General features: G+C 45.0%; 2 protein-coding genes and 1 pseudogene across 2 annotated transcripts; 1 reads left to right on the forward strand and 2 right to left on the reverse strand.

Moving 5' to 3' along the window:
• Nucleotides 1–20,704: 20,704 nt before the first annotated feature.
• Nucleotides 20,705–23,624, forward strand: LOC127335589 (protein disulfide isomerase pTAC5, chloroplastic). Its single transcript, XM_051362302.2, has 6 exons — nt 20,705–21,349; nt 21,727–21,822; nt 21,930–22,019; nt 22,476–22,704; nt 23,103–23,140; nt 23,245–23,624. The coding sequence occupies exons 1-6, from the start codon at nt 20,783–20,785 to the stop codon at nt 23,344–23,346; spliced, it is 1,122 nt and encodes a 373-aa protein (XP_051218262.1). The 5' UTR covers nt 20,705–20,782; the 3' UTR covers nt 23,347–23,624.
• A 1,716-nt stretch (nt 23,625–25,340) lies between these two features.
• Nucleotides 25,341–29,028, reverse strand: LOC127335588 (disease resistance protein RPS2). Its single transcript, XM_051362301.2, has 2 exons — nt 28,337–29,028; nt 25,341–27,717 (listed from the first exon to the last, which is right to left on the reverse strand). Exons 1-2 carry the CDS (start codon nt 28,964–28,966, stop codon nt 25,585–25,587), a joined length of 2,763 nt encoding a protein of 920 aa, XP_051218261.1. The 5' UTR covers nt 28,967–29,028; the 3' UTR covers nt 25,341–25,584.
• Nucleotides 29,029–36,913: 7,885 nt separating this feature from the next.
• LOC127330575 (disease resistance protein RPS2-like) lies at nt 36,914–46,303 on the reverse strand (annotated as a pseudogene).
• Between the last annotated feature and the right edge of the window lie 6,500 nt (nt 46,304–52,803).

Genomic DNA, 52,803 nt, shown 5'->3' on the forward strand with positions numbered 1-52,803 from the left:
AAAATCCATATCAAGAATTTGCTCCACACGTGGGTGCATGTAGAATTTCCAAGCATAAAATTAGTGCCATCAAATGTAAAGGTGGAAATGTGCACTAATCGTCTAGCCGACGTCATACTCTCTAGGCGGTGAAGCCCAACAAGATAAGAGAGCCCTTGCTCTGATACCAATTGAATGTTCTAGGATGTCGCCTAGAGGGGGGGTGAATAGGCGGTGTATAAAAACTTCTACTTGAGAGCTAAACTAGGCGGAATAAAACTACACATGTGTTTACTAGTTTAGCTCAAAGCCTATCAACTAGGGGTTTGGCTAAGTGCTCCAACAACCTATGCTAGCATGATGAGCAACAAGGTGATAACAAGATAGGTATAGCATCAAGCATGATAGATAACACAATGTAAAGCGCATAGGTAAAGGAGCTTGAGTTGAGAAGTAACCGGTGCACGAGGAGACGACGATGTATCCCGGAGTTCACACCCAAGGGTGCTACGTCTCCGTTGGAGCGGTGTGGAGGCAGCACTCCAATAAGCCACTAGGGCCACCGTATTCTCCTCGAGCCTTTCCTCCAAGGAGAAAAGCCTCGATCCACTAAGGGACCCTTGAGGGTGGTCACCGAACCCGTACAAGCTTGGGCAAACTCCCAAGTATCAAGCTTCAGGCAACTCCACAACACGGAGGCTCTCAAGCACACGACCACGAGAGGCTACAACACGCCACACCGGCAACAAAGCCACCAAGACACTAACGCGCCACAAACGGTTCCAAAACCACAAAGGGTAACACACTCCACAAAGGCCACAATGCCACAAAGGCCACCACGCCACAAAGACGATAAGACCACTAAGACTACAAGGCCACAAAGGATACAACACCACAAAGGCAACAACGCCACAAAGGCCACCACGCCACAAATACGATAAGGCCACAAAAGGCTACTAGAACAACACTAAGATGTAACATGCCCTCTACGAGATCGAAACCCCGGAGAGAACCCAAACCGATGCACCTAATGCAATGGCTAAGAACACCACTAAGATGCCCAAGTTCTTCTCTCCCAAATTCCAACAAATCTACAAAAGCTATTGGGGGGATAAGGGAGGAAGAACAAAAATGAGGAGAAACACCAAGCAACTCCAAGATCTAGATCTAGCAAGATCCCCTCACTTGGAGAGGGATTCAAATGGTGAAGCTTTAGATCTAGATCTCCTCTCTCCTTTCCCCCAAAAATATGCAAGAAATAGTGGGGGGATCAAGAGGCGGAAGAAACAACTCAAGGTCAACAATGGAGGAGAGAGAATGGAGGGGAAGAAGTAGTTGGGCCGGAGGTAGAAGAGGGGTATAAATAGGGGCTCCAAAATATAGCTGTTGGGGGCTGGAAAAATGGTCAGATTCGCGCAAAACCGGTACTACCGCTTGTTGAAGCGGTACTACCGTTTGCGCCAAAACTATGCAGAAATCAGATCTGAAAAACGGCCCAAAACCGGTAGTACCGCTCTGCGGAGCGGTACTACCGCTTGTGCAAAATCCAAAGCAAATCTGAGTCAATCGCGAGAGAGAGAGAGAGTGAGAGAGAGAGAGAGAGGAAAAAGGCAGCAGCATGCAGCGCAGCGAGCGGCGTTGGCCAGAGAGCAGCGCAGGGTGCGTGGAGCAGCAGGTGCGTGGGGCCAGCGCGGCATGCGAGCATCTCCCGCGCGGGAGACCTCGTCCGTACGGGGCGTGTGCGGGAAGCGCGCGGGGATCGAGCGCTGCTCTCCCCCGCAAGTCAACGCGCCAGCGAGCGCGTGCGTGGAGCGAGCGGGCGGCGCGGAGCTGGGCTGTGGAGGTGGTGCAGTGATGGGCCGGACTGGGGCGGAGGCGGCTCAACGCGGGACAAGGTGGAGGATGGCTAGTAAAAACGAGAAAAAAGAAAAAAAAAAGAGAGGGCCGGTACTACCGGGCCTGGTACCGGCCTGGTACCGCAATGGTTACGGTACTACCGGCCTGGTACCGGCCCGGCACCGCTCCGGGTCCAGTAAGGCTGGGAGGCAGCTGCGGTACTTGGGCCGGAAGCCCAAGCGGTACTACTGCCCACTTTTTCTTTTTCTTTTTCTTTTTTCTGCAAAACGGAAAGAGCGATAACTCGGGCTAGGAAAATCGGAATGACATGAAACCAATTTTGTTGGAAAGAGGGAGACAAGAGCTATCACTACACAAGGTGAAAACATGGAAACGAGTGAGTGATGATTTTCTCATGGTCATAGAGGTGTAACCTCTCAATATGGTATATCGGGAAAATCATCACCCTTGCGCGTGCAACATGCAATGCAACCGGAATCCGTTTCCGATGAGCTAAAGCTTGTCATGGAGATGAACACAAGATCTAACTCATCTCATGGATAAGAACCAAGAACAACCAAGAAACACGATGCAATGCATGCAAGGTTTGAGCTCTCTCCGATGATGCGATCCACTATCCTATCGAGCACAAACCTTATCCTTGCGCGTTCCTCTCGAGTCGGAAAGCTCCGTCTTCATCCTCTTCATCATTGTACATGCCACCGTCTTCCTCCAACATATACGCCAGCACCGTCTTCATCGATCTTGTACGCACGCCACCGTCTTCATCCATCTTCTACGCCGTCTTCGTCTCTCTTCATCCTCTACACCGTCTTCGTCTCTCTTCGACACCGTCTTCGTCATTGTACTCCGTCTTCTCCATCTTGCAACCTTGAGTCCAACACATGGCTATGGACTCGACCTAAGATAGATTCTCAATGCAACCGTTAGTCCATAGGGATTGTCATCAATTACCAAAACCACACATGGGGCAATGGACATGTTCTTACAAGAGGGTTCAGTGATGGCATTGGTACCTTTGTGGTCTTAGGTACATAAGAGTCCGGGTTAATAGTACAAGAGGGGGTTGCCTTGTTGTCCGCCTGCTTCTGCTTCTTCGCCGGAGGTGGATTTGGGGGGCGGTGTACCCGCCGAAGGCGGACTGGGGGGCGGCGGCTGCTTACCCGCCGGAGGTGGATTGGGGGGCGGCATCGGCTGATGTGAAGGAGGTGTAGGTGAACCACCACCACCACCGCCGCCACCACCACCACCACCACCAGAGGGGGGTGGACTTGTTGGCCTTGCCCGCTCGGCTTAACAAGTTGGCGATATCTATGTACTTCTTTTTTCCATAGAATGAACTGGCGTTTGACATCTCCAAGTATTTTCTCCCCTTCGGGTGTAGCATAGTCAATCTCCAGGTCCTCAAACCCTTGGACTATGTCTTCCACCGTGACACGAGCATAACCATCTTCAATGGGGTTGTTGTGGTGGAGTGCTCCAGGTGTACAGGGTAAAGCACTGCCGATCGCTACCTTCAGGGAAATGTTCCCCACTGGATAATACAGATCACATTCTTTCATCTCCTTTACATCATCCACGGGGTAGTGAGGCTCTGGTGTAGGAATCTCGATCGTCGGTGCATTAGCACCAGCCGGGGTGAAGGGTGCATTAGCACCAGCCGGGGCCAGCAAGGGTGCATTAGCACCAGCCGGGTACACGTTCTTCTTACAATTACCCAAATCGACGATGCCCCAGGTACATGTTCTTCTTACAATTACCCAAATATATACTTTCAGTCTCATGTAAGCAGTGTGTGCATGCATTGTATCCCTTATTTGTCTATCCCGAAAGGTTACTAAGAGCAGGCCAATCATTGATGGTTACGAAAAGCAACGCTCGTAGGTCAAATTCATCTTCTTTGTGCTCATCCCACACACGTAAACCAGGTCTGCCCCACAACTGTAAAAGTTCATAAACTAAGGCCTTAGGTACACATCGATGTCGTTGCCGGGTTGCTTCAGACCTTGGATGAGCACTGGCATCATAACGAACTTCCGCTTCATGCACAACCAAGGAGGAAGGTTGTAGATGCATAGAGTCACGGGCCAGGTGCTATGGCTGGAGCTCTGCTCGCAAAAGGATTCATGCCATCTGTACTTAAACCAAATATTATGTTCCTTGCGTCAGCTGCAAAATCTTTGAACTCTCTGTCAATCTTTCTCCATTGCGTTCCATCAGCGGGGTGTCTCAACTCCCCGTCCGACTTACGGTCCTCTTTGTGCCATCGCAACAACTTGGCATGCTCTTTGTTCCTGAACAGACGTTTCAACTGTGGTATTATAGGAGCATACCACATCACCTTGGCGGGAACCCTCTTCCTGGGTTTCTCGCCCTCAACATCGTCACCAGGGTCATCGCCTCTGATCTTATAACGCAATGCAGTGCATACCGGGCTTCAAATTCTCGTATTCACCGTGGTAGAGGATGCAGTCGTTATCTTCAGAACCTCTAAACCTAGAGCGCAGACAACCTTCTTTGCTTCATACGTACTGGCGGGCAACTCGTTATTCTTTGGAAACATATTTTTCAACATTTTCAGCAAATTTTCAAATCCCGAGTTAGCTACACCTTCCTATGCCTTCCATTTCAGCAAATCCAGTGTGCAGCCCAGCTTTTTCAGACCATTATCGCATCCTGGGTACAACGACTTTTGTGATCCTCTAACATGCGATCCAAATTCTCCCTCTCCTTTTCAGTTTTGCAGCGTCTCCGTGCATCAGCAATGGTCCGACCAAGATCATCAGCAGGCTCATCACGTGCCTCTTCCTCACCTTCCCCTTCACCTTCCCCGTCACCTTCCCCACCTTCAGCATCCTCCATGAAAGTATCACCGAAATGATCAGGATAGTTGTCATCGATGATATCATCCCCTTCTTCATCTTCTTCCATTCTAACCCCTCTTTCTCCATGCTTGGTACAACAATTATAGCTTGGCATGAAACCGTGTCGAAGCAGGTGCACGTGAACGTCTCTTGAGGAAGAGTAACCCTTCTGATTCTTATAGGCAACACATGGACAGATAACAAAACCCCCCCTGCTTGTTCGCATTAGCCACTACGAGGAAATCATTCAAACCCGTAATGAACTCACTGGAGAGTCGATTACCGTACATCCATTGCCGATTCATCTGCATTATTATTACATAAAGTATATAATTAACCATCATGCATTTGTTCAACTAACTAGCTATAAATAAGAAAAATTAAACAATGAACTACACACATGCATATTTTATCAATGACACATGAAAGTTTCAAGTTGCTAACCCCGATCGAGGAGGAAAAATAAATGAGAAAGCTCAAGTGTGGCTCGGACACTTCATATCATGTTTGTTTCATGCTCTCGGGCATTTCATCGAATACCTTGTGTGCATAAGAGGATACAAAAGCAAACCCACCACCCCTTGTGAATAGAAGTGACACCAAATGGCTAAGTGAAGTGTGCTGAACTGCATTTATAGGGATGGGCCTTTAGTCCCGGTTGGCCAGGCCAACCGCGACTAAAGGCCTTCGGGCCAGGCATGAGGACCTTTAGTCACGGTTGGCCAGGCCAACCGCGACTAAAGCCCCTCCCGTCCACCAGCTGTCGACCGAGCCCGCTGGGCCCAGACCTTCGATCGCGGGTCGCCTCCTGAACCGCGACTAAAGACCCCTTTAGTCGCGGTTCGAATATTTTGGGGACTAAAGGGGCCGTATGGAAGCCTCTTTTTGTACTAGTGTGCTTTTAGGACAACTATTTTCTACTGGTCTGTTAGTTTAATTTTCACGTTTGTTCACTCGGGTAACTTTATTTTGTACTAGTGTGCTTTTAGGACAACTATGAAATACGTGGTTGCTGTAAAAAAAACTAGCTAAACACGGGACGGGACAACGGGAAAATAGAACCACGCGGTGGATAGATAGAGGAAGATCGAGCAATACTAGTTAGGCCATGTTAGTCTGTCAAACTAAAGATCGATCACGAATCCAAGTAAGGCGTTTCAATTTTAACGTACGGTGGATTATCGAAACACGTCTTAAGACCTAAAATGGGTTTTAATGGGTTTTCACCAATCATATTTCCAATGCAGGGGAGATTTGGTGAGTCCTGAGGAGACAAAGATACAAGGCACCAGCACATCTCCGCTCCTCGCAGCGTATGATGCACGCTCCTCTCTGTTCCTCCCTGCGCCGCCGATCCGTGACCTCCCCGTGTCGCCGATCCGCAAACACTTCTGAGATCTCAGCGTCGGGCGGGCATGGCGGACCACTCGGGTTCTCAGGCGTCGGGTGGACAAGCGGGATCTCGGAGATCTCATTTCCTTCAGGAGGATCTCTACATCCTGGACAATTGGCATCGTCGGGTACTTATTTTGCGCATGTGTCTGGCTTCGCTGGTGGAGAGGGAAATGTTGAGCGAGCAGGTGACGGAGGGGTCTTCGAAGCGGAGACCGGGGTGGGGCCTAGCAAGCTACCTTCTTGGGATCCAGCTCGGAATGCATGAATCCGGGAGGAGGTGATGCATCTACAGGACCTGGCGAGAAGACTCCAGGCAAGGCTCGATGCGGCGGCGATGCTGCCTCCACTATAGGGGAAGTTTTCTCGCTTCATGTGGTTGATAATTACCTTGTTGGAGAAGATGGGAGGGTGGAGCGGTTCATCCATCCCTCGTCACGTGACGCTTCCATGGAGGGAGGTAAGGTGTTTGAAGAAGGTGAGCTTCCTTGCACTTTTTTGTTTCTTCTTCAAGAGTGACTAGCTTGCGTGCTACCTTCGGCCAGAATTCTATGAGAAATTCGGGCCAATTTTGTGATGGAATTTTGGTGATCCGACATGATCAGAGATGGGTGATGTTGGTCAACGAAATGGAATATGTAGTGGAATCAAGGTTCCTGCATGATGGCGAGGTGATTCAAGTGGGGCTCCTTTCAACTTTTCTCGTTTCTCGGTCAGAATTCTGGCGACCCCTCTGTCGCCAGCATCTTTGTTTATGGATGATCACAAAGGGAAATATGGCTTCATACATCCGGGATAGTTTCAAGCAGGCAAGCAAACAAGAAAACGAGAGATCTTTATTTGAGTAGGACATTCGTGACTAACATGAGGGCCCCCACTAAGACAGTGGTTGCTCGGTTAAATACCCAGACCGGCCTAGCTTCTACTCATTTCGGTTCTCTCTATTCTCATTTCTGGTCTAGATCTAGGGTTCTTCAGCCACTTGAAAAACAACCAACGGTGAATTCATGGTGGAAAGGGAAAGTTGGAGGCGATCCTAGGTCCTTTGCGCAAGTGGTTTCCTCACCCTCTCTGCTTCCTCTTTCGTCGAGCGAGATGGGAGACTGTGGTCATGATCGTTTTGGGGGATCTGACCATGGCGGCAGTGCGGGGAGGTATCTAACTCCAATCGACCTCCGTAGAATAGTAATATAGTTTGGGAACGAGAATATGCTGAAGGGATGGGAAATAGCTCTTGTAGTAATGGATCTGAATCTAACACTCGTTGGGAGGCGGTGGCGGCAAGGGATAAGATGGGTGGTGGACAACTAGGGAGGAATCCTGTTAATATGGGGAATAAACAAAGGGGGTTCTCTCACGGTCGTCCGCCGATTATGTTAGCAGTCAGAGGTGATCTCGAGGATCGATGTATGAAGCGTTTCACTGAAGCTCCTTTAAGATGATCTCAAATGAAGAAGTGATACAAGCGAAAGTCGTGCGTCTCATCAAAATAAGCAACTTCGATATTTGGATCATCTCAATCTGAGGTCATATATGATCTCCAGATGTAGAACAAGAAACATGACTGAGAGTGGAGAGGACAAGTCCTATGCGAGTTCAGAAATTCTAGTTAAGAATGAGGCAAGAGAGAACAAGTCCGGCGTTCAGCTCATGCCGAATCCGAACCGAATTTAATAACGGGGAAAAAGAATGTCAATTAACTTGGATGGAAAAGTGGTCAACATGAAAGTTCTTTGTTTTTTCGAGACGAACAACCTTGTTGTTTACGATATTTTGATTTGAGGTCATTTACTGTCTCAAAGTAGCCCCGCAACGTACTGCCAGTTTTAAACCGAATAGTTTTGGAAAGTTCTCCAAACCATTCGAATTGGACCCAAACTAGGTTTTGGACATAAATCCAACCCTCTATCTTACACAGAAAGTCCAGCTTGTCCTTATATATTTGAGGGGTGCAGGCCGATTGAAGCAACACCAATCGAACAGACCAATCTACTACTTTTTTATGTTCATTTACTTTTATCTCTCTCCCTTGTATCTTTCTTCTCGTTCTTCAGGATTGGAGGCTACGAATCCATGAGGTCCTATGGGCGGTTAGGCCGACCTAGGGCATCCCATAGTCGTCGCGCGCCCTGACGGGCTCCCTCCCGGGCGAGCGGGGTTTCGGGTCTCAAAAGAGCCTGCCGGACTGTCTTGCGTATCGCACTTTCGGCGAGCCTCACTTGGCGCGTGCTGCCGGGCATCGCGCTCGGCGTCGAGGGTACATGGTGATGTGTTCGTGTGCGAACACACTTTTTCATGACTCTGCTGGGACGAAGCTTCGAACGGTCTCCAGCCCGTTCTTGCTACAAAAATATCGTCATCAAGAGGCTGCAATCTACAACGGTATCATGAATCCCCAATCTCCTTATGTAGATGCAATCAACTCTTATATCGATGTTGCTATATCCTCTGATATATACTGTATCGGCTAACCCTAGATCTTACTATGTGCAAAACCCGATGCAAAATAATCTTCATACTTTTAGCAACTTGCAACAGTTATCGACTTCTCATGCATCGGCAACCCCAGAAGTTCATATGCTGATGAACAACATGATGAGTTAAGTTAATCAATATGAAACACCCAATGTTAGAAATTTTAGTAGCATGCAAGGTATTGTTTCATCGTTTTATTCATCGGTTGATTGTTCACAATATATGGTTTCACCTTTATACATGCCGATGGATAGGGAAATTGGACATGCTACTACTAGGTATTTGGCCAATTACCATGAATCATCATATGTTGCACCATATGTTACTAACTTTTCAGCACCATATGCAACTAGATATATCATAATTCGGCTCCACACCTTCACAATGGTTGTAGACGAATAAGTGGAAATTCAATAGAAGCTCAGGTGCCTTCATCTAGTGCTGCAGCGTATGGAACCAATTATTATAGGGGAAAACTTGCAGCTGAGTTCAAGAAGCTTAATGCTCTTCACCGAGAACTAGAAGACAATCCATGTCATCTTCCAGCAATACATTCTTATGAATCATACAAGAGGCGTGAAGAAGAGCGTCAAGCATGCAATATCAGGTTTTGTCCTTCACAACTACAAAGTTCCGGCAACACTTTATTGCCGAAAGAGAAAACAACCATCAGAGGGAAACAATGTCTAGCTGAGGTTAACGCTGATAAGGTCATTACATTTTATGATTTATCATAGGAACAACGTCAAGGCTATGAAGTACTAAAAAATAAGCGCAAGGAGGAGTTTTATGCACTTGAAAAGAATCTTAAGGAGGAGCATGAAGCGTACGAGAAAAAACTTGAAGATGAAGAGCTACAGGTGTTCCATGCAAAGATTAAGAAGAATCCTCAGGATAATGTTACTCTGGTTGAAGAAACCAAATCCACCCCTCCACGCAACAATAAAGTTGAACCCTCTGAAACATCAAAACAAGAAAAAGAAGCTTTGCATAGTAATAAGATCAATGAAGAAAATAGAGATGATTCTGGTAGTATGGTTCTTTCGGTTATTGAAAAGGCCGAATCAAAAAGTACATGTGCTCAGTCCATTGAAACAAAAGATGAAAGCTTCGTTGAGCAAGCGCATGGTGAATGTGAAACACCCATGCTTGATTTTTCTGTATGTAAGGAAACTTACATGCTTCCCTATGAATTTCGTGCCAAAGAAACCAATGATCGTAAAAAGCAACAAAATATAGCCGAATGATGTTCGATTGATAAAGGGCATCAAAGTGAGGAGGCACGAGTTCTAGAAGAACAAGAATAGATGGTGTAGGAGAATCATCCAAATGTGGGGAAATATATTGTTTAGGTTATGCAACCATCATACTCGCCCAACGTCTTCAAAGAGGTATATCCAACAAATAATTTACTTATTTTCCAGTTTGGTCAAAACTATATTGTTGATGCATCTATTAGCAAGATTTTCATAAAAAACTTTAAAAGACCAATTGTGAAAGGTAATTTATTTGTTAGCAATAAACTTTGTACACATCATATCTGTCTAACATATTGTACCATTTAGAAAGACCGATAGTGAAAAATTATTACAGCCAAGGCTTTCCACATTGTTTCATTCAAATTCTATATCTACTTGGGTAGCTTTTCTTACTTCATACTTGGCTTACATTTGGTCTCAAGTGAGACATGTGTGTTATAACTATTTTGGTTTCAGAAATTTAAGGCCAAGGTTAGTGTCTTGGGAGAAAGCCGATGATAGTATAACAACGTTTTCAAACGCATCGGCAAAAGAGTTTGAAAAGAGACACATAGCTGAATGAGGTGGTGTAAAATATGAATCATTCGGTTGCTTTCCAAAGCCGTTCTCACATCAAGATCGGCTGGAAGAAAAAAGGTGTACTTTCAGTTTGAGCATGTGTGATCATATCTTTGATGTATTGCTGAAGAGTGATTATATTAGAATTCTTGATCATAATGTTGAGCCATTATTACAAGGACAAATCTATTGCAAGTTGCATGATTCGTTTGAGCACCGTACTCAGAATTGCATCATGTTCTATCAAATAGTACAATCGGCCTCTAATAAAGGATGGTTGAAATTTGTTGAATCGCAAACAGATGGTCAATCTATTTCGATTGGTCTTGATGGAAAAAAAGTTATTGCATCGGTTACCACTAGTCGATTCATATGACGATGAGAAGGTACGTACTAAAGATAATGGGATCACACTTTCAAGTAAAGAAATTATTCAAGAGAATATTGAAGACATTCTTGAAGCTGGGTGTTCCATTGAAGCTACACCAAGGACATCAAGTAACGGGGGCAACAACAAAATTCAAAGGTCGATGGATGCAAAACGAAACAGGACAAAGGCCATGATAAGCACAAGGATAAGAAAAGTGAAGTCACTCTTGCAGAGTTATTGAAGAAATACAAGAAGGAGAGTGAAGCAAAAAATGCTTATCGGCCTAGTCTTGCAAAGTCATCAAGATAACCCCCAAGGCGAAAGTCTGAAGACCGGGATTGGAAAATGGAGAAGTTCAATGCAGTAGCTTCGTATCCTCCCTTTGGGCCACCAATGCCGATGTCATGGATACCTCCTTATGCTGATTGTTATACATATCCATCATGGGATAGGTATGACCCAAAGTCACATTATCCGTCTTACTATAGATCATCTAACCCAAATTATGCAGCTCCAAGAAGATCATCATTTGATCGACAATCACATGTCAAAGGCTGTTTCAATAAAAAGGAATCGGTTAGGAGGTCAAGGAAGAAGAAGAAGGTGGTCAAGCAAGTTTATCAAGTGAAAAAGGATAAACGTAAGCATGATGTTTCAGATTCGATCTCAAATAATAAAGAGCCGGTCAATTTGATCTCGGCTACTGAAGGCAAAGAGATGAAGCAAGTAATTGTTGAAGCTCGATGTGCCAAATCTGAACAAGTAAAGTTGAAAGAGCTCAAGGCCGAGGAAGAAATGCCACCGTGCAAAACTAAATTAGAGCGGGGATGCCCGCTCGGCTTAACAAGTTGGCGATATCTATGCACGCTTCTATTCTTGTAGACAGTGTTGTGCCTCCAAGTGCAGAGGTTTGTAGAACAGCAGCAAGTTTCCCTTAAGTGGATCACCCAAGGTTTATCGAACTCAGGGAGGTAGAGGTCAAAGATATCCCTCTCAAGAAACCATGCAATTACGATACAAGAAGTCTCTTGTGCCCCAACAAACCCAATACACTTGTCAGGTGTATAGGTGCACTAGTTCGGCGAAGAGATAGTGAAATACATGTAATATGGATGATTATGAGTTGTAATTGCAATCTGAAATAAAAATGGTAGCAGGCAAACATGTAGCAGAACTGGTTGTAAACTGTGTTTCAATGCTTGGAAACAAGGCCTAAGGATCATACTTTCACTAGTGGACACTCTCAACAATGATACCATAATTGAATACATAGATATTATCACTTCACTATGCTACTTGAACCACTCTCCGGTTTGATAATAAACACAAATTCATTGTGTAGGTCTGCATAAGTATTCCTTAAAGTTCGCATTCCAAATCTATGGACACCCCACGCTGTCACTTTGAGCATACAAAGATGGTACTAACTAGTCACCACAATTCATAAGTATTTCTATAAATTAAGCATAAAAAACAAATACGGTGTGCACACTGTCACCTTCACACCTTTGGACAAGGTGTCCCCGGAGATCACATAATAAAACCACTTGAGTAGAACAATAGCTGAAGCATAACATCTACTTATTCAACTATATTACAAAGCTCATGATCACATAAGATCATACATGGAGAGATAGATAGACCACATAGCTACCGGTAAAGCCCTCAACCTCGGGGGAGAATTACTCACTCCTCATCATGGAAGTCAGCAACGACGATGGAGATGGCGGTGGAGTCGATGGAGATGGCTCCGGGGGCAATTCCCCGTCCTGGCAGGGTGCCAGAACAGAGAATTCTGTCCCCCGAATCCTTTCTGCGACGGCGGCGGAGCTATGGAACTTTTCATGGATGGAGGCTGATTGATTTAGGGTTCTCGCATCGGGAGGCTTCTTATAGGCGGAAGGGCGAGGTCGGTGGAGGCCAGGGGCCCACACCACCCCTAGGCGAGGGGCAGGGCCAGGCTGCACCTAGGTGTGGTCTGGCCACCCTGCGCCACTTCTTCGACCCCCTATGGACTCTGTCTTCGTTACGAAAAAATACTGACTTTGGCTTTTGTTTCATCCAATTTCGAGAATATTTCCTATACAACTTTTCTGATATACAAAACAGCAGAAAACAGGGAACTGACACTGTGGCATCTTGTCAATAGGTTAGTGCCAGAAAATGTATAAAAATGCAACGAAATGTAAGCAAAATATATATAAATTGGTGTAAAACAAGCATGGAGCATAAAAAATTATAGATACGTTTGCAACGTATCAGTTGGCAAGAGAGAAAGCTGAAACGGCTTAATGCCGAGAAGCTGAAAAGGAAGAACATGTCATGGGTCCCTAAGGAAGAACCTCAAGGAAAGGAGGATGTGCAAGTTCTTGTTGCAAGAATAGAAACAAGGATGAGTTGGAGATATGCCCAAGAGGCAATAATAAAAGTGGTTATTATATATCTTTATGTTTATGATAAATGTTTATATACCATGCTATAATTGTATTAACCGAAACATTGATACATGTGTGATATGTAAACAACAAAGAGTCCCTAGTATGCCTCTTAACTAGCTTGTTGATTAATGGATGATTAGTTTCATAATCATGAAGATTGGATGTTATTAATAACAAGGTTATATCATTATATGAATGATGTAATGGACACACCCATTTAACCGTAGCATAAGATCATGTCATTAAGTTTTTTGCTATAAGCTTTCGATACATAGTTACCTAGTCCTTATGACCATGAGATTATATAAATCACTTATACCGGAAAGGTACTTTGATTACATCAAACGCCACTGCGTAAATGGGTGGTTATAAAGGTGGGATTAAGTATCCGGAAAGTATGAGTTGAGGCATATGGATCAACAGTGGGATTTGTCCATCCCGATGACGGATAGATATACTCTGGGCCCTCTCGGTGGAATGTCATCTAATGTCTTGCAAGCATATGAATAAGTTCATAAGAGACCACATACCACGGTACGAGTAAAGAGTACTTGTCAGGAGACGAGGTTGAACAAGGTATAGAGTGATACCGATGATCAAACCTCGGACAAGTAAAATATCGCGTGACAAAGGGAATTGGTATCGTATGTGAATGGTTCATTCGATCACTAAAGTCATTGTTGAATATGTGGGAGCCATTATGGATCTCCAGATCCCGCTATTGGTTATTGGTCGGAGAGAGTACTCAACCATGTCCGCATAGTTCGCGAACCGTAGGGTGACACACTTAAGGTTTGATGTTGAAATGGTAGAACTTGAATATGGAATGGAGTTCGAAGATTTGTTCGAAGTCCCGGATGAGATCCCGGACATCACGAGGAGTTCCGGAATGGTCCGGAGAATAAGATTCATATATAGGAAGTCATTTTATAAGATTTAAAATGATCCGGAAGTTTCTACGGAAGGTTCTAGAAGGTTCTAGAAAAGTCCGGAAGAAATCACTAAGGAAGGAGGAGTCCCGGAGGGACTCCACCTCTCCATGGCCGGCCAACCCTAGGAAGGGGGAGTCCACCTTGGTCTCCACCAAGGGGGCCGGCCACCCCCCACATGGAAGGGGGGAATCCCACCCCAAGTGGGAGTCCCACCTTGGGTAGGTTTCCCTATCACATGGAAGGTTTTGGGTTGGGGTCTTATTCGAAGACTTGTAGTCCAACACTTGGGTTTTCCACCTATATAATGAGGGGCCAAGGGGAGGGGGCCGGCCACCCCAAGACCACAGCCTGGCCGCACCCCCTTAGTGGCCGGCCACCCCCTCCCAAACCCTAGCCGCCCCCTTCTCTCCTCCAACGCTCCCGCACGCTTAGCGAAGCTCCACCGGAGTTCTCCACCACCACCGCCACCACGCCGTCGTGCTGTCGGATTCAAGAGGAGCTACTACTTCCGCTGCCCACTGGAACGGGGAGGTGGACGTCGACTTCATCAACACCGAACGTGTGACCGAGTACGGAGGTGCTGCCCGTTCATGGCGCCGTGATCAAGATCTTCTACGCGTTTTTGCAAGCGGCAAGTGAACGTCTACCGCAACAACAAGAGCCTCATCTTGTAGGCTTTGGAACTCTTCAAGGGTGATTCTCGATCATCCCCTCGTTGCTACCGTTTTCTAGATTGCATCTTGGCTTGGATTGCGTGTTCGCGGTAGGAAATTTTTTGTTTTCTATGCAACGAATCCCTACAGTGGTATCAGAGCCAGGTCTATGCATAGATGGTTGCACGAGTAGAACACAATGGTTTTGTGGGCGTTGATGCTCTTGTTGTCTTTAGTTTGAGTACTTTGCATCTTTGTGGCATAGTGGGATGAAGCGGCTCGAACTAACTTTACATGACCGTGTTCATGAGACTTGTTCCTCGTTCGACATGCAACTTGTATTGCATAAGAGGCTTTGCGGGTGTCTGTCTCTCCTACTATAGTGAAGATTCAATTTACTCTTCTATTGACAACATTAGTATCACCGTTGTGGTTCATGTTCGTAGGTAGATTAGATCTCTCTCGAAAACCCTAAACCACGTAAAATATGCAAACCAAATTAGAGACGTCTAACTTGTTTTTTGCAGGGTTTGGTGATGTGATATGGCCATAATGTGATGATGAATATGTATGAGATGATCATTATTGTATTGTGGCAACCGGCAGGAGCCTTATGGTTGTCTTTAAATTTCATGTTGAGTAGTATTTCAAAGTAGTTGTAATAGTTGCTACATGGAGGACAATCATGAAGACGGCGCCATTGACCTTGACGCTACGCCGACGATGATGGAGATCATGCCCGAAGATGATGGAGATCATGTCCGTGCTTTGGAGATGAAGATCAAAGGCGCAAAGACAAAAAGGCCATATCATATCACATATGAACTGCATGTGATGTTAATCCTTTTATGCATCTTATTTTGCTTCACTGCACCGCATGGCGCTCGCACTTCAGCCCCGTAGCTACCAGCCCTCACAGCATCGTCGCCTCGCCAGCTCGACGTCCACCGCCGCCGCGCCAGCTCCGCGGCCTCCGCCTTCGCGCCCAGCCGCCCAGCGGTACCTCTCCGCTCACAGACGCGCCGCAGGAGTGTGCCCCAACGCCCTCCGCCTTTGACGATCGAGCGCCGCCACCACCGCCGGCGTCGGCGTCGGCCGATGGGAGTGCTGGTGGGGGAGGTGGTTCGGCTAGGGTTTGGGAGGCCTCCGGAGTCGCCCGAGCGAGGTGACCCGGGAGGCTCTTTTTCCGGAGCAATGGGCAACTATCTCCTCATGATAAACTTTGACTAGAAATAAAACAAGCATGCCATATTTTTGCACAGTGACACACTTTCGGAGATATTTTAAACTTTCAATTATCTTTCCGTCTGTACACCAATTCAGGATCGTGAATCAATAAACCAAATTACAAATTGCAGTGCAAAATACGAAATCTAATCGTGAACACGCAGGCAAAGGGATGCAAGGAAACCCCATCGTTCGAATTAAAAACAGGTAGAGCATGGTGTAGGAAGATTTTAACACCTAGAGGTGAGAATATTTTGTGCAAAGTATCTGATCTTATAAGTCCGATAACAGGGCAATGGGACGAGCAACTTGTCATGGATACTTTTTCGGGTACTGACTACTGAGGCTCGATTGATCTTGAATATGCATTTAAGAGAAGGATCTGTTGATTTTCTGGCATGGCATTATGACCTGTGAGAGGAATACATTCAGTAAGGAATGCTTATAAGAGCAATTCCAATAGTGTAGCCAGCTACTGGCTATAAGCCAAGTGTCATGTCATCTATAGCCATCTTAGAGCCAACATATACAATAGTGAGCTATAAAAATGTAGTACTTAATTAATGTGTGGCCCACATTTCACTCTCACAAAGTGCCTAGGAGCACGTGCTACTGCTGGCTCTTGCATAAGAGCCCACTCTCCTTCTCTCTCCTCCTCTCTCTCCTCCAACTAAGCAATAATATACTATTTTAATCCTTATAGCTAGCTGACTAGGACTTATTGTACTTTCTCTAAGTTGCAGATAGGACGGTTGTCATTTATTTGTCAGATGTAGAGAAGTTAAACCGTTGTGACGTGATTTGGGTTATGAAAATATTAGGTTGAAGATAGAAAGTGTGGGGAGCATAGAGGAAGCAATGGATGAGATTTGGAAGCTGTCTAATGAGCAAAAAATGCAGATTGTTACAATGTGGTGGCTATGGTCGAGGGAACGGAATAGAGTAAGAGAAGGAGAAATGCCCTTGGAGAATGTATATCAGCTGAATTTGTTAGATGTTTTGGGAAAGGAACATATATTGCTAAACCTGAAGGAAAATGGTAGCCTCCGCCTGATGGTGTAATAAAATTTAACGTGGATTGGGCTTTTGTGGAGGGACAAGCACAAGGCGGATGGGGAGTGGTAGCAAGGGCATCAGATGGTGTTGTTGTTGCGACTAGAGCAGGGTGTTCTGCGGCAATTCATAATGCATTTACAGCTGAATTGAGAGGAATGGAAGAAGCTTTTAACCTTGCGGCTGAGTTGGGTGTGATCAGGGCAATCTTTGAAATGGACGTGCAGCTCCTAGCGATGGCACTATCCAGCAGAAAGGCGGACTTCTCCAGCGAAGCACCGATCATTGAAGACCTTAATGTTCAGACGCTTGTGGTTTTCGTCTTGTTCAATAAGGTTTAGTAAACGTTCTACGAATAAAGTAGCTCATGTTCTACCACAAGTAGGGGCTAAGTGTGATGTAAACTCCTCTTTATCTTGGGAGAATGAGGTGCCTGAGTGTGCCGATGATGCTGTAATGGGCGATTTAGCCCAAAACGTTTCGTAATAAAGCTATATGCTTTCTCAAAAAAGAAACTAATTTTGCTGAGAGAGGACTTTCAGAGCAGGTGCTTGGTGCACACCCGTATCCACACCGTATATACTGCATCAAGATCCGTGCAAGTTCCTTTTGTTTCCCTCCCAAACAACTTCTCATTTTTTATCTCCCACACTACACATTATTTCAACTCAAAAATTTGCATATCACTTAAACAAAACAATTAGAATGTGGGAAAATTATTTTGAATTTTTTGTCATTATCTATGTATATATTTCAAGAATTTATTTTGAACTTTAAATAATTTAAAATTTAAATTTGCACAAAAAATCCAAACTATTTTTCCTCCATTCTATTTGTTATTTTCGAGTGACTTGCAAAAAAATGTAATCAAAATATTTTATAATTTAAGAGATAAAAAAAGAAAAAGACAAACAAGTGAGAAGGTGCGTGGAGCGCACCTGCTCCATTGCACTTTTCCCAATTTTGCTGGTACGAATCTGCAGAAAGGGATCCAGCCAACACTTGACCGAGCCGTTCCTGGCATTAGGGCACGTAACAATGCGGTGATGTCAGCCTTCTCTTAGAGATGCCACGTTAGATTTTTGCTTAGTTGGAGGAGAGAGAATGAAGAGAGAGAAGGTTGTTTTCGCTTAGCTAAGGGATCATCTCTTAGGAAATAGGGGAAGACTATTTTCTCCATTGTATCACATATGTTTTCCCTTAGCAACAAATTTTCAACCAAAATTTAATTATTCATATTAATTGCTAGACAAGATTGTAAGAGATAATGCATTGTATGACTTATATCTAATATCATCTCTAGCTGATGTGACGGTGTAAGGGAAGGCATGCCGTCTCTACCATTGTACATGTCCTTACTTGTACGTTTGTATCACTTCCTGATGACTGGTTCAATGAGGGAAGAAACACTAAAACTTAGACGGTAATTAAAACTGTCCATGATGCAATCAGGTCAGGTTATTTTCCGTGCGCTATAACGTTGCATGCATTGTTACATCGTAGCCAGTGAACACGTGGGATATGCGACGTGTAGACGGTTCAGCAACCAACGATAGAGAGAGCAGTTAACATCCAACTAGATTACGAGAGGGCCGAGTCGCCGCACCTACGTTGCGTACGTGCTTTCTGTAACGAAGGTAGGATCGTGAGGTTTTGTCCAACGCATGTAACTTCAGCGACCCGGCGCTGGTAGTACATTACTGACACCGATCCGACGTGTGTTGTTTTTTGGGATAATCGCATTATGTACTCGTGTTCTACCAAAGGAAGATGCTTAGATGCATGCATTTACACAGGCCCGCACGGCACGCGGCAAATATTCAGCACCAAAAGTAAGCCAAGCTATGTCAAAGTTTCGTTTTGCACCTCGACTAAGATAAGTGAAACCAAATGAAGCTCATCTTAATCAGCAAACAGGGGCTATGTAGTACTAGTAGTAGTGTAATTAGTGTGACTTTGAATGTGCAACTAGGACTTCATTCAAATAAATTCATTTTAATATGTAAAGGGATCACTAGCTAGATAGTTCTGCTCCCGGGTGAAAACCATCTTAACACAATTTAAATCTTTCAAAAGATCATTGCGCTTCCAGGTGAAAACCATACACCAGTCTTCGATTGGGTAGCACAACGCGTCGGTGGTGTCTCTCTTCTTAAAGGCACCACCTTGCAAGTTATGGGTCTACAACCAACTCGAGATGTGATTGTGGGATGGATGTCTGTGTGAGGACCCAATATCCACGTATCCAATACTTCCTCATCTGGACAGCCCTTTTCACCCCCCCCCCCCCCCCCCCCCCCCCCAACTCCCTCGTGATTGCTATACATCCTTCTCCTAACCCTCTGTTCTCCAACTTCAGAACCCATGATGGGTGAATTAATAATATGATTCCTCCCTCTAGTAACATAACATGTGGGTGTCGTCCAAAGACTAAAGCTTTCTCGACGGGAGATGGCCAACCTTGAAGTTTATGTTGCCGCTCCTTTCTTGTGTAATCGTGCTTCCTCCTCCACGTCAGTCCCTATGCTTACTTCAAACATATTATAAATAATAAAAATCATGGCAGTGGTTGGTAAAAAAAAAGTTTTAACTTGTTGACCAATGAAATGTAAGGGCACCTTATATTTTTGGATGGAAGGAGTAGATGAAAGAGCAATATTTCTTGGATAGCTTCCCCTAGTAGGTGTGGACCTCAGCCATCAATTGTGCATCTTACTTAGTCCGTGTTTGCTTGTTTTGTTTGATATCTTGTGGGCTCATTTTCAACATCTTTTATGTCTGAGCCGATTGGATTTTACTGATTTAGAATTGGGCATTCTCGCCTTTTGTCTAAACAAAAAGTTGACTGAAAAAGAGTTGAAGTTAGGACATGTGGGGGTGAAAGGAGAGATTTTTAAGGTATTTTTATGGAAAATCTACGATTGAAAGTTTTTACTGCCCATGTGCAGAGTTTCATCTAAATGTTCAAGCGGAAATATCGATGAGTGTGATTTTAACGACTCCCTTAGTCTAATGAAAGTTGAAACTCGTCGGTTTTGACGGTAGGTGGGTTGACATATCATATATTAAACCAATTTGAGTTGAAAATTTGCAACAAAAAAAAATTGTTCAATTATTGACAAAGAGCTGAAAGTTTTAGGGGTTGAAATTTTATTGATTTTGGCGGTGGAAAGTTCAAAGGTCAAAGGTTGATCTAATTTGATTAGAAATTCTGCAAAAATAATTAATACAGATTCTTGTTGAACATGAGTTTTAAACTTCTCTTTTGCTGGGTCTTTAAAACTGTTGATTAGTGTGCAGTTTTTTCTTCTACATGGTTGGGACTTGGGAGTCGTTACTTTATCTTCAACCAACAGTTCAGTTCTTCTTAGTTCAAAGTTTTCGTTTTCGTTTCTCGGATTTCTTTTTCATCGTGGATGGGCAAGACAGAAGGAAACCAACCTCTAGATGGGCCTGCTTCAGTAAGATTTTTAGGAAAGCGCGCTGGTTCGGTCCGTGTAAGCGCAGACTTGTGCGCTCAAAACGTTGGGCTGATCGGGCCATAAGCCCATAATACGCTCGGCCCGCGCGGGAGGAATGCCGGTACCACATTTGCGGCTGCGGTACCGTGCCAGCAGCGCGCCGGAAATATCAACGGCCGAAGCCGAGAGATATCCACTGGCCACTGGCCAGAGGCCACTGCCAATCTCCTCACTGCTCAGCCTGCAACTGCCTCCACGACCACCATGATCATGACCACCGTCGCATTCCCATTCGTATCCTCCTTCCACCGACCGCGCCTCAGGCCCTGCCCGCGGCGCGCCGTGCTCCTCCTCGTCCGGTCGGCCTCATCGTCGTCGTCTTCGTGGGAGGAGCGCGAGGAAACGCGGTGGCTGCGAGAGGAGCAGCGCTGGCTGCGGGAGGAGCAGAGGTGGCTCCGCGAGGAGTCCCGGTGGAGCGCCGAGCGCGAGGCCCTCCTCTCCGAGATCACCGCGCTCCACCTGCGCCTCCGCGCGCTCGAGCCGCTCGCCAAGCCCGTGGCCCCCGCACCGAAGCCCAAGCCCGCGGAGAGTGTTGCTCCGCCTCCACCGCCAGCACCCGCTGCGCGCGGTTCTTCGCCTCCTCCGCCCAAGCCCGCGGCGCGCGTGCCTCCTCCTCCTCCGCCGCCGCCAGTGCCGGCGCCGGCGAAGGTGGTCGAGGTGAGGAAGGAGGTGATTGTCGAGGAGAAGGCGAAACCCAAGGCGGGGAGCAGCAGCGGCAAGAGGAGGGCGCTGAGGGTAGGGAGCGAAGGGGAGGAAGTGCGCCTCATGCAGGTGAGCCTCGTCGTGCACCTCTCGTTCTGGCTAGGATTCGCCATGCATGACCTCTTGTGTTTGAGCCCAAAGTGACGACGCATACAAGTTGGAGAGTGTACTTATATCCTGTATTTTTTTTCCAAGCGATCCACCCCTCAGGGGATCGATTTTCATATTCAGGAGATAACGAAAAACAGCAGTAGTTCACAAAACAGGAAAAAGAAGGGGGAGGGGGGCGCCGCCTAGTGCTAGCGTTTATAGAGTTATTACAGAACCAGACGATAAAAATCCTGCAATCTGCTGGTGCTCAACACTGTCAAGAAATTCTCTATTGTATAGTGACGGTCAGTAAGCTAGCAGCATAAATCCAACTGAACTGTATTTCGTTCGTGCAGGAAGCCTTGGAGAAGCTTGGCTTCTACTCGGGCGAGGAAGACACGGAGTTCTCCAGCTTCTCAACCGGCACAGAACGAGCCGTGAAGACCTGGCAGGTCAATGCGAGCAATCACCATTTCATTCCTTCCATCGTATATATGCATCTGCTAGTTCTACTACTTCCATATAGACATAGTCAGTAATTGCGTACGTCCTGGTGCAGGCATCGATAGGGACTGCTGAGGATGGATTGATGACATCGGAGCTACTCGAGAGATTGTTCACAGGGTATATTGGGGAGGATATGAAAAAGGTAAAACTTTAGCTACTGTCATTGTATTCACTCCGTAACAGTAACACCATTGCTACTTCATGAAATGTGCTATGAGCTATACTACTTGCTACTCTCTCATAAAGCTTGAGATGGTAATGATGTTACTACATCTTGGTAAAAGTAATAGCATCTTCGAATTCAGTTGAAAATGTGCATTTACCCAAGACTTCAAAACTGCATTCATCTGCTCTTGACGGCCAGTAATTAAAGAGGGAAGACTATATGTCAACTAGTACAAACTAGTAGAATTATCTTGTCTGCAATATTATGATGTTCAGTTATTTCTGCAAAGAGTTGCATCCAAATGTACTAGGCCTCCAATCACGTTGCAGATACAGACACTTCCAGAAACAGGCAGTGTTTCATTACTGTGGATGTCACACATTGACAGCCGATGGTACACACCTGAGATTATATATGCAATTTTGCTTGTAGGTAGGCATAAACGGAGCACTGGTTCAAGCTGTAACTGAAGCTGCAGAGGTTCCACAAACTGTGGTAAAAGAAGACTTCAACAAACACAGAGTGTATCTTCTTGGTGAAAACAGGTGGGAAGATCCATCCAGGCTGACCAATAGGAACAAGCCAATCAGTGGTGGTGCTACTACTGCGTCAACAAAGCAGTGCATCACCTGTCGAGGCGAAGGACACCTCCTGTGCCTAGGTACTCAAGTCACTGCTTCGTGCATTTATGTGTATGTGATTACATTTTTAGCTGCCATGTCAGGGAGAAGATACAGTGTATCCTCTAAATCCTTCAAAACCATTGGTATACAAACATCACCAAGTTCGATTTTGTGTGTATAACTTCTCTTTTCAAACTGGCGAGTAGATAAACTTAACTAGGGGAGGTGGCATTCTAGCTAGATAGAATTTACCAGAATTTTTTCCAGTGTATCTCACTCCACATTGGTATGCATGTCCAGCCTCCAACGTACCATAAGTCGCTGACATTGACTTATCTAGTATTAGTGTCAACCTTCTGCAATGCATCATAGATTATCTGCAGAACTTAATCTCCCATGTTGTGATTACTGATATGATCGCTGTACCTTCCTGCAGAATGTGATGGAACAGGTGAGCCCAACATTGAACCACAGGTAATTAAGCTAGAGTTCAGGTTGCAGAAATGCAATACATTGTTAACGAAATCTTGTTGTTTCTTCTCTAATATGCATTTAATTGTTAACTTCTTAAAATGCAGTTCTTGGAGTGGATTGGCGAAGATACAAAGTGTGCATACTGTGAAGGCCTTGGCTACACTATATGTGATGCCTGTGAAGGGAATAAAACAGTGAAAAGTTGAGCAAAAGACTTGTGAGCAATACTTGTTTGCGAACATCTACATCAGTTCATACAGATGCTAGCTAACTACTCCAGTTTCATTGGAATACTTTTGGAATATATATTCACATTGTCGGCGTTAATAACTTGTCAAATTATCATCCCTATAGAAAATAGATGCATAGAGAGTAGGCAGTACATTTATGTACAACAAGAGATGAAAAAATAATGAAGGAAGTGATTGCTTTGTAAATTGGCAAGCCTTTTAATATTTTCTGGAGAAGGTGTTTACATCTTTCAGAGAGTATGTGATCTTATGCAAGGCTATGTTTGTTGGTGGTCTTTCATACTTGGAACATCTACCTTTTCACAACGTCTCACAGTGGCGAAGCTAGCATAAAAGGATTGTGTTCAAGTGAACCCAATGGATTTGTACTAATCTGAACTAAATTGCTATATGCCTCCATTTATCATTTAGTTAGAGATCATAGTTTTGTAGAGATGAACCCAATGCTTTATTTTGCTAGCTTCGCCAACGTGAATTGATTTGCTCCCATGCAGTTACATTGAAGCATGCATTAAAACTACTAGCTCCTTTACTTTGTACAAATCATCAAGTTGTTGCCATGGAAATGGAAAATAATTCTGCATCGTTCAATTGAATTTTTAGAATAAAAAACACTGCAATTCTTTCTATTTTTCATTAGCATAAGTGCATATAAACGTACATCCTTTGCTCCCAGCTTAGGGATGAACATTGCTTGCGAAGTATGGCCAAAAATGAGAAAATTACTGGGAACATATGTTGATTCCTGATGAGAGGATTTTGCTAAGACGAGATAGAACATTCGTCATACTTATGGAGTTAACCAAGTTATTACTGCTAAAAAGTCTATCTTTTCCTACGAATATTCTTCAAGAAAATGTTAAATAAATGCATTGTTTGACTGTAGTGTACAAGGTAAAATATAATTTTATTAAACTTACCATGTTCGAACAAGAGATAGGGTGACAGAAAAATACCCCTTCCAGATAAGAAATAGCAGGCCAGCTATTTACCAGATCATTGACCAATCCAAATGATTTTCCTTTCAGATGCACTTCACGAGCCATTCTAGTGAAGCTGTTAGATTCTAAATCGTTATAACCAAAGTACAAAATAATTCATCATGAAAAGCATCTAGAAAAGGTACCTGTACAAACTAGAAATGTTCAAGGCATTTTTTTTGGAGCAACCCTTCCTTTTCATTAAGCAAGAGGGAAAATCTAACCAAACTGTACAAGAGATGGCATATTTAGATTACGGAATATGCCCGAGAAAACCACCAAGAGAAATCAAAAAGGAAAAAAAACTAGTCCGGTTCAGCCGGGATAGCCGGCCTGAAGCCGTTGATAGGTCGATCCCGCTGTAGGATGTCTTCTCTGGCGATATCTACCACCTCCATGTAGGTGAACCGGCGTCCAGTGAAGATACACCGGTTCCGTTCCTTCCACGCATTCCAGAGCACGTAGGCTTTCCGTCGATCATGTCATCCCACCACTCGGATATGGAGTGGTAGTCGAGGCGATGGTTGGCGCGGATTTCACCAGATTCCATTTGGCTGCAGTGTAGGGGCAGTCTTTGCACAAGTGGTCAGCCGTCTCAGGCTCACGGAGACATAAAGGACATAGGGGGATCATGGGGACAACCCCTGATGGCAAGCATATCCGCGGTGAGAAGCTTTTCATGAAGGGCAAGCCAGCCAAACAGCTTACACTTGGGTTCAGCGTGGGCAGCCCAGAGCCCCAGACCTTCATGGCGTCGAATCTAGCAGGACCACCGAAGAATTGAGCATTGTAAGCGGAGCTGGCACTGTAGGTCGCATCGGAAGTGAGGTCCATGAGATGGAGTCCGGCTGCTCGGGGATGAGGGAAATGGATTGAATAGTATCCCAGATCTCCATGTATTGCGCCAGCTGGATAGGCACAAGTGGGTTGATATAGTGCTTGGAACTGGCTATGAAGAGATTGTACAAGTGATAAGATGCAAAATCCCAGAACTTTATTGTGCTATCATTTATATAAACAAATTGTATCATACATAAATGAATGCCAGCAATTTACAGAGTAATATATACATGCATGTAATAACAACAATATACAGAAGCTATGCCTTCACATGTACAGATCTGAAACAACTTAAGTAGAGACCTCTTATTCGTGTGAAGATAGAAAGAAGCTGCCTGCATGCAATACAGAAGCCATTGAAACTGGGTTTCTTTCATATTGGAATGAAGTACTTGCTCTCCAGACGTGTCTCCTCCACCCCGTTTTCCCACTGAAGATTCTTCCACCAATCAGACGAACCACATATTTGCTTTAATTTCCCATAGTTATGCATGCTTCTTAACGGGATACTTCTCAGATTTGGGCAGTCCTCCACCCGAAGGGTCTCAAGACATGGGAAAGCTCTTGGTCTACAAATAGTCCTCAGCTTCTTAAGTTCCGTCAATACCATCAATCTCAACTTTGGGAAGTCATTGTGCCCTTTGTCATTCGACTCAATCCATGAAGTCTCTACAACAGTATGTTCTTCTTGTTTATGTGAAGCGTGCTCTTGCATTTCCATTTGTGCACCATACTGCTCCTCATCTTCAACAATTTCGAGCATGCCATCACAATGAGATATGACAAGCCTCTCAAGCATTTGAAGTTTTCGGACCCATGTGATGTTCAACAACTTCGGGCACTGTGAAATGACCAACTTGCGGATGTACTGAAAGTTATGTGGCATTGGTGCAACAACGACATTTTCCAACGAGGGAAGAACCGAGAGGGTCAGGAACTGCAGGTGTGAAGTTGTAAGGTCAGCATCAGCAACCACTGTATTCAGGTCATAGCATGATTCAACATACAGCTCCTCAAGATGCTCCATGTGGTTGAGGTCAGAGATTTTGATTGATTGCATCTCTGCACAATACTTCAAGTTTAAGCGATGTGTTGACTTTGCCAAAGGACGGGGCATGTTCAATTTTTTTAGCACATCCTCAGCATAAATAGTGATTCCGAGGAACAATAGTTCCCTCAGGGAATCCAGATTCAGGTCATCGACATCACGGATTCCATAGTGGCTGCGGAAGAGATTGAGCACTCTCAACTTGTGTAACTTTGAGCAGTTGTTCAGGGTATCTTCAAGTGCAACAGTCACACTCAGATCCAAATGCCTCAACTCTTTCAGTAACCATAGGCGCTCAGGTAACCTCATAATGTGTGTGTGAGACAAATTCAGATGCTCCAGTGCAACCAACGCATCACATTCTGGAAGTGATGTTATCGCAGTATGAGAAAGATCGAGCACTTTCAAGGACGACATAGTTCTGAAAAATCCATAGCTCATCTTGTTCAAATTTGGATTGTTCTGGATCAATAATGTGGTGATGTTTTTGCACTTGGGCGAGAAATTAAGCTCGGTGATGTTATTAGACATGATGGAGATCCTTGTAGCTTCTTTCCACTCTCCAGCTGAAGGAGCATTATCCAAGGCCATCCCTGGTTTAGCTAGAAACTTTGTATCTGACTTGTTAACCAACCAAAGCCCCAGATGCCTGATTATGTGGTGCATTTTAACCTTTGATGACATTGAGCCACTGGCCTGCAGCAAGCAGGCTGAAATAAGACTGCGAATTATCTGATAACCCTTCTCACAATCATTTAATAGCAAACCTTCAGCTAACCAATAATCAATAAGTTGCTCTTTACTAATGGATCCATACTCTGGAAAAAGAGTGCAGTATAGGAAACACTTTTGCTGAGTGGGTGTGAGCCTGTCAAAGCTGTATTTCAACCGAGCAAACATTTCATTCACACCATCAATATTGTCCATATTGGTAGCAATTGCATCTGCAGCAGATTTCCACTCTCCCTCTTCCAAGCCTGCCACAGCGGTCCCAATGACATTGAGCGCAAGTGGTAGGCCTCCACAACTTCGGGCTATTGCCATGGCATGGTCTGTGACATTCTGGGGACCTGCTTCAACTGCTGCACTAGCCTCCTTACTCAGCTTGCTCAAGAATAGTTTCCATGAAGCATCGTCATCCAAAATCTGCATCTTAATCAAACTCCTCTGTGCATTCATCTGGAAGCATACTTCTCGGTAACGTGACGTGAGGATCAGCTTGCTCTGGCTGTTGGTATCTGGAGTTGGGATGCCAACATCCTCCAGTCCGAATTTCTTCCTTACATCATCAAGCAGGACTACAAACCTTTTCCTGGCCAGTGCCTTTACCAAGAATTTAGCCCGTTTGCCAACTGGCTCTGCTTCATTCCATGGCAAATTGAGTCTTTCTGAGATAGTCTGTTGTATCTCCACTGTGTTCAGTGTCTCTGAATTGGATACTTCAATAAAGATAACAACCTGGCACGGAAAGTTGAAAAATGGGAACATGAATTACAGTTGGAAGGTAATTTAAAATTATGGCTAAAAGTTAACCTGAAAAAAGAATGACAAGATAGTAGTGGAGAAAGCATGTGCCGAAAAGGATATCCAAATATGTTTTAAAATAGGTACACGAAAATAAGAAGCACTAATAAATTATGCAGAGGCATTTTATGTACACTTGGTCTATGCAAAATATGCTTGAAAGAATAATCGTTTTAAGAAGTTGTCAAATTGGACTATGCAATTAAAACAAAGCAATTTATATGTATATCCTATGTTTTACACATGAAGTTGTCAAATTTTCATGCTGAACTAGTACCTGCAAACAGCAGTTAACTGTCTGTGCATGCGAGAGCCATGCAAAATTTTCTTATGCATCTATTTCAGCGTTACTTCAGACTTCAGTGCACTGTATAGCTGTTCTACATTGAAACTTTCTCAAATGCATGGCAGCGCCAAAAAAGTTGCTCTACATAAATTTTTCTTCGAATGTGGTTCCAAATTCAACATATTTACAAACTTAAATAGCATCAGAAACGTACAGATAAACTTGTATATTCCGGCGTCAATTGCAGTAATTTAGAAAACATCATACCTGATAGTCATGGATCTTTTTGTCAAGATGATTATTGAAGACGTGGAGGAGTGTGGTCTTACCAACACCTCCTTGGCCCCACACACCAATTATGTTCGATTCACCCTTCTCAAACAGGTTGTGGAGCTGGCTCAGCATGGTCTCCAAACCAAACGTTTTGATTTGAGGCAAGGGATCGACAATCCTCGGCAGGGGCTTGAACCCAAATTCCTTGAACCGTCTCCCTTCCTCGATAAGTTTATTCGCCTCCTCAAGCGCCTCAACAACACGCCGGCCAACCGACGTACGGCGATGAGCATGGAGGGTGCACTGGGAGAGGCAAGAATACTTCAACAGACGGCCATACTCCTCATCGATGTCCTCCAGCTGCAGCTCGTCGACACGCGTCAGCCAGACCTGCACCTGAGGGTCACAGACGTTCAGCTTGTCCATCTCCGCGGTGACCCGCGCTCTCACCGTCGTCTCAACAGCCTGCAGCAGCTCCTTGGCCCTGTCCAGGTCGCCCCAGTTGGATTTGAGGCGAAGGAACGAGGCGACCTCTCGGGCCGCTGCGTCGAGCATGCCGGTGCCATCGAGGCATTCGCACAGGGGCTGCAGGCAGGAACCGGCCGCGCTGATCGCGTCGGTCATCGGGGACAGCAACGTTGAAGTAGCAGGAAGGCGGGGCAGGCATAAATGGAATATACAAATGCGTGAAAGTATCAAGGCTTATAAGGAGCAAGGCAATGCAATGCAAGGGAGAGAAGTCACGCGGTTTCCTGGTCAAATTGTGCTGCACGGCCAGGGTGTATAGAGAAGCCTCGGCCAGGGTACTGCCCGACGGTGACTGCATGTCTGGAGAAAATATCCACGCGCAGTTAACTACGAAGCAGTCAACATTCGGGAAGGAAAACTTGTGGAGCTCATGCTCTTGGAACTGAGGCAGAGTGCGGAGGGTAAAGACCTGTCACCGCGATCCTGTTTCCAGGTCGTTTCCTCAGACGAGAAACAATGGGCGCAGGCTAAGCAATGGCTGCTGCGCCCACGGCGAAACTAATGATATGGAAGAGTCAATTGATCGAACACGTTGCGTGCGACGACGAACCGCGGGGTGCGCGCCCAGTGTGGTTCCCTTGGCTTCACCACCCGCAGTGTTCCGGAACAGCCGGTAGTAGACCATGTGGGATTTTCGGCCACCCGCAGGGTTTTTACTTGCAATCTTGAAATTTGGAGGTGGAGGGTGATAGTCGTCGCCGTGCGGCGAACCGAACTAGCCGACAGGGAAACGCTAGTCAGCCGTTGGGCTCAGGAAGGAATATTCCTGCCAAACACCCGACGGGAATTTTTAGTATTTTATATTTTAAAGCTGAACCCATTTGCCTGAACCAGAGTGCTTCACTTTCATGCACTGTAGATGCCCAATTTCTTCCAATCCATCTTTAACACTTGGTACATGCTACTATGTGTTTTTTCTTTTTATTTTCTCTTTTGAGATTTTTGAATCATAGTTTTAGACAAAACAACTTTTCATCCGCAATTTTGTAGTTGTAGCTACCTACCTATACCTCTCAAACAAAAGGTTACATACGTCTGCAACAACGTTTTGTAAGTCCCTGCCTTAAAACTTCTTGGTGGAAATTTCTGGACACACCTTTATAGCCATAATTTATAGATGGTATATTTTTTTAGTTTTTTTTAAAAAAATACTGGAAGGTAATCTTTCGGCACAATTTTTTGGCCATAATTTTTAACACAACTCGATCTATGTTTTTTGAAAAATATATGTTTTGTTAATTAGTGGCCACCGCGTCGCCCTTTGTTTGAATTTTTTTTTACATGCCTCTCCTTTTATTTTCTGACATTAACTTCTAGAGATAACTTTTCGCCCTTAACTTTCTAATGGTAGTTACCTCACGGTACCTCCTCGACGATGAGAAATTCTACAAAGGTACTTCTTCGAACTTTTTTTTTGTTTCTCTCCTTTTACTCTTCGACGGTAACTTTTGAGATAGATTCCCGGCTATAATGTCCCACCAGTAGTTACCGCAAAGTACCTCCTCTACGGTTACTATTGCTCTTATAGTAATTCTCTAGCAGTAATTTAACTTTTTGCCTTTTCTTTCTCTGATATTTTTTCCAGTCGTAGTTTTACCATGGTAACTTCGAAGGTGATTTGTCGATTTTTTTGATGGTTATTTCTGCTCACAAAATTTTGACCTCATCACTGATTATTTGAAATTAATCCTTCATCGACGCGCCGGTAGTTATTCCATTCAAATCATCGGTCCCAAATAGTAATTTCCAGATGGTAATTATTTAACAACGGTTTTTCAACGGTGTGTAATTCTTCAGCTGTGGTATTTTCTTACCAGTAATTTTCAAAGGTGCACATTCTGCAATCTTCATCGACAATTTTCAAATTTACATGGACATCAATCTTTAGCAATAATTTGCTGATGGTAACTCTCCATTTGTAGTTCCCTTTTTCTATAGTACCTTCGTGGTTATGCTATTGTAGCTTCGAGAAATAAAATATTCCACTATTTGTCGCCTCTCCTATTCAAAAATGATATTAATACCTTATGTTAATCGGCTCACGATAACCTTACGCTTCTTCCATAGCTATTTTGACACAAAAATCTATTCCATCGCCCTCTTCTTTTCATCAAGAAACAAATATTACAACTTTTTATTAATCTACATATGATAACCCTACGGGCACGACGTGCCGCCTGCCAAAGCTTCCTAGTTTTGTCTTAACGTGGGCCTTCGACTGTCAACACGGCCTTGCTGGATTCAGCCCAAACATTTTGTTCTTTTTTACTGATTCGCGTAGTGATCCTGTTCCTGCAAAATTGTCAAAAACCAAACCACATTTGGGGCGATATTTTTTTTTTGAAAGGAATACGGTAAGGGAAGCCCCTACAGTGTTTTTTTATAATAAGAACCCAATTCTACGCCCGTGGGGACTTGAACCTGGGTGGCTAGGTCGTACATCCACTTCCCTAACCGAATGAGCTAGGCGCATAATCACTATTCTTAGATTTTTCTACAAAAATACCACTTTTGTTACATACGTGTGAATTGATTATGTTGTAAGTTTTGTTACAAATGTGTGACACATAACACTGATTCTATTGTTAAGCCGTTTTCTCACCGATATGACTCATCTATCGGGCTTATGTGGTAAATAAAATTACAGAAAAAAGGCTGTAAGAAACTTGTACCAAATTTTCATAGAACTCGAGAGCCTATCTACAAAACCGCTGAAGAGATAGGATTACCTATCTTCTACTTCCGTCGATTCCATCCTGCGGGGAATTTTGGGAACGAGTTGTGCGCGTCACCTGACCAGAACTCGCCTAGAGTACTCGCACATGCTCTTGGAAGCCGTGGGGCATAAGCACCTGCGCCCTTTTGGAGCAAGCCTATCATCGTCGCCTAGGACCGAGGCCGCGTGTGCACTATCGGCCAGGCTTCCCGATGTGGCCAGCGATTTTATCGTGACCACAAGTTAATCCAAGTTAATGGAACGCAAGGTGTTCCAGATTTAAAAAAAGAAAGAGAAAGTGGTATTTATGTGTTGAAAACATAAAAATAGAGGTTTAGGTGACATGACCCCTCTAACCCTTGTTTGATACTAAAGTTTTTGTGGAGATTAGTGGGATAATAGCCTAAAATATTAGTTGAAACCGCTAGGGTCACCCAATCCTCACAAAACACCATACACAATCCACTAGATGAAGATAGAGTATTGGAGATTGAGAAAAATACACTAAGATTTATGAAAAAGTGAGGTTACACGAGATTAAATTCGTTCAATACTTGAATACCAAACGTGCTTTTAGAAGCAAGTGGAGATTTAGAGTTTTGTAGGAATTATTCGTACTAACCTCCACAGAAAAACTCAGTACCAAACAAGATCTAAATGGGCTCGAAATGTGGTGGATTTTTGTCATTTTCTCCCCTTCCTCTGTTTTCTTGCGGACGGGGGGCTGAGGCGGGGAGAGCAAGAGAGAGAGAGAGACGAAGCGCTCAACTGCGCAAGACCGAAAGAAGTCCAAACAACCCCCTAAGTATTAAACTTGGGACGCTAGACCCCCTCAAGTTTAGATGGGACATTTAACCCCCTCAAGTATCAAAAACCAGTCAAATTACCCCCTCCAGCCTCTGATAGCTGTTTTGGTCCACGTGGAAAAGTGGTTTTGGGGCGGCCATGGCGATTTCCCCCACCGCCCGTACAGCTGCAGCCAGTCGCGTCCCTGCTCTCTGCCGTCGAGCAAGCACCACACTCGCTCTCTCTCCGGTTGCCCGAGCACACTCATGGCCTCACCTAGGCTCCACCTCTTCGCCTATGATGCGCCGCCGGCAAAAGGCAAGTCAACGGCCATGCGGCGCCCGTGCTTGCCTCCGCGCACGTCACTGCAGCAGACCAACGCGCCTCCCACCGCTCATTTGACCCGTGGCCCTGGCTGCCTCTCCCGTGGCACCGCCTCGTTTGTACTTCGTCAGCAACAGCAGTTTTCCCCAATCCTTCGATGCGCAGAGCCGGCCGACAGCGGCTCCACTGTTTTCCTTTGGTCTGCATCAGCGGCAAGCAGCTGCAACATCAAATTGCTTCACATCACTACTACAATTCGTGCAAGGCAGGCCTCTTGCTTTTTTCATCCGCCGCGTGCACAGCCGGGCAGTTCCGTTTCGTTCGCCCAAGCTGGCTGCTGGCCTCACCTTGACCATGTCCCCCGCGTGCAGTGCAGCGCTAGCAGCAGCGCCACGCTGTCCCCCACGTCCTGGCCTCGCCTTGACCCCGTTGCTCGCGTGCACATCAGCTCGCGCAGCAGCTCCCCAACCCACGCCATCGCCAGAGAGAGTGAGGCCACGCCTTGGCAAGAGCTAGTTCGGCAGCTGTGGTGCAGAGATCGTCAAATTGAGACGCCTACCATCAGGCCGTCGTCGGGAGAGATGAGGAAAGCGGCGGAGGAGAGGTTCGGCGGCGCGGGGTGATGGTCTCAGCAGGTGCGGCGAGCTGGGCCGAGGCTGCGAGTTGGTTCGGCCGGAGTCGGACCAGGCCACCAGGGGTTATTTGCTCGGTTCGATGACTCACCGGAACAATTTGACCAAAACCACTTTTATACGTGGACCAAAACAGCTATCAAAACAGGGCTACCCTAGCTAGCGATCGTTTGCTCAAAGCAAATTGAGCGATCGGTTTAGGACATAATTTTTTTTCCATTTTAGGAATGTTTTGGACTGTAGTATATCCTATTTGAGGAAAGTTCTGCATGCATGTAGAAGGGAACAAATCTGATGACGTAAAGCGAGAATCTTTCTCAATTTGAAAATTTAAAACATTTTATCTCACAAACGACAACTCCGATTTAAGATCTGTTTTCACCTATGAGTCGGTCTCGTCGAGATCTTCAAAACTAGCACCCATGTTGATATGTTTGGAGAAACTTTTTTTCGGGCTAAAAGTTATCAACCCTCTCTATCTGAATAATCAACCCCTCCGTACTTGAGTGATCAACGGTGAATTTATAAAATTATCAACCTGGTGCAGGCTATTGAGGGAAAGTTCTGCATGCATGCACAAAAAGACGAATCCGCTGATGCCAGTGGAATCTTTTCTAAATTTGAAAATTTAAAACGTTTTAACTTTCAAACAATAACTCCAAATTAAGATCCGCTTTCACCAATAAATCCGTCTCAACGAGATCTTCAAAACTAGCACCCATGTTGATATGTTTCGAGAAACTTTTTTTCGGGCTAAAAGTTATCAACCCTCTCTATCTGAATAATCAACCCCTCCGTAGTTGAGTGATGAACGGTGAATGTATAAAATTATCAACCTGGTGCAGGCTATTGAGGGAAAGTTCTGCATGCATGCACAAAAAGACGAATCCGCTGATGTCAGCGGAATCTTTTCCAAATTTGAAAATTCAAAACGTTTTAAATTTCAAACGATAACTCCAAATTAAGATCCGCTTTCACCAAAAAATCCGTCTCGACGAGATCTTCAAAACTAGCACCCATGTTGATATGTTTCGAGAAAAAAAAAATTCGGGCTAAAAGTTATCAACCCTCTCTATCTGAATAATCAACCCCTCCGTACTTGAGTGATCAACGGTAAATATATAAAATTATCAACCTGGTGTAGCCTATTGAGGGAAAATTCTGCATGCATGCACAAATAGACGAATATGCTGATGTCAGTGGAATCTTTTCCAAATTTGTAAATTCAAAACGTTTTAACTTTCAAACGACAACTCCAAATTAAGATTCGCTTTCACCAATAAATCCGTCTCGACGAGATCTTCAAAACTAGCACCCATGTTGATATGTTTTGAGACACTTTTTTTCGGGCTAAAAGTTATCAACCCTCTCTATCTGAATAATCAACCCCTCCGTACTTGAGTGATCAACGGTAAATATATAAAATTATCAACCCCAAAGTTAATTTTATTTGAAAACAGTTTAGCGATTTTTTTTAATTTAGAAGCTATCAACCCGGTGTCCTGTTATTTATCAATAGTAAATATAAATAACTACTAACCCTAAAAATCTAATTTTATTTTGAATATTTTGGCGGCTCTTTTTAGTTTACAAGTTATCAACCCGGTGCCCCGTTATTTATCAATGGTAATTATAAATAACTACCAACCCTAAAAAGTATTCCATTTAGAATATTTTAGCGAATATTTTTTTATTTTACAAGCTATCAACCCGGTGCCTCGTTATTTATCAACGATAAATATAAAATAAATAATAACCCTAAAAGTATTTCATTTAGAATATTTTAGCCACTCTCTTTTAGTTTAGAAGCTATCAACCTGGTGACCCGCTATTTATCAATGGTAAATATAAATAAATATCAACCCTAAAAATTTAATTTAATTTAAAAATGTAGCGACTCTTTTTTTGTTTACAAGTTATCAACCCGGTGCCCCGTTATTTATCAACGGTAAATATTAATACCTAGCAACCCTAAAAAGTAATTTTCATTAAAAAAAATTTTAGCAACTTTTGTTAGATTACAACTTAAAACAGTACTTAATTTGAGTAGCAAGTGGTAGTTCATTTGAGTTGCAAGTGGATCTTCCCACCCGTTATTTTCCCCCTTAAAAACCACTGGCCCGAAAAAGGGAATTGCAAAAGGACCCCATTAAATATGAATTACCGTACGAAAAAAAAACCGAAAAGGGAATTGCAAAAAGTGAATTGAGAGTCTGCCTCGCGCTGAAGAAAAAGAGTGAGATGCTATGTGTATGCATGCAACAATTTAATGAAAAGTTGGCTCATTAAATGCAAATTCATGAGATGCTCTGTGCATGTGCATGCATGCAGTGTGAACGCTAATGCAACTTGCAAAGTAGTAATACAACCTGTTAGTGTGAACACGTGTGAACGCAATTAAAACACCACGTGATACAAAGGGAATTGAGTCGCGCTTTCGCGCGAGCGCTCCGCGCCACAGAAATCGATCGCTCGAGCGAGCGATTGCCAGGGAGGGGATTCGATCAAAACAGCCATTAGAGGCTGGAGGGGGTAATTTGCCTGGTATTTGATACTTGTGGGGGTTAAGTGCCCCAATCCAAACTTGAGGGGGTTTAGTGTACCAAACCTAATACCTAGGAGGGGTTATCTAGACTTCTTTCGTGCAAGACCCAAGCGGTTGTAGCCTCGCCTTGAGAGTGCGAAGAGTGGTCCCTCGTGATGCCAGGTGATCTACTAATCACAAACATATTGGTGGGGGTTGCCCTTCCGCGCGCGCATCCGAAGCAGCAAGGCACATTGCCTGTTCAGCAAATCGCTGCTCAGTGTAAGCCCAAGCGGCGAACTCACCGTGCTAAAAGGGGGGCCTGGAGTAAGGGGACTAATAATCAAGGGTTATAGTTCCTGGAATGTTCTCGTGGGAGGATTATCATCAGACACAACCGTTCTCCACTGTGTCTTCTAGGTGTTCGACGAAATGCGTGAGCGCCACGTCGTGTTCGGAATGGCAGGAAGTCACCCATTGTATTCTTGAATACATATCATGATACTGTACGGGTTGATCAGGTTACTTATGCACACATCAGTCATCCCTTTACGGTAGGATTAGCTTTGAGCCTTCAACTTTCTGCTCAAAAGAGTAGGTCGGAATCTGGAAACTCGCATTTCATTGCTTCTTTAGGAGGTGCTGCGCAGCAAATTAAGTAAGTGTAGCTGCACAGCTGAATCCCTTTGCAGGCCACAAACCTTACCATTGAAGAAAATCCACTCAGGTATGAGTTAACTATACTTGTATATGAGTGTAGGCATTTAAAAGATATGCTGATGAATACAGATGCATACATAACATATAGCTTTGAACAGTTTATGTGTATGTACAGAATACAGATAGGCTTATTCACTTGCCGTCTGAACATATAAATGGAATACATCGATTGGTATTTACATCGTAAAGAAAATATAATACATCTATTATGAATCTGAACATATCAATGTAACCAAGGAATATATAGGTCGGTATTTACATGACAAACATAATTATCAGTACTGTATGTTGTATCATCATGTTGCAGTGAGAAATGCAGTTTAAATTGGTTCACACTTGTGCTAGTCTTTGTCTTGGATGGAAATGAAATACTCGCTCTTCATTATGCCCTTGCTACCCCATTCTAGCCTTTTCCACCAGTCATTCGATCCACAAATCCTATTTAGTTTCTGGCAATCATATGTTTGGCCCAATGGAATTGTACTCAGATTCGGGCAGTCCTCCACCATAATACTTTCAAGACAAGGGAAGTCTCTTGGGATGCATATCCTTCTCAGCTTCGGTAGGTCAGTCAGCACCAGTGATCTCAATTTTGGGAAGTCTACATGGTGCTGTATCCCATTGATCCGCCTACTCCTCGTCATTGTCTGGTAATCTTTGGTATATTCTATCCATGCGTCGTCTGTTTCTTGAACAACTTGGTCTAATTCATGGCAGTGACAGATAGAAAGCTTCTCAAGTGATTCCAGCTTCAGAACCCAGGTCACATAGTGCAACTTTTGGCAGTGAGATATTGTAATTTCTAGGAGGTTCCGAAAGTGATGAGGCGAAGATCCAATCTGAATTGTTTCAAGGGCTGGAAGCTTAGCAAGGGTGAGAGCATGCAGATTTGGCTTGTCAGAGTCAGCAATAAGTTGTGTCAAGTCAGGGCATGCTTCAACATAGAGCTCTCGAAGTTGCACCATATTTTTGAAGTCAGATATTTGGATCGACTGCATTTGTCGGCAGTGTTTGAGGCTAAGGTGCTGTGTCGACTTTGCGAGAGGGTGTGTCTTTGTCAACTTCTTCAACACATCCTCCGCATAAATTGTGATACCAAGGGATTCAAGTTCCTTTAAGGAATCAATGAAGATCATTAACATCACGAATCCCATAGTTGCTTCGGAAGAGGTTTAGCACCCTTAGCTTGTGTAACCTGGAACAATTGTCAAATGTGTCTTTAAGGGCCTTGGTAACACTCAAGTCTAGATGTGTCAGTTCTTTGAGCATCCAAAACTCTTCAGGAAGACTCTCAATGCATGTGTGGGACATATTGAGATACTTGAGCTTGGACAATGTTCTACAAATGGAAGTGTTGTGATGCGGGTGTGTGAAAGATCAAGAACCCTTAAAGAAGGCATGAATTTGAAGAATGTTGGACAGAGACTCTCCAAATTAGGATTATGCTGAACTAGCAAAGTTACAAGATTCTTGCACTCAGGTGAGATACAAAGGTCCTTCATGTTATTAAACATGAGCGATATCCTTCTAGCCTTTTGCCACTCTCCCTGTGATGGAGCTTCCTCCAAACTCATTCCAGCCTTCACAATATTTTTCTGCCCTGCAAGGGAAATCCCCAGCTGACGAATTATGTGATGCATTTTAACTTCTGAGGAGTCAGACTTGCAATTTTCCAACAAGCATGCCGACAACAGGCTACGGATTATGCCATGGCCTTTCTTGGGGCCCTGAGGTATGAACCGTTCTGCCATCCAGTAATCCACAAGCTTATCTTTGTTGATTGTGCCATATTCTGGGAAAAGGGTGCAGTACAGGAAACACTGCTGCTGTGTTTTTGTCAACTTATCGTAACTGTATTTCAATTTATGGAACATTTCTGGGACTCCTTGCAAGTCCTTCATGTCATCCTTTGTCTCTTGCGCTGCCCTGATCCAATCCCTTGGTTCTGTGAGTCCTGCCACGGCCCTGCCTATCACCTTGAGTGCAAGTGGCAGACCACCACAGCTTTTGACAATTTTTTCAGCATTCTCTCGTATGACATTATTGAGGGCAGGAGACTCAATGGCTGCAACAGCGTTATTGCTCAGATTGCTTCGGAATAGCTCCCATGCTGACTCCTTCCCAAGGTACTCCATCTTGATCAAACTCTGGTGTGCTCCCATTTGATTGCAAACATGCTCAAAACGTGAGGTGAGAATCAACTTGCTTTTGCTCTCAGAGTCTGGGGTGGGGATCCCGACTTCTTCTATTTGGAATATGCTCCAGATATCAGCTAGCAAAATGATAAATTTATTTCTGCCCAGAACTTTCGCCAAGAACCTGGCACGAATTTGCTCTGTCTCTGTGTCATTCCAAGGCAAACCAAGGCGGTCTGAAATCACATGCTGTATGGCTGCTATATTTAGCTTTTCAGAGTTGGACACCTCAATCATTATTACCACCTAGCAAAGTCAATTTGGATCAGTAGAACTATTAGGATGCAGTTAAACTGTATGAAAGAGTAATAAGCTGTGGATTTGTATGGAGTTCTTGGATTTATGAACAAAAAATCAAGTGTGCCAATTAACCATTCTATAACTGGCAAACTCGAAATGAAGTATAAAACTAACGGGTTACCTAGTGCCATGGTTATACTCTTACCCATGTTCACGTTGTGGGAGAATGTTCACTCGTATTTTAATATCTCGTCATTGGATAGATGTAAAAGCCGGATTATTAAGAAAATGGCTTGGGGCTATGATAAGTTGATAACATGTGCAAGGAAGATCTTTTGCTTGCGTTGATTCAAATCTGCCAGAGCAAAGGCAGAAAGTGTCAGGGCCCGGTGGCTGCTGACATTGTTGATCGAGGAAGGGGGAGGAAGAGGAGCACCGGCGGCTCAGAGCTAAACAGCTAAGGAAATAAAGACAGTACTAGATAAACTTGGTTGTTTTCATTATGCGTGACCACCCATCCACCCTCTCCTGTCCTCTTATAGAGATAAGGACAGGACCACGCAAGTTAATACAGATTCATCATTATGCTTACAAACCTTAATTGCACTTAATCTGCTAAAGCTAATTTGAATCCTTGAGTAGAAAGGTAAAGCCAATTTGAGGTCTGGGAGGTAACAACACGTCAGTACCGTCAGTTAGCTGATGGAGAAGATAGGATCCTGACAGTACCCTCCCCTTGACACAAGACTTCAAGTCTTGAATTCAGGAAACGTCGCTTTGATAAAATCGGCGTCTTCCCATGTTGCTTCACCAGGTGTCATGTCTTGCCAATGGATTAACCACTGAGTTACCGGAATGTCGTACTCGCCTGCATTCCTGGGAACAATACGACACTGCAGAATAGCAATGGGGTAGATTTTTAGTTTACCTGAAGGAGCAACCAAGGGAAGTTTGCTGTTAGGTACTGCCATTGGTCCGAGATGCTTCTTCAACTGGTTTACGTGGAATACATCATGTATTTGTGTTCCTTCAGGTAACTGGAGCTTGTAAGCTCGCTTCCCTACAGTTTGTAAGATCCGGAAGGGGCCATACCACTTAGACGCCAGCTTCCTTGGATTTCCCTTACCCAACGCATGTTCTCGATGGTTCTGCATTTTCAAGTACACCATGTCGCCGAGCTCAAATGTTCTAGCAGTTCTATGCTGATCAGCAAATTTTTTCATTGTACCTTGGGCTTTTGCTAGGTTCTGTTGAAGGACCTTGAGCATGTGATCCTTGTCCCTGATTGTTTCTTCGGCTTCGGGAGCCATTTCGGTATTTACCGGCAAGGCGGTGATTAGAGGAGGAGGGTATTCATATAAAGCCTCAAAAGGAGACATCTTAATGGCAGTATGGTAGCTGCAGTTATACCACCACTCAGCTGCTGCGAGCCACTGCATCCACTTTTTAGGTTCTGCGAAGGTCATGCAGCGCAAATACTGCTCCAAGCACTGGTTGACACGCTCTGTTTGTCCATCCGATTCAGGATGGTAAGCAGTAGAGAAGTGCAATTCAATCTGAAGGGCTGAGAATATATCTTTCCATACCTTGCTCTGAAAAATTCTGTCCCTATCAGAAGTAATCACTGTCGGGGGACCATGAAGCTTGATTATATTCTTTATGAAAATGTTAGCCACTTCCTTCACTGTGTATGGATGAGATAGCGGAAGGAAATGTGAGTACTTCGTGAGCCTGTCAACCACAACCAAGATGACATTTTTTCCTTTCGAGGTGGGCAGTCCTTCAACAAAGTCAAGACTAATCTCTGACCATTTTCTATGAGGAATTGGAAGTGGATCCAATAGGCCGGGATAAGGAACTCGCTCCGTCTTGGATATTTGGCACACTGGACATTCTGCTATCTTGTTATTGAGGTACTGCTTCATTTTAGGCCAATAAAAAAGTTGTTTGATGCGGTGGTATGTTACTCTGTTCCCGGAGTGTCCTCCAAATGCAGAAGAATGGAAGGAGTTGAAGATCTTGGATTTGAGTTCTCCGCTTGAGCCAATATAAATTTTTCCTTTGTGCCTTAATATTCCAGATTGGATAGAAAAGGTAGGGTGGCTTTTGTTGTCAACTGCCAGCTCCTGGAGCAACTTTGTGCAATGATCATCACCAATGTAGGACAAGGTGATGTCCTGTGTCCATGTAGGTACAGCCATGGTTGTAGCTTGACAATACAGAGGAATTGGTTCTTGTTCATCCTTGTCTTGGTATTGTCTTGAGAGAGCATCAGCGACTTTGTTTTCGATGCCTTTTTTATATTGAATTGTGAAGTCAAACTCCAACAATTTTAGCATAAGCTTGTGTTGTATTCCTTCTAGCATTTTCTGGCTTGCCAAGAACTTTAGACTGCTTTGATCGGTTTTAATGACCAGTCTGTTGCCAATGAAATAGTGCCTCCATTTTTTGAGAGCCTGCAGAATCGCCAATGCTTCTTTTTCATAAATTGATTTATCATTGGTATGGGGACCCAAACTCTTGCTGAAGAAGGCAATTGGTCTGGCTTGTTGCATCAATACCGCTCCAATCCCGGTAGCACAAGCATCTGTCTCCAATGTGAATGGAGAAGCAAAGTCAGGCAGAGCCAATACTGGAGGAGTGGTCATCACTTTCTTGAGTTCATCAAATGCTACTTGTTGTTCTGGACCCCAGAGGAAAGCATTCTTCTTGAGGATGCTATGTAGAGGTTGACATATCTGAGCATAGTTTTTTATGAATCTTCTATAGTAACCAGTGAGACCAAGGAATCCTCTCAGTTTCTTAATTGTTTCTGGTACTTTCCATTGGATGATGTCCTGGATCTTAGATGGGTCAGTTTTAACTCCCTGCCCAGAGATTATGTGGCCCAAGTATTCCACTTGTTTCTGCCCAAATTGACATTTGCTGAGTTTTGCCTTGAGGGAGTGATTTCTCAAGGTTTGCATGACTTGAGTCAAGTGTTGTTTGTGCTCCTCTACTGACTTGCTGTAAACCAGGATGTCGTCAAAGAAAACTAAGACGAACTTTCTGAGGTATTGTGAAAATATAGTGTTCATGAGCTCCTGGAATGTTGCAGGGGCATTGCACAGGCCGAAGGGCATCACTACATATTCGTAGTGACCTAGGTGCGTGGAGAAAGCTGTCTTGTGGATGTCAGACTCTTTCATTCGAATCTGGTGATAGCCAGACCGTAAGTCGAATTTAGAGAAAATAATAGCTCCATGTAACTCATCAAGCAGGTCTTCAATCACCGGAATTGGAAATTTATTTTTGATTGTCAAGTCGTTCAAGCCACGGAAATCGACACACAATCTCCATGATCTATCCTTTTTTCTCACAAGAATTGCTGGAGATGAATAGGGACTAGTGCTTAGTCGGATTTCTGCATTTTTTAGCATTTCTTTAATCAGCTGTTCCACTGCGTCCTTTTGGCTGTGTGACATTCTGTAAGGACGAATGTTTGGTGGTTTGGCCCCTGGTTCAAGAGGAATCTGGTGATCACATGCTCTATGTGGTAGCAGCCCAGATGGAGCTTGAAAGATATCTTGAAATTGGTGGATGAGGTTGGCAATGTCATCTGTAACTGCTTCTTGCTGAACTGTGTCACTTGTTTCAGTGTCGGGCCTAGTATAGAATAAAGCATATCCAAAAGCCGCTTGCTCAAGCAGTTTACTACATTGCTCCGAGGAGATCAACATTTTGTTTTTTGGAAACATGTGATCTTGGAATGTGTGTAAGGAGCCATCTTTGCCAATTGTAAGCTCTCGGCCAATAAAATCGAAGGTGACAGGATTATACAGTTTAAACCAATTCACACCTAAGATTATATCTGATCCTTGCAACTCAAGTATACGGAAGTCAGTAGTGAACTTCTGTCCCTGGATGGAGAAGGTGCAATTGTATGCAATTGAGTTGGAAGAAAGAATGCCTCCACCTGCCACTTTCACAGACCTGTTTGTGGATTTTGTCAGAGGAATGTTGTTCTTGATGGCAAACTGAAGATCCATAAATGTGTTGGTGCTGCCCGTGTCAGCAAGGGCAATGCCATGTGTGTTGCCAATAAGCAGAGCTAAGGAGATTGTCGATTCATTAGGACATCCTCGATAAGCTGCGGCAGAGATATTCATGAGTTGTTCCGCAGCTTGTGGTATTGCTGCTTGTACTGAAACCTGTGGCTCAGCTGCTTGTGCAGGAGGATCAGGAGGAATTGCCTTATCTGGAATACAGAGTAGTTGCAATTGTTCTTCATCTAGGTCATCATCAGAATAACACTGTGTCTGGATGAGATTGATAGCTTTCAGCATCTGCGGACATTTGTGTCCCAAGGCCCAATTTTCAAAGCAATACCAGCATTTCCTCGGGCCACGAGGCCTGTCATTTGCAGGTCTGTTTCCATTATCTCTTGGAGGAGCAGGTCTATTAGGCTGGTGCTGGAAAATCCTATTAGGAGGAGGACCTGGAGCTGCCCTTTTGTTGTTATATAGGTGTGCCTTCTCATACTGGCGAGCATACCAGTAAGCAGAGAGGAGACTATCAGGCTTCTGACATTGAACTGTATGCTTAATGGTTTCCTTGAGTCCGCTAATGAATCTATCAATGAAAAAATCCTGCGGAAGATAATCCCTTTCTCTCTTCATTTGCGTCATCCAATTCTCATACTGATCAATGTAAGCATTAACTGAAGTTACTTGCTTAAGCATCTGCAACTGGTCCATTGGGTCATTCGCCACAGAGTCGGGAAATCTGTCTATCAAGACTTGGCTCAGTTCTGCCCAGGAGATTCTGTGCAGCTTCAGACCTGCACTGTTTAGCCAGGTCTTGGCTTGGCCCCTGATGTGAGCAATGCCCCACTTTACTCTGTTTTCGGGTGGAATCTGCACCAAATTGAATATGTCTTCGCATTCCAATAACCAAGCACGAGGAGCATCACCGGAAAAGATTGGTAATTCGACATGTGGTGTTCTCAGGTGGGGTTCTGTATAAGAATTTGGATTATGGTTGGTGTAGTGGTCATTGGGAGGGGGCTGTGTATGTGGAGGGGGTGGGGGTTGTGGTTGGTAGGGTGCCGGATATGGGTTTGGTTGATAAGGAGGTTGGTAATATGGGTAATATGGTGGTGGAGGTGGGTAGTAGGGAGGTGGATATGGATGCTGGTATGGAACATAGCTTGAAGGATGTTCGGAAATGGTGCTCGATGGGGTGTATTGGTGTGGGTGGGATGTTGGGTTCATGGTTTGGGTTTGGTGTGAGTTGTGAGTTGTGAGCTGAGTGTGGCGTGGTGGTGGTGACGATGGCGGTAGTGAATATAGGTTGGGCATTAGGTCGAATAGGTGGGGGGATTTTAGGTGGCGGTGGCACAGGGAGTTGGGCGGGTGTTAATTGGCCAAGGTTGAGTGGGAAAGATGGTGGTGGTGCGGCGGCTGGTGTTGTTGCCGGAGTTGTGACCTCGGTTATGGGTGAGAGCGAGTGTTGTGGGAGGGGTGGGGGTGTGGAAAAAGGCTGGCTTTGGGGAGTGGATGGGGCGGGGGAGACGGCGACGGCAGCGGTTTCCGAGGGGGATAAGCGACCGAAAGCAGTAAACATAGAAGACATCATGTCAGTCATACGCCTCATCTCACCTTGGATGGCGTTGAGGGCGAGGGAGGAATCAGCCGCTACCTTCTCCTGGCGATCCAGACGGCGTCGGATCGATCGGACCTCACGGGGCAGGGCGGCGCGCCGCTGTTCCTCGTCGTGGTCGTCCTCGGTGGTCGAGGGCATGGCCAGCACCCCGTTGATGTTTGCCTCGTGTGCTGCACGATCCCGCGAGGTTGAGCGAGATCGTCCCTCGGGCGCCATGGCGGAGTAGACCCGATGGGGAAGGGTGGGAAGGGTGGGGATGGTGGCGGTCCGAGCGAGCTATTGCTCTGATACCACGCTGTCAGGGCCCGGTGGCTGCTGACATTGTTGATCGAGGAAGGGGGAGGAAGAGGAGCACCGGCGGCTCAGAGCTAAACAGCTAAGGAAATAAAGACAGTACTAGATAAACTTGGTTGTTTTCATTATGCGTGACCACCCATCCACCCTCTCCTGTCCTCTTATAGAGATAAGGACAGGACCACGCAAGTTAATACAGATTCATCATTATGCTTACAAACCTTAATTGCACTTAATCTACTTAATCTGCTAAAGCTAATTTGAATCCTTGAGTAGAAAGGTAAAGCCAATTTGAGGTCTGGGAGGTAACAACACGTCAGTACCGTCAGTTAGCTGATGGAGAAGATAGGATCCTGACAAGAAAGTCTGTCCTCTATCTAATTGATAATTACTTCAGAATTATGCATGTACAAGGTGCAGCTGGGCATGGTAGGAAGCATATTAATTCAAATCTCCAGTACAGGATCAGTACTTAAATGTGTACATTAACTTTTGTTACTATGTTCATTTAAGTTTCTCTTGTAGAATCATATAATCATTCTCATCTAATGTCCATATATGCAAGTTAACTAGTTCCTATCAGTGGAGAACCAACTTGTGGTTGGATGGTTAGGAGGGCAGTGGCATCCCCAACCCACCAGAGTTCACATCCCAGATTTGACACTTTGGAGTCTCATAAAGGCGGAATATTACAAAAAAAAAAAAAGTTCCTATCAGTGTTACGCACCTGGTAATCGCTGCCCCGTTCTTTGAGTTCATTGTTGAAGGTATTGAGGAGTGTTGTCTTCCCTACCCCTCCTGGACCCCAAACTCCAATGATGCCGACATTGCTGCTGTTGAAAAAATCCCGGAGATCCTTTAGTACAGGCGTGATGCCAAAGGCTTCTATCCTTGGTCGCTCCTCGACCAAGTCTGGCAAAGGCGTGGATCCAAATACCTTAAATTGGTTCCCTTCCTCAATTAGCTCCCCAAGATCCTCCAGAGTCTTGAGAACACGCTTGCCAAGATGATACCGTTTTCTAAGGATTAGTGAATAATTCCAGAAACAAGAGTATTGCATGAGTTGATCACACTCTCGGTCAATATCATCAACTAAGGCCGGGACCCAACGACCCTTCTCAGCCATAATTTGACTAGGGGATGACACTTGTTGAGCTGGTTGGTCTCGCGGGTAACTTGTTCTTGAACCACCTTCTCAAAAGCTTGGAGATATTCACTGGCTTTAGTAAGGGCTCTCCGATTGCGCTTGATGCAAAAGAAAGAAGCGAATTGTCTTGCAGTAGCTGCTGGTAGCCCTGTGTTATTGATGAAGCCACACACAGGCTGCAATACTGCAGAAATCATGCTAGGATCAGCCATGTTGGCGTTGCACAAGGAATTATGTGGATATCAGGATATGGCTCAATATTTCAAGAAACGAGAGAGAACAAGATGCTATGCAGCATAATCTAAAGATCTCCGGCTGCTTGCGAAAGAGGAGCACTGTGTACAAGAAAATTGAGACTTGCTTTTTAAGAATGCAAAGCTATGACAGTGTGTACCGTGGAACCACCCTCCGGTGCAGTTTCCTGCAATTTACACAATGGGCTTCGATCGGACCAGACTACCCGAGCACAGCGCATGTGGACACTTTGTCAACTAATTGCAGCTGTGTAAGGTATCAGGTCACTGTTATTAATTGCATTAAATTTTTTGAGACAATCATTAAAACGCTGACAGAATATCAATACGTGTATTAGCAAAGAATATAAATACGTTAGGTCAACAAAAGGTGATAATATTCTGATCAGACAAAATCTGTGTACACACATCATTCATGCTGCCTGATTAAAAAATCAGTCTTTTGTTTGTGGACAATATCATGGTTTTTTCCCACTAAACTGTTAATACGTGGATTTCCCACATTTTTTTTCTATCCGTTTAGACTTTTGCTTCAACTAGTTGGTGTATGAAACATAACATGGTATAGAGCAGGTCTTGCGTCCAAGTCTCGGCTTTGGCGTTTCAATAAAAATATAGCTCATGCCCTTTTTGTGTCCACCGACCTTCTTGTGCCATATGTGAAATCCTATTCAAGTGTAGTGTAGGCCTCATATTGAAAATCACTTCGCCCCTCGCGTCGCCTCCCCTGGCAACCGAGGAGGCGAACCCTAATCCCCTCCGCCTCCGGTCCCCTCCCCTCGCCTCCCCCTCCTCATTGTCCCTAGAGGTGCTGCTGGTCAATGCCCGGTGCCGGTGAAGGGGGCGGCGGGGATCTTTGCCCTCAACTCATCACGCGGAGAATTGATGGAGGAACCCGGCCCGGGGTCGCCATGTCCATGGCGGCTGCTCGGTGGGCTCCACCGCTGGCGGTCCCCTAGGTTGGGGGCTCTGGAAGCCAAGGCGGCGGCTATGGGTGGTGTGGATGGTGTCGGCCCTGCGGCAGGTGGCGGGCGGCGGTTTTGGTTTCGGGCTGACCATCATTCTTGGCTGCGGGGGCGGTGAGGCAACAAAGATCGTGGGTCGCGGCATGTGGGTTGGCTCTGCCGGCCCGGCTGCCTGAAGAGGAAGTTGTTCCCTTTATAGTCTTGTTTGTCCCCCGCCACATCTAGAGCTCGGTGGTTTGCCTGCCAGTGCTAGGTGATGGGCAGGTGGGTGGTGCTGGTTATGGTACCGGGGGAACCTTTGGGCAACCACGACGAGGACGTCGTCGCCGTCCTCCTTCTTGAAGGCCTTTTCGAGGTATCATCCGCACTACTACTCCTCTGCGTGGGCGAAAGCCCTAGGTTCTCCTTGCGGATGGCGGCGACGTTGTGAAGTCGTTTCCCTTCTCGGAGGCGCCCCCTCGGCGACTTGCCCTGTTTGGTGAAGTCTCCTCCTCGTGTCGACTGGCAGGTTCATGGCATGCTGCTCTGCCGCCCGATCGCCCATGCTTGCTGGTGGGTGGACATCCTCAAGCCTAGACGAAAGGGGGAAAGATTCCCCTTTGCAGCGGCAGTGACGATGGGCTGGCGAGCGAGTGTCCATGCCAGTCCTGTTCATTCGTGGGGGTGGGCTTTTCCCTCTTCCATCGTTTCCTCTTCGATGCTTCTTCCTGCAGCTTCGGTCTGGCATGGTGGTTGTTCCTATGTTATTGGTGATCTCGGTGAAGCTCCATGGCGTCTCCGAGAGGCTGCTCCATTGGTAGTCCAGCTCCCGCTGTTCCTTGTGCTCTTTGGGGAACTACTTTGCCTCCCGACGGTACGGTGCCCTTCGATCTAGGGCGAGGGACAAGGGGCCCCTTTCCGGAGGTGGAGACGGCGGCGGTTTTGGATCTTGTCCTATCCAGTGTGAGCAGACGACGACTCGCTCCAGTCGCCTCCCCAATCTCGCTGCCTGCCTAGAGCTATTCTCGACGCCTAGCTGTGGTTTAGGTGCCTCAAGTTGTGCTGTTTGTCGATATGTTGTTTGCTTGTGTAGACTTTGATACCCGCAGGTACGGGTACACGGGTGGAGTCACCCCATACCCTTACTGCCACCCCCCCGAGTTTACCCGTCATTCATACCCATACTCACCAGAGGGTACATTTTTTTCTCATATTCTTCACCCGCATGGGGAAATGGGTACCCACGGGTGAAATACCCATGTTTGGAACACATCAAGTCACTGTTGTTAATTGCATTATTTTTGGAAACAAGCACTAAAACGCTGCACGGAATATCAGTACCTTAGGTGAACAGAAGATGATAATTTGCTCATGAGACAGAAAGTTGTGTACACGCATCGTTCATGCTGCTTGATTGAAATTAGGTCTGGAGATAGATGTGGACAAAAAAAAATTCTAACACTAAGCATCAAAGTATAAAACGATATTTTATATCAGGGGTACATGCTCACGTTGATTCCCTGGTTCCTTACTCTCTTTTTTGAGGAACGGACAGTCGAGCTGTCTATCGATTAGATAGAAATAGAGTGTTAATTACATAAGGGTCGCAGGTGAACCGAACGGCAAGAAGAAACAAAGGAAACTAAAAAAAGATGAAACCAACAGTTGGAGGAACCACCGTTGTATTTGATATAGGAGGTGGCGAGTCTCGAACTCTGGCTGTTTAGTACAGCTTCACATGTACTAACCACTAAGCCCCAGAGTCTTTCTCTTAAAGATGAAACCAATAGTGGGAGGAACCACCGTTGTATTTGATATAGGAGGTGGCGAGTCTCGAACTCTGGCTGTTTAGTACAACTTCACATGTACTAACCACTAAGCCCCAGAGTCTTTCTCGAAACAAAGGAAACTAGCTGCAAGCCAGCGGGCACTAGACTGCATTCCCGTCTCCGGGGTCCTGGGTGTACGAGTACGCCCTTTGGGCGATGTCCTCCTTGACGAGAGCCGCCATGGCCGCTAGTTCCTTACTTTGCCTTAGCGTTCCTATTCGCCTACGAAGATTGCAAGGAAACAAGTATTAACAAAAAATAATCACCCTCCTTAATTTATCAGTTGGTACTATTTCTAGTCCTAGCTGACTAGATGAATATGCTTGGTGAGCAAGTTACACTTTTCTTTTCTTCATAGGGACGGTACTCTTTTCTTTATAGGCACAATGCTTTGCTTATAGATGAGCATAAGACTATAACCAATTGGTTTCTTACACAATAATGACAGTTATCAATAGCTCCCTTCATAGTTGAACATTATTCCACTCTTATAGTCTTATGCTTATCCATATGGAAGCTCAAGAACTAACCCGCCAGCAGATGATAATATAAACTGTTGATTGGGATACAGATCACGAGTTTTATCCATTGGCAAATGCAGTGGCGGAGCCAGCGGTAATTTCGTGTGGGGTCATATAGCCTAGATAGGAAGGACAAAGGGGTTTCCTGGAAAGGTGAGCTGACCCCGTAGCCAACACATAGCTCTGCCAGTGGGCAAATGTATCTTGATTAGTATTGTCTTATCATTGTACTGCATACCTTCTGTAATGGATAAAGGGAACAAAGTCGGAACCTAGCTTCTTGTCTCTCATATTTTTTTATTTCCATTTTACGTCTCTAAGTAATTTCTAGTCTCTGACTTCATCGTGGGCACATGTTCACAGCTCACATGAACGAGATGAACAGAAGAGACAAACCTGTCCCTGCTAACGGTTATCTGGATGGCATGGCCGCTGATAAGTCAGAGGCACAAGCTACCGACTGTTCTTGTACATGTTCAACAGCTCTATTCGGTGGTTGGGTGCTGACCTGGTAATACATATGGATATGGGATCTTAAAACTGTTTTTCAATTGTAATCTGGTGGTTGAGCATGAGCGCCGGATAATTTGCCCGGGCGGCAAGGGGTTGAAAATTTGGAGAGGATGATAAATTCGCTGTGCAGCAACTAATCAGGAGCGAACGTCCGTGTCCAAGCGGGCAGAGCAGTCGGTTTCAGGGTTAAATGAGAGAGAGGTTAATGTAGCCATGGCGAAGAGCAGGAGCGCACTTGGAGTGACGAGAGGATGATGAGAGGGAGCATGGTGGCGCCTGGGAGTGACGATAAGTTGATGACGAAAAATACTATGTTACCATTTTTTGTAATTATCTAGGTGTCCATGGAGTCAGAAAACACATCCAACTAGGTTGATGGAATTCGAGTTCGACCATAGCTAAGCTACGCGTGTTTATCTCGGGCAAGGTCTGAGACCGCATATTATACTCTCCGGTACACGATGTGTGGTAACAGTAATTAACGCACATGTCCTGGGACGAAGAGTTTAGATTGAAGTCTGATCTCTGATGTGAGCTGGTTTTACCCTTTAAATTCGCACCTGTAGAAGATAGGTCTTCAAATTCGCGCCTATAGCAGATATAGACAGATCGGCAATCAGCATGGAGACGAAATCCCAAGGTCTCGGGGGCATGAGCTTCTTCATGATTGGTTTTGGTACAGATTTCCTCTTCTTGGTTTGCAAGAATTTGATCCTCTATTATCATCTTGTTCCATGTTGCCTCTCTGCCGTAAGTTTTTCTTGTCTAAGCGCTTGAAAATTAAACAGTTCTTGCTCTGGCCGTGTTTGCCTTCGTTGCCCAGTTGGGTAGCCCTTCCTACGATATCTACTCCCTCGAGCTCACCGGCATCGACGGCCTCGGCGACCCGGCCGGGCTGAGCGCCCTGGCGTTCAACGTGACCCTGCACGTGAGGAACGAGCGGTTGCTGGCTGCGGAGAACCGCTTCAGCCATGGGCAGGTGGTGGTATCCTACGACGGCGTCGTGATAGGGGAGGGGCGTGTGCCGGGCTTCAGCGCCGGCGCCGAGAGCACGGCGGAGGTGAAGGCAGTGGCGTGGGGCGGCAGGGCGGGCATGGTGCAGATTCCCGGTGGTCTGGTGAAGAGGCGCGTGGAGGCCGAGCTGCGTTGGGACTCTGCAGAGTTTGACGTGGAAGCCAAGCTGTTCCGCTTCAGCGACGGCAAGGAGAGTGGCCCCGTTGTGCTATGGTGCAAAGTAGGATCTCAGGTGCCGCAGCAGCCTAAGAGATGCAAGGCCTTCACCGATTTCAAAGGCTGTTCGCTCAAATAGAATTCAGCTTGAACTGGTGTGTGCTCTCGGGGCATCTTTCCTGTTATTTAAGGAAAATGTTACATAGATAAAATTTCCAATTGTTTTGATAGCTAAGCTATAAAATTGCAACAAATGGAACTAGTACAACACAAAACTACAACCCAAATAAGGTTTTTAAAAATGGATTTGCCGGAAATCAGGCGTCTAATCTTTATTGTGTTCCAGTTGTTCCTTAGCCATTAAATTTGCTTCGTGATTTGTGTTGATATAACAGCTGCAAGAGTGTTGCAACTGAGATGGGTTGCACATAAATTGCAAGTAGGTTGTAACTAAGATTTGATGACGTCATGTCACTTAGATTTAGTTAAGTCTAAGTCCCATGAGATCTAAAAGTGCCTAAAAAAACTACAACCCAACCAACAATAAGCTTGTGTGTGCATTTCGGCCGCTGCGAGCAGCGGATTGTTGCCCGTTTGACTCTTGTGCACGTATCTTGGCACGAAAGGATCTTTACAACACCGACATATGAGACCGTCTATGGCATGGAAGATTATGTTTCAATTTTTTAGGAGCTAAATAGTTTTTTCGCCACCCAATTTCACTCATTCTACCGCCATGAATTCCTCGCCCCCTCTCTCTACTTTGAATCCTTGTTTACTAGTATTGCAATTTCATCCCCAAAGGAATTAGGGGTTGAAGGGGATTTGGTGGAACCGTTTCTTTCATCCAAGGTGCTCCTCCACCCCATCTCACTAGTAGGGTGGAGTGATTTTAATCTACATAAAAATGAGGGTGTTTTTAATCCCCTTGAATATAATTCAAATACACTAGCTAGAACTAAACAAAGACCTCAAAGATTTCACTATGATATCTTTCGGCAACAAGCGATGCACCGATACCTCGACGTCTGGTAGGGTGTCAATTGGGTAAGACCAGGGATGCAATATCGATGTGTAAATATGTGTTCCAACTATCGGCAAGTGGTAGGTGGGAGGCAAGGATGAGTCGAGTCATGCGCACATGATAGGAGGCATGACGGGAGGTGACCATTGAGCAACATCACGAGGAGGAACACACTGTGACAAGGTAGAAGGTGAGATCCCAAAGCCTGAATTGCATTTCAATACTACTGAGGAGGGGAACAACGCACCTTGCCACCTCATTTCCAAGATGCCCACGCGTAGTGGCTCATTGTGTGTGTTAAGGAGGCGAGGCAGTAGATTCCGTTTGCACCATGTTTCTTTTTTTAGGGGGGGGGGGGGGGGGGCGGGGGCATCTACTTGCATATTCATCCACATAGTAGTACATTTCGCTCGTATATTGAACCAGTTAATAGGTAAGTTAAATCGGCTTATGTGCA

This window comes from Lolium perenne, chromosome 2, assembly GCF_019359855.2.
Source record: "Lolium perenne isolate Kyuss_39 chromosome 2, Kyuss_2.0, whole genome shotgun sequence".
Classification (NCBI taxonomy): domain Eukaryota; kingdom Viridiplantae; phylum Streptophyta; class Magnoliopsida; order Poales; family Poaceae; genus Lolium; species Lolium perenne.

What these genes read in the sequence shown, in the direction of transcription:
- LOC127335589 (XM_051362302.2), top strand. Translation starts at nt 20,783, where the DNA reads ATGATCATGACCACCGTCGCATTCCCATTCGTATCCTCCTTCCACCGA. An exon ending in AGGAAGTGCGCCTCATGCAG is followed by an intron (nt 21,350 to 21,726) that starts GTGAGCCTCGTC and finishes TCGTTCGTGCAG; the next exon opens with GAAGCCTTGGAGAAGCTTGG. An exon ending in GAGCCGTGAAGACCTGGCAG is followed by an intron (nt 21,823 to 21,929) that starts GTCAATGCGAGC and finishes GTCCTGGTGCAG; the next exon opens with GCATCGATAGGGACTGCTGA.
- LOC127335588 (XM_051362301.2), bottom strand. Translation starts at nt 28,966, where the DNA reads ATGACCGACGCGATCAGCGCGGCCGGTTCCTGCCTGCAGCCCCTGTGC. An exon ending in AAAAGATCCATGACTATCAG is followed by an intron (nt 27,718 to 28,336) that starts GTATGATGTTTT and finishes TTTCCGTGCCAG; the next exon opens with GTTGTTATCTTTATTGAAGT.